General features: G+C 41.7%; 1 protein-coding gene across 1 annotated transcript; it reads left to right on the top strand.

The window, feature by feature from the left end:
* The first annotated feature begins 10,656 nt into the window (after positions 1-10,656).
* LOC125366875 (putative ankyrin repeat domain-containing protein 20A3) lies at positions 10,657-36,639 on the top strand. The gene is made up of 11 exons (XM_048367596.1): positions 10,657-10,847; positions 11,388-11,622; positions 11,777-11,950; positions 12,811-12,917; positions 15,632-15,794; positions 19,070-19,176; positions 21,896-22,058; positions 24,740-24,922; positions 26,926-27,192; positions 28,240-28,337; positions 36,396-36,639. The coding sequence occupies exons 1-11, from the start codon at positions 10,657-10,659 to the stop codon at positions 36,637-36,639; spliced, it is 1,932 nt and encodes a 643-aa protein (XP_048223553.1).
* Positions 36,640-60,948: the final 24,309 nt, after the last annotated feature.

The following is a 60,948-nucleotide window of genomic DNA, read 5'->3' as shown; positions in this document are numbered from 1 at the left end:
AGCAGCGCCCATTTTCAACCCAGTAAAGAGATCTGAGGAGGAAAAGCTGTGCCCAAGGCAGGACGGGCTCCCCCAGGGCAGGAGTGCTCCCCCAGGGCAGGATGGGCTGCCCCAGGGCAGGAGTGCTCCCTTCCTGAGGTAAGGGCAGCTCGAAGCAGCCCTGCCCCTCTGCAAAAGCTACTGGTTCCAGACAGGCCTCAGCCCCCCTGCCCCCTCCACACCCCACACCCCAGCTCCCCTAGGCCACAGGAAGGCTGACACCCCAAGACAGCCCTACATGCACCATCAAGAGACTGCTTAGTGCACACAGGGGAACCTGTCCAAGCTCTCCCAAATCAATGCAAAGAGTCTCTTTTCGAATGACAGGTCTTTAATGTCTGCTTGTTTCATTACTTTTATTTTCTCGTTTTCCTTACTTTTATTAACTTCACTTTTTTCTACTTCATCCCTAGATACACAGCCAACCGTGTTTGCTCAGCCTCCTCCTTCCCTGTGTACCTTCCTTCCTAACTCTGACTCCGTCGCTCTGGTGAAGCCCAGCGTGGCCGCATTGAGCTTCTGCTGCTCACAGAGTCTCAGGAACTTTTCAGCTCAGGCTGGCTGGGAACCGCGGTCCTCCCGAATTCACGCCCACTGTGAGGATGATGAACCAAGGGAGCAGCCCAGACGGTGGGTGATAAGGAGTCTGCTGTGTCCACCTGGGTTGGCATCAACTTTGATCATGCAGATCTCAGACGCCTATGGAGCTACCAGAATTTCTTCCTCAGTGAACAGCAAAGCTTACGTTATTAGAAAATTATATGGAATGAAGTCAGTTTAAAATACTGTAAAATCGAGAGCATCCTTCCCCCAAATATGCTCTATTGAGTTATCAAATTCCTATCTACAAATTTTGTAACACATTCATATTTTATAAACCTGGAATTAGAAGTAAGCAACCTTTGATTTCCCCGAAAATACTTCAAAGACCAGATGGAAGGCATTTGTTTATGAGATGAATAATAATTATATAGTTGGGTTTTTTTGCATAAAGTTTGTGATCTATTTCCTTAACAAGATACACTTATACTTTGGTCAGAGTGATGGCAATATTGAAAATACAACATGAAAATGCATGCTGTAATCTTTTGAAAGCAATAAAAATTTTAATTCTGGTTGTACATGTTTAAATGTTTCTTGTAAAATTTTTTGGGCTGCTTGGGTTGCTTGATCCTGGAGGATCACAGTTCAAAGTTGTCCCAGGAAGGAAAGTCTCCAATTAACCACCAAAAAACTAGAAGTGGAGCTGCGGGTCAAGGTGGTAGAGCCCTGGCAAAAGAGCTCAAGGACAGCTTCCAGGCCTGGAATGTAAGCCCTGACCCAGGAGAGGAAGGGAGGGAAGAAGGGAGGGAGGGAGGGAGGGAGAGAGAGAGAGAGCTGTATACATGATCACTCCAAAAGTGATACAAATTAAAACCAAAGTAACATGGTCGGTTTAATTTCATCAACACAACATTGAAAACATGTAGAAAAATATCATTTGAATTATATACTTAGGCAAGAAAAGAGATGATCCCTATGACCAAACGTATTATCTTGTTTCAAGGACCCCAAGTTTACTTTAGTGACATAAATAAATGTATACTGTACACACTTGCCAAATTAAACCCACTTATCATGAATCTGAATGAGATGAATTGAGCTTTGAGCCAAGGGCTCCTGTGTACCAGGCTGGCCTGGAAGCTGTTGCACAGTGTGGACCGCCCTAGAACTTGAAGGGTCCCCAGGGCCGTGTGCCCAGTGCTGGAATCACAGGTGTGAGCCATCGCTCTCCACCCAACTTATGACGACGTGATCAGAGAATTAATATTCAATCCATTAATTTGACACACTTCATTTTCATAGTGATTCACAATGTTTAAAAGCAAACAAAACTAACAGATATCAAGCTGTGACTTGGACTACTACTGTGGGTCCTCTACAAAACCCAGCTGAGAAGGGGTTCCTTTCCTTTACCAGTCCTGGGCCTTGAACTCAGGGCCACCGGAGGGTTCCCCCAGCAATGGTGCACCCAGGAGTGAGCGAGCAGGGGGTGGGTGGGGAGGATAACACTTGTCAAGTGCCCTGACACTCACGTGCCTTTGGTGGGGGGGGTGAGTGGAAACCCAGGAGAACCGCACACCCCAGAGAGAGTGGAGGGGGCCCAGCCCCAGCAGAGGGGAGGGTGGGAGGCGCCTTCCTCTCTGCATGGGTTGTGGCACCATAGCCCGTCCCATATCAGTGATAGAGACTCTGATGGACGTGCTGTTTCCTGGGCTGCACTGGAAACACATGCCTCTCAGCTACAGACAGAATCAGCTGGAAGGAGGAGCACACACCACTGCTCTTAGTTGAGAATGAATTTCATGTCAGGCTTTGAAACAGGATCTCAGTGTCAGACTCCCTAGTGACAGGACTGCAGGCAGGAGCTATCAGAGCCTGCTAAGATGGGTCATTTGTAGCTAAGCAAACGGTGGTAAGATAACACTATTTACTTATTACATCGTGAGTTCTGTATCTGTCTAAACAGGACACTCCTTCATGATCCCACTACGTAATGCTTCGTTAAAAATATTAAGAATTCAAAATACATTTAATCTTGATGCCCCAGAGATCATTTTACAATTTCAACCATTTTAGTGACAATAGGTGGATGGTTTGGGGTACCATGTATTAATCTAATGTTTCTATATGATTATCGTAATTTTGCTTTCATCTTGCTTCACTAATAAAATATGTATGATGAGAAAATTTGGCTTAATGTCCAGAATAAGGAAAATAAGTCATCAATATTAAGCTGTGAAAGAAACCTGAGAGTAAAAAAATCAATTAATGCATGTTTTGTTTTGATGCAATTTGAATTCTAGGGTTGTGAAAAATAAATGGAAACTAAGTAGATAGAATAGGTTAAATAGAATTGAGTTAGGCCTCACATTAGATATATTTTTCAAGAATGAATTACTCTCCGAGTATAGATACATTTGGCTTTAAGGGTATTGTTTCCTAAGATGGACAGAAAATATGACAAGAAAGCTCTTTCCAACTAGCTGTAGTGTCTACAAGGATGGGGACTCTATGACCGTTACAGACGGACCTGCTATACAATCATGGGGCAGCTACAATTAAATGTAGAGATTTAAATACTTTCTGATATTATTTTACTGATACAATCGCCTATCAGTATAATTAGATTTAAATGGTGCAATATATTTTGCATTCTGAAAAAGCAAAATACATAATGATATTGTTTGATTTGTGTTTATCTTCTGAGGCTATCAAGTAGATAAGGAACCAACATAATAGGTAATAATGTTTAGAAATATCAAAAGGTGTTAATGGGCTGGGGATATAGCCTAGTGGCAAGAGTGCCTGCCTCGGATATACGAGGCCCTAGGTTCGATTCCCCAGCACCACATATACAGAAAACGGCCAGAGGTGGCGCTGTGGCTCAAGTGGTGGAGTGCTAGCCTTGAGCGGGAAGAAGCCAGGGACAGTGCTCAGGCCCTGAGTCCAAGGCCCAGGACTGGCAAAAAAAAAAAAAAAAAAGGTGTTAAAATTTCTAAAACTAAGATAAACTTTTATACAAAGGGAAGTACCTGTTGCGTGTTAGTGTCTCATGCCTTTAATTCTTCTCTGGAGGTCTGAGTAGTATCAAAAGTGGAACTTTGGCTCAAGGGGAACAGCAATAGCTGTGAGCAATAAAGACTTAAGGGACAGCACTCAGGCCCTGAGATAATAAACCAGCATTAACACAAATAACAAGAAAAATAAAGATGCCCATTGTGCATATGCAGACGCTTGCAAACACAGCATTTGGGAAGCTGAGGAATGAAGGTTATCGGTCTGAAACTAACCACAGCTAAATACTGAGACACCAATTGAAAACGGAAGAAAAGAATCAAGCAGAAAGAAGCACAACAGGATGATAATCTAACCAAGTCAAAACCAACAGAGAGAAAAAAATTCATCATGAAATGACAGTCTTTGTCAGTCATTCAATATTCCCATGATGTTTTTTATCATTGTCAATATGGATCTAAATTAAATCAGTTATGTAAGCATTATCTTAAATTATGGTTGACATTTCCTAATGGTGCTCTCATGAGAAAAAAAATCTTCAGGGTGCTAGTGGAGTGGAGTGGCTTAAGTGGTCAAGAGCTTGCATACTGAATGATTAATGTATGTGTGTATAATTGTGTGTGTGCATGTATATGTGTTTATGTATGTATATATATGCCTGCATTTTGGGACTTGATGAATTATATTAGACTCCGGACACTCACACAGTGAGGCCAAAAGAGCATAGCCTAGGAGTGTTTGGCCAAGGCTCAATAATATTCTATGAATGAACTGCAAGGAAAGGAAACAGGAGACATCTTTAGTTGCCATTGGTGCTGTGTTTGTTTCCTTTTCCTGTAATCTTGTTTGTTAGTTTGTATTTGGAGGGTAAGGGAGAGCACAGAAAAGGGGGGACAAGGTTGAACAAATACAACAGTGACACTCACTAGACACTGTGCGGTGGGAATGCGAGGGAAAAACCCGAAGAAAGCGAGGGAAGGGGAGACCTGGTTCCAAAAGAGTTACATTCCTTGCTCATTTCCTTCATGTAACTGTAGCCCCACTGTGTATCAATTCTACAATCACAATAAAAAGAGAAACATAAACCCCTGACTTGAAATCCTAAGATCATCCAAAATATTGAACCTAATATGTTCTTGAGTTTATAGATAATGTCTATTATAGTACTGTTAAAATATTATGTGCTTTGTACTCTATGTAGCTTTAATATCTGTTAAGTCTTGCTTCTGATCCCATCAGTGATTTTTGTCCTTTATGTGAAAAAAGTAACATTATTATAATTTCTAATTAAATTCCCCTAGAGGAAAGTATAAGAAATGTATGGGGGTGAATTTTCTCTTTTCTAGGATCATAGAGAAAAGATTTGCAAATCAGATGACACTTAAAGAAGCATAGGCCTTCAAAGAAGGCTGAGCACAAATATCATTTATTTTACAGCACTCCAGAAGGTTTCGACAGGGCTATTAGCAAGTAGAAGTAAGCTGGACCATCAAGATAGAGCATCTTTCTTACCATGGGATAAAAAAACAAAACAGCTGTGATCTTAGGAGTTGCAGTTCATTAGACACAGTGAAGAGATGTTCTGAAAGAAATCAAGGAATTGCAGTTTTTATTTAACTCTAATTTCCATATATATATACGCAACAGGTACTTCCCTTTGTATAAAAGTTTTATCTTAGTTTTAGAAATTTTAACACCTTTTGATATTTCTAAACATTATTACCTATTATGTTGGTTCCTTATCTACTTGATAGCCTCAAAGATAAACACAAATCAATTATCATTATGTATTTAACTTTTTCAAAATCTAAAAAATATTGCACCATTTAAGTCTAATTATACTGATAGGCTATTGTGGGGCTGGGAATGTGGCCTCGTGGAAAGAGTGCTTGCCTCATATACATGAAGCCCTAGGGTCGATTCCCCAGCACCACATATATGGAAAACGGCCAGAAGTGGTGCTGTGGCTCAAGTGGCAGAGTGCTAACCTTGAGCTAAGAGAAGCCAGGGACAGTGCTCAGGCCCTGGGTCCAAGGCCCAGGACTGGCCAAAAGAAAATAAAAAAAAAAGAAAAAAAAATCTAACGGAGAGTCTATTGCATCAGTAAAATAATATCAGCAAGTATTTAAATCTCTACATTTAATTTTAGCTGTCCCATGATTGTATAGCAGGTCCATCTGTAATGGTCATAGAGTCCCCATCCTTGTAGACACTACAGCTAGTTGGAAAGAGCTTTCTTGTCATATTTTCTGTCCCTCTTAGGAAACAATATCCTTAAAGCCAAATGTATCTATACTCCGAAGAGTAATTCATTCTTGAAAAGTATATCTAACTGTGGGACCTAAGTCAATTATATTTTAACCTATCCTATCTACTTTGTTTACCTATATTTTTCACAACCTTAGAATTCAAATTACATCAAGACAAAACATGCAATATTTCATTTTTCTACTTTTAGATTTCTCTCACAGCTTAATATTGATGACCCATTTTTCTTATTCTGGACATTAAGCCAAATTTTCTCATCATACATATTTTATTAGTGAAGCAAGATGAAAGCAAAAAATAAGGTAACAATATAGAAACATTAGATTAATACATGGTACCCAAACCATCCACCTATTGTCACTAAAATGGTTGAAATTGTAAAATGATCTCTGGGGTATAAAGATTAAATGTATTTTGAATTCTTAATTTTTTTTTTTTTTTTTTTTTTTTTTTTGGCCAGTCCTGGGCCTTGGACTCAGGGCCTGAGCACTGTCCCTGGCTTCTTCTCGCTCAAGGCTAGCACTCTGCCACTTGAGCCACAGCGCCGCTTCTGGCCGTTTTCTGTATATGTGGTGCTGGGGAATCGAACCTAGGGCCTCGTGTATCCGAGGCAGGCACTCTTGCCACTAGGCTATATCCCCAGCCCTGAATTCTTAATATTTTTAACGCAGCATTACGTAGTGGGATCATGAAGGAGAGTCCTGTTTAGACAGATACAGAACTCATGATGTAATAAGTAAATAGTGTTATCTTACCACTGTTTACTTAGCTACAAATGACCCATCTTAGCAGGCTCTGATAGCTCCTGCCTGCAGTCCTGTCACTAGGGAGTCTGACACTGAGATCCTGTTTCAAAGCCTGATGTGAAATTCATTCTCAACTAAGAGCTGTGGTGTGTGCAACTCCTTCCAGCTGATTCTGTCTGTAGCTGAGAGGCGTGTGTTTCCAGTGCAGCCCAGGAAACAGAACGTCCATCAGAGTCTCTATCACTGATATGGGACGGGCTATGGTGCCACAACCCATGCAGAGAGGAAGGCGCCTCCCATCCCTCCCCTCTGCTGGGGCTGGGCCCTCTCCTCTCTCTCTGGGGTGTGCGGTTCTCCCGGGTTTCCACTCACCCCCCCCACCAAAGGCACCTGAGTGTCAGGGCAGTGGACAAGTGTCATCCCCCCACCCACCCCGCTGCTCGCTCAGGCCTGGGTGCACTGTCGGGCTCGGTCGCCTCTCCCGGTGTGGGTATCGAGACTCAGGTACTCTTTTTTCAACTCCATTTCTCACCCTGTCCCCCAGTCACCCGGCCCGCAGATAAGGCTAGAGTGGAGCAGGGGAGTTAGCCCCATCCTCACACGAGAGGAGAGAGCCTGCCCGCCCCCTGTCCGGTAAACAAAGTCAGACGTCCGCAAGTCTCGGAGAAAGCTTCAAGAGCAACTGCTTTATTAAGGCAAAGGTAACGGGAGATGATTCCGAGAGAAGGCGATCGGCCAGGACGCCGATGGGCTGAGAGCTGTCACCTGATCCCCTTGAGCTAATGTCACTCGAAAGCAGAGCCAGGGCGGGACAGGGAGGCGCCTGGGCTGGCGGGAGAGTTGGGGGCTGGGTGCAAAGCCGGTTCTTCTGGTTCCGGACCCAGAGAGTGTAGCCTGCTTCCGCATTCCCCTAGGGCTGGGGGGGGGGGGGGGAAGGGCATCAAGCACACCACCAAGTCTAAAGGCAGGATCCCAACAGTGCACCATTACTGGGGGAACCCTCCTGTGGCCCTGAGTTCAAGGCCCAGGACTGGCAAAGCAAAGGAACCCCTTCTGAGCTGGGTTTTGTAGAGGACCCACAGTAGTAGTCCAAGTCACAGCTTGATATCTGTTAGTTTTGTTTCCTTTTAAACATTGTGAATCACTATGAAAATGAAGTGTGTCAAATTAATGGATTGTATTTTCCTTCCCTGATCACGTTGTCATAAGTTGGGTGGAGAGCGATGGCTCACACCTGTGATTCCAGCACTGGGCACACGGCCCTGGGGACCCTTCAAGTTCTAGGGCGGTCCACGCTGTGCAACAGCTTCCAGGCCAGCCTGGTACACAGGAGCCCTTGGCTCAAAGCTCAATTCATCTCATTCAGATTCATGATCAGTGGATTTAATTTGGCAAGTGTGTACAGTGGACATTTATTTATGTCACTAAAGTAAACTTGGTGTCCTTGAAACAAGATAAAACGTTTGGTCATTTGGATCATCTATTTTCTTGCCTAAGTGTATAATTCAAATTATATTTTTCTACATGTTTTCCATGTTGAGTTGATGAAATCAAACCAATAGTGTTACTCTGATTTTAATTTGTATCACTTTTGGAGTAATCATGTATACAGCTCTCTCTCTCTCTTTCTCTCTCTCTCTCTCTCCCTCCCTCCCTCCCTCCCTCCCTCCTTCTCTCCCTTCCTCTCCTGAGTCAGGGCTTACATTCCAGGCCTGGAAGCTGTCCTTGAGCTCTTTTGCCAGGGCTCTACCACCATGACCCATAGCTCCACTTCTAGTTCTTCCCTGAGGGAGCACTCCTGCCCTGGGGGAGCCCATCCTGCCCTGGGGGAGCCCATCCTGCCCTGGGCAGAGCTTTCCCTCCTCAGATTTCTTTATTGGGTTGAAAATGGGTGCTGCTGACTCAGCCTCAAGTTTCCTGCTGGCTGCTCTGGCAGGGTTTTTAGTCTTATTTATTTGTTGAATGGCTGTTGAGAAGAATATGTATTGGGTCTCTGTAGGGTGAAAGACTCTATACAAATCTATCAGACCCATGTGGGACATGGTATTACTTAGGTCCTCAGCTCCCTTGCTAATCCTCTGGGTGCTGGATCTGTCTCTTGGAGAGAGTGGGGTATTTAAGTCTCCCACTATGATTGTGTTTGCATCTATCTCGTTCTGTAGTTCTGTGAGCATTTTCTTGACATATATAGGGCCTCTTTTGTTCGGTGAGTATACATATTATCACTGTGATGTCTTGATTCTGGATTTTTCCTTGTATTAAAATATAGCGGCCTTCTTTGTCTTTTTTGAGTTGATTTTAATGAAAAGTCCAGCTTGTCTGAGATCAGGAGGGCTACTGCTGCCGTTTTTGTAGGTGCATTTGCTTGGAAGATCTTGCTCCATCCTTTCATTCGGAGCCTGTTTTTGTCCCCTGCCGTAAGGTGGGTCTCTTGAAGACAACAGATGGCAACTTTTTGTTTACAGATCCACTCTGTCAGTCTGCTCATCTTTGTCAGAGAGTTTATACCGTTTATATTCACAGAGATCAAGGATAAGAGTGTTTTTTTCCCTTCCATTTTCCTGTTAGGCTGTTTTTCCTCACCTTCTTTTCTTTTCTTTATTGAGCTGCTCTTTCTGTTGGGCTCTGGATGTTGTAGTTTGATTCTGTTTCTGTCTGGGGGTCCTGTGGGTTTTCTGTTGAGTGGGGTTCCTCTCTTAGAGTTCGCTATAAGGTTAGTTTTTCATTCACATACTCCTTTAGATCCTCTTTGCTATGGAAAGATCTGGTTTTTCCCTCGAAGGTGAATTCCAGTTTTGCTGGATATTGAATTCTGGGTTGGCTATTGTTGGCCTGTAGGATTTGGATGGTGTTCTTCCATTCTCTTCGCGTGTGGTAGGTTTGTGTGGAGAGGTCTGCTGTTATTCGGATCCTCTTCCCACTGTAATAAATTTCTTGATGATCTTCTTGTATCCCCTTCCTGTGGTTGTACCTGCACTATCACTGTATCTTATCTGAATCCACTGGAAACTGCATATACTGGAATCAGAACGAGACGCTGAAAGGGATTATCAAAATCGAGAGTCACAGGGTAAAAAGACAAATGACTCCGAAAGCAATGCTTGCAAAACTGGTGTAAACCAACTGACCAACTCATGGGGGGGAGAGGGGAGGGGGGAGAGGGAGGGGGGACTGAGGGAGGAGTGACAAACAGCACACGGAATGTACCCAATGCCCAATGGATGCAACTGTAACCTCTGTGTACATCACTTTGGCCATAAAAAAAAAATTTTAAAACAGAAAGACAAAGCACAAACCGATTCTTGGCATTGTCAACAAGCGGTAGGGAATCTGGAGCCATTCTAGAATGCATGTCACCTGTCATTTGCTAGCGACTCTTCCAGAAGCCCTAAGTGTGAGCTTCACACAGAACGGTGGTTCACTGAGTGTTTTCTCTTTTTAACTGGTGGTGCTGGTGACTTGGTCACAGCCAGTGTCCCCCCGCGTCCCCGGTCTGGAAGCAGCATGCGGACCCAGCGGGGCGCCGCCGTGGAGCTCGGGTTTGCAGCCGGGGCTCCGAGGCCCAGGTCCCCGTGCTGGGCGGTGGGGCGGCGCAGCTCCCGGGGGCTGGCGGGGTGGGGGCGGCCCGCGCCCGCCTGGGGGCCCCCCCCCGCCTCCGGCCGCGTCCTTGGGGAGCGCGCCCCGCACTCGCCCCGCACGCGCCCCGCCCCGGCCTCCAACGGCGCTGGGCCACGCGCACGGTGAGCGGTGGCGGTTGTGGCAGTGGAGGGAGAAGGTGCGAAGGCGCGGTGAGCGGCTGCAGTGCTGGCAGTGGAGGGAGACGGTGCGCAGGCGCGGTGAACAGTGGCAGTGGAGGGAGACGGTGCGCAGGCGCGGTGAGCAGTGGCGGTGGAGGGAGACAGTGCGCAGTCGCGGTGAGCACTGGCGGTGGTGGCAGTGGAGGGAGACCTTGCGCAGGCGCGGTGAGCGGTGACAGCTGACTGAGTGCCCGCGATCCCCGACGAGGGGCAGGGGCGGGAAGGGCGTGCGGGGCCCCGGCTTGGCCATGAGGAGGGCGCTCCGGTGCTGCTGGGGGGACGCCGGGCAGCCGGGGGGCGCGGACTCCCCGCGGGCCCTCGCCCACTACAAAGCTGTCACCAAGTGGCACCGGGCGGCCAGCGTGGGCGACGCGGCCCGAGTGCGGAAGATGCTGGTGCGGGGGAAGGCGGACGTGAACGCCGCGGACAGGCAAGACCGGTGAGGACCCGGGGCCGCGGGGGCGGGGGCGGGGGACGGGACGGGGGCGGGTGGATCCGATCCCCCCCCACGGACCCCCTACCGAGAGCGGGGCGGGGGCGGGGCGGATCTGAACCCCCCCCCCACGGACCCCCTACCGAGAGCGGGGCGGGTCCCCGGCACCCATCCCGCCCCCACTCGCAGCCCCGCGCCCTGGCGGAGGCGCTGCTGACCAAGTCGGGGCCACGGCCTTGCGCCCCTGCTGCGCTCGAGGCCTCGGGGGTGACAGGCTCGGCCCTGCAGGGCGTCTGCGGGGTTCTCCCGGGCCCCATCTCGGGCCAGGGGCTGCCCCTCCCAGGGCTGTGCGCTTCAGCCTGATCAGCCCAGCAGCCCAGAAGAGGCCCCCGCTAAGCCAGAAGCCCAGCACTGGGGGGGGGGGGGGGGGGTCGCCCGGCTGCACCCCCAGGCCCTGGCACTCGCCACACTCTGTAGTCATAGGAACGCATGGTTTCCCCACTAGTAGGACAGACGGAAAGCCAGCGTGCGTTACAACCCCTTCAGCCAGGAGTCCATGTTGGGAGAAGTGGGGCCCTCGCGGCTCCGCGTCCACACTGCCCGGGGGGAGGCTGCGGCTTCGGAGCGCGCTCTGCCAGGTCCTGAGAGGCCTTTGCACCCGCACAGGACGGCTCTGCATTTTGCCTGTGCCTATGGCCACCCAAAAGTGGTGACCCTCCTTCTGAGGAGTGGTTGTGAAGTGGATGCTGTGGATAGCGACTGCAACACAGCTCTGATGAAGGTAACTAGGACCCAACCATGGCCACCTGAGAGGGACTTGGTTGACCCGCTTACCACACCAATACACGGATGACGGGAACCTTCCTCGTTGAACCAGAACTAACTAGCAGACCACGTGTGACCTGACCACTCACTTTCTGACGCTATCCCAACAGGCTACCCAGTGCCAACAAGAGGACTGTGTGTGTATTCTGCTGGAACATGGTGCTGACCCAAACAGGAGAGATGCCTGTGGGAAAACTGCCCTCCAGCACGCCGTTTCTGTGGGGAACATCAGGATAGCTGCGAAACTGGTGGCATTTGGGGCCTACGTGGACAACATCAGAAAGGTATCTATCACCTCAATTTACTTTGAAGTGCTTGAAATACAAGTATCATTACTTAGCACATACACATCTCTATCTATCTACATAGACGTTTCCACCATGGTAGAAATACACACACACATGCACAAACACATATGCACAAACACTTAAGCAAACTGCACTTTATAGAAAGCAATGGATATGGATATATTATTTTGTATAAACATATATATATATATTCCATATACACGTAGAAAGATTGCCAGATCATTTTGGCAACTCTGTACAGACTATTTCCCAGGGAGGATTTGGTAACTGCCCCACACTTTACAGATGCAAAAGGGTGGAGGCATGAGGAACCAACAGTTAGAGAGGCAACCCCTTCAATAGTTGGTTCTTAGAAGACTTAGGAAAATATTCCTCCACTTAACTGGAGTAACTGAATACAGATGGACTATATATCATGAGCACAGGAAAATTCCATAAAGCAGAGTGGTCATGAGGTATTTTAAATTTTCTATGGAGGCCAGAACTTACAGGTTTCTTTTATAATGAAAGTATCATGCCCAGTAGCGGGCAGGCTATTTGTAAGCCCTGAAACTTAGTAGGAACTACATGGCATATGCTCTGAAGCAACTGAAGTTTGAGCAAGCAGTACATTTCTAGGGAATTTTCACAGTGTACCAGGGTTCATGTGGACACTCACCCATGGGAGCTAGGGAGGCGTTCCTAGAGGAGCGGGCCAGAGAGTCACCAAGATGATGTTACTAGATCTTTACTCTCTGTATTGAGTGCTTACCCACACTGGATCTTTTATTGAATTTGCCAGTTCTCTTGGGAAATATAACCTAAGGTAAATATAAATATTTTTTATTGTTTCATAGGATATCCTGTTAGAAATTAGCAATGCTGCCAAGGAAGATGAACAACACATGAGCAACACATCATTAAAGAATGAAGAAGATGAAGGCAAAGTTGATGACATGGAAAAGTATGGCTATTTGATCAGTTTTTCATGACCTTGCGTGTATTCTAGATGGGAAACAATCACTCAATTCAGAAATACTAAGTAGGGAAAATACTAAATCATAAAACCTACCAAGTGAGCTGCAGGGTTAACAGCTTTTATTTAAGCTGGGCATAATGGCTTTAATCTAAAACCCTACCTAATTAATTGAGAGGGAAGTGTTAGGAGGATTGCAGTTTCAGCAAGAGGGAGACACTATTCAAACAGGAAAGAAAGTAAAAGGGCCTTGGGTCAGGACTCAAGCAGTAGAAGGCACCATAGCAAGACCCAGACCCTGTATTCAAGGACTTTTGAGTGTGTGTGTGTGTGTGTGTGTGTGTGTGTGTGTGTGTGTGTGTCCTATTAAGGCTTGGTAGCTGCCCGCAAGTTTTTTGTTCAAGGCTAGCGTTCTCCCATTTGAGCCACAACTGCCCCTCTGGATTTTGGTGCTTAGTTAGGGAGAGTCTCAGACATTTCTGCCTAAGCTGGCTACAAATTGTGATCCTGATCTCCGTCTCCTGAGTAGCTAGGATTACAGATGTGAGTCACTAAGTGTGCCAAATCAAGTTTGAATACTTCAAATAATAGCATTTATGAAAATTACAGCATGTAGTTTACACTGTTTGGGAGGATTCATAATACCCTCAGTATGCACTGATGCTTTATATTCTTAAAGGAAGCTCAAGCCATTTGTATAATTCATATTTGTAGTTTACTTATAGGGTTCAGAATGAAATTCTTAATTACACAAAATTTTCATCATAGTACTGTCTTATGTTCCCTTTACAAATGCAAAATGAAGCATACACAGAAACTCCAAAAGCCTTTTTGTGTGTTAGAGATCACTCCTTTCTTTACAAATATTAATAATATATCATCAGAAGCTGATTAGCAACTGTTTCTATATACTCCATTCAATTGTTTTTCTCTTCTATTTCTAACGTGCCTTAATGTTGTTGATTTCTAATGTGATCTAATGAGTTTTTATTTTAACGGACATGAGAGTGAGAAATAAGGGAAAGTTTTCCTTCAGTGATTACAGGTTATTGTTGGGTGACACAGAAAGGAAAGACAGGCTTTATATTCACGCAAATGAGTTAATTTAGTTCATAGATTTCATACTTGCTGTATCAATGACCTTGGAAATACAATTTATATTTCCTCATTTCCAAAAAGTGTTTAGTATATGTTTATCAGTGATTGGAAAGTTGCACATGTAGAATGAATTTTATGTCCTAGAAGTAGCTCACCGATTACCTTCTTACAGAAACTACTATAACCTAATTCTCATTACATTACTTTCAAAACTGATAGTGATTTGAGCAGCAAAGAGATTGTATTCATTTTTTTTACCTTTGTATATATTACAATATATTTTATCAGACTCCGAGGAAATGAAGAACATTTCCATTTGAAATAGTTATCTACCTCAGAGAATGACTCAGTATTGTTAATACCTTTAAAAATGTTTTCACTAGAATTACTACCACAAAATTTGTTGTGGGAGAAGTTTTTCTGTTTTGACATTAGTGAGAATGCACAAACATGAATAGTTGAGTTTTCGAATACTTACATTGGTTAATCTGTGGAAATCTTCAACTATACACAGATAGAAAATATTATATTGATAATGTATACCTCATTATCTATTGTAGAAATTATATTCACTTAAAAATTTGAGTGTGAAGATAAATTGTTATCATAGTAAAAGGCAAACGATTTATACAATCTGAAGAGAAACCAGGCTATGAAATTACTACTTTAGTAGCCCTTAATCTTACTGTAAACTGTGCATCTCAAAATATTGTCAGGATTCTGCCTAAGCAAGGTATTGACATCTCTGCTAGAGATACTATTGGGTGGACTGAACTATCCAAATCAATTTTTGCTGTGGCTGCACTAATTAAGACCACATGATAATACCCCTTATGGTCTCCTTGAGGGCTAAACAGATAATTTTCCCATGCTATTTACATCTGCTGCTGTTTCCTTCTCCAGCTCAGTTTTGGATGGCTGAGTTAGTGACTTCAGCTGGCAGATATCATGCAGAAGGCTAGCACAGCAGGACATAGCAATGGTGTGGGTTCTTCATCTCAGGCCTTGCTTTCTAGTGGTACTGGGACTGACTCAAGAGTTCTGCACATATGAGGAATGTGTTCTGGTACTGATTTATAGTCTCTCCAGCTACTTCAGCATCTTTATTCTTAGAGATCTGTGCAGTGTCTACTTTACTCAATGTATAACCTCTCCCTATGCATGGGTTGCAAGCAGGGCCACATCTTTGATAGTAGTGACCTGCTTTTCCTGCTTGAACAAAGCCAAGTGAGCATAAAACCATCCATTAATCTCTTAGATTTTTAGATCACAACTTTCTTGAATTTCTTAAGAACTTTAGGAGTTCTTTAAGCCCAAAGAGGATAATATCCTTTCCCAATCAGATGGGATGTGAGCAGACCAGTGGAATTCTTCGTGTCTGTTGCTTGTATTACAGTCTAATAATGAACATCTTATGTATTCTCATTGTCCTTCCTAAGATATCTCATTTCTCCTTAAATTATACATGGAAAGTGTACAAAGTTTTCTACACATCATATTTGCTTGATCTTATGCAATGTCACATCGATATCTGACAAGAGAGCTCACAAAGTGACCTTTCCCTTTATTAATCAAAATGTTAAGATGATCGCACTTATTCACAGTAAATGCCGGGGACAAGAGGAAAGCAACGAAGAAACTACTGCATCTCATGAAAATGTTCCCGAAGAAGAGCATACTAAGAAACTCCACGTGAAAACACAACTTGAAACAGATATGATACCACCAGATATGGAACTGAATGGTTCAGAGGTAAACGTGAGTGAGGTAATTAATCTTCCATAATGCTGTCACGTTCCTAACTTTATTAATAGCAGGACGAACTACGTGTGGTGATGCACTAAGTGTGGACAAGGAAGAGCCTGGTGCACTCCTGAAACTAGGAAATCTCAATGTACCTTCAGAATCCCAGGGGGAAACATAACGTGTAGGAGATTGGCTATGCAGAGAAATTATCCAAACCTGGTAGTGGCCCTCGAGGCTACTGTATACAAGAAGTGAACTTGAAGGAGGATGGAATGTATAACTGATCAAGTTGAAGGGGCCATGCTGAATGTGATCATTAGTTGAACTAGTCACCTTCGTTGAAGCCTTCCTACTTCAATAACTCCCAGAAATCCGATAAAGACAAACAGAATGTTGGTAGCCCCAAGCAATTTCTCTGGCGTACTCCCCTCTGCTAACTCATTAAACCAAACTGCGATGGCCAAGTGCCCGGATGGCAGCCCTTGCGAAACTCCCTCTTGTCCTGGGCCGCAAGGACCCCAGAAGAGATTGTTCCTCTTCTGACTCTGTCCTGGGAGGAATTCCTCTCTCCACCTTCCGGGGAGATGGGGAGGGCACAGAAAAGCCCAATATTCTTTCCAAAACCACTTGAGGCTCCCCAGCCTCTCCCCTCAGATCCCTGCCCCTCCCATGTTGCTGGCCATGCCGTCCTCCTTTGTGCCCTTTTGGGCTTTGTTTTTCTCAAGGCTGCTTTTGCGGGCACCAGGGCAGGTTGTTTAATTACCTGCTGACATCTGGGTTCCATTCCTGATGCTGTATCAGGCCCCTCTCTGTCTCTTCCTGCCTTCCTCTCCTAACTGTCCTTCTTCCCCTCTGGATTCTGCTGTTGGCTTTGGGGTTCACGACCAGGTTCTCCATCAATAAAAAGATAAAGTTGGCTCTTTTTAGTGCACATCCTCCCCACCTCCTCAGAAAATAATCATCTTACAAAATTTCCTGCTTACTTGTCCATGTAGTGGTCGTGTATGGATACAGTGGCCTTTCATTTGGTGTATAACAATGCTCAGGTTGAGAAAGACTGCCATACAATCATCTCAAGAAATGTATTTAGGAGGATTCTTAGTTGACCAGAATATGTGACTTAACTGGAATTTTGTGCAAAAGCAGAGAAAAGCTAAACTGATTCCTGCGATAGATTCTTTGACACTTAAAGCCCCTTAAGATAAGTGGAGCTCTCATTACTGAAATGTGATTTCTAACAGGTGGCAGATAGTGTATAATTTTGAATGGAATTGCATCGTAAATTGAACAATAGTCCCTACTCTAGCTCTACCTAGGGATTGTAAGAGTTGTCAGTAAGCGATTGTCCCTGTACCTCCAAGGCATGAAAGAAATTCACTCAGTAGATGAGAGATGAGAATGCAATGTCTCTTGTTTCCTGTTGTTCTCCAGAAGAATTATTCCGCACACTGACTAACAGAAAGATAACAAATTTTCACATCCACATCGCCTCTAAGGTCCCAACTTTTCAAATACTTTAGATGTACCAGGCATGGATATTTGAGGATTTTCTCAAGTCTCAGATACTGCTCCTAGACATAAGGGACACAGGATTGATACATGTCCATATATGTCACTCAGGAACTCAAAACTTCAGAGCAGATCATATGTTGCTCTCTTGATCCTTTTATTTCCATCCATATAAGCCTAATTTTCCTTTGCTATTCTTTGGTTTTTTCATCTCTTAGAACATAAAAGAAATATTACTGGCCTTGTCTCTGGGCTTCCAGAAAGACACCCTTTTCCTTCCAACCTACAGTCTTTCACTCCCATTTAAACAGTCTTGAGAAACATGTTGGCATTGTCTTTTGCTAAATAGAAGCTGACCCTCTGTGAATTTCAAGTTTCCTGTGGATACTCAGGTCATCCACCAAGAGTCAGGGAGAAGCAGAGTTTTCTGAATCTGCATGTTAGCCAATTGCATTTTTAAATGACTTCAACTCTGGTAGCCCATCCATTGTGTCTGTTATGTTGACACAGATCAGACATCATCAGCCTGGAAGTGCTAAGCACCAAAAATCCGATAGAGTCGGATAATCCAATGTGAATTTTTTTTTAACTTTTCTGCTACTGAGCATATGAGGCAAGTTCCTCTAACTTTGTCCTGTTTGATTGTTTGACATTTCCACCACTTGAGAAATGGCTCCAGTGTACTGATCATTTTGGCAACTCTGTACAGACTATTTCCCAGGGAGGATTTGGTAACTGCCCCACACTTTACAGATGCAAAAGGGTGGAGGTATGAGGAACCAACAGTTAGAGAAGCAACCCTTTCAATAGTTTGTTCTTAGAAGACTTAGGAAAATATTCCTCCACTTAACTGGAGTAACTGGATACAGATGGACTACATAGTAATGAGCACAGGAAAATTCGATAAAGCAGAGTGGTCATAAGGTATTTTAAATTTCCTATGTAGGTCAGAACTTACAGGTTTCTTTTATAATGAAAGTATCATGCCCAGTAGCAGTCAGGCTATTTGTAAGCCCTGAAACTTTTTTTTTCAAATTTTTATAATAAAACTGATGTACAGAGAGGTTACAGTTTCATACGTTAGGCATTGGATACATTTCTTGTACTGTTTGTTACCTTGTCCTTTATACCCCCCTCCCCTTCCCCTATGCCCCCTGAGGTGTTCAGTTCACTTACACCAAACAGTTTTGCAAGTATTGCTTTTGTTGTTGTTTCTCTTATTTTACACTTAGTCTCTCAATTTTGGTATTCCCTTTCAATTTCCTAATTCTAGTACCAGTATACACGGTTTCCTGTATACTCAGATAAGATTACAGAGATAGTGTAGCTACAATCACAAGAGGGTGACACAAAAACATCATCAATAGTAGAAACTACAGATACACATGGGATGTTGAAAGTAGTTACAACTTTGATATAACAATCATTTCAATAAAATTGAGTTCATTTCACTTAGCATCATAGCTATTGGTTTCTTGTGATCCTCTGCTGTAAGCCCCGAAACTATATAGGAACTACACGACAAATGCTCTGAAGCAACTGAAGTTTGAGGGGGCAGTAAATTTCTAGGGAATTTTCACAGTGTACCAGGGTTCATGTGGACACTCACCCATGGGAGCTAGGGAGGCTTTCCTAGAGGAGGGGGCCAGAGAGTCACAAAGATGATTTTAATAGATCTTTACTCTCTGTATTGAGTGTTTACCCACACAGGATCTTGCATTGAATTTTCCTGTTCTCTTAGGAAATGTAACGTAGGGTAAATATAAATATTTATTATTGTTTCATAGGATGAAGCCTTGGAAATTACCACTCCTGAAAAGGAATGTGAACACCAGAAGACAGAAACAACATTAAAGAATGAAGAAAATGAAGGCGAAGTTGATGACATGGAAAAGTATGGCTATTTGATCAGTTTTTCATGACCTTGCATGTATTCTAGATGGGAAACAATCACTCAATTCAGAAATACTAAGTAGGGAAAATACTAAATCATACAACCTACCAAGTGAGCTGCAGGGTTAAAAGCTTTTATTTAAGCTGGGCATAATGGCTTTAAACTAAAGCCCTAGCTAATTAATTGAGAGGGAAGGTTTAGGAGGATTGTAGTTTCAGCAAGAGGGAGACACTATTCAAACAGGAAAGAAAGCAAAAGGGCCTCGGGTCAGGACTCAACCAGTAGAAGGCTCCATAGCAAGACCCAGACCCTGTGTTGAAGAATTCTGTGTGTGTGTGTGTGTGTGTGTGTGTGTGTGTGTGTGTGTGTGTGTGTCCTATTAAGGCTTGGTAGCTGCCCGCAAGTGTTTTGTTCAAGGCAAGCGTTCTCCCATTTGAGCCACAACTGCCCCTCTGGATTTTGGTGCTTAGTTAGGGAGAGTCTCAGACACATCTGCCCAAGCTGGCTACAAATTGTGGTCCTGACCTCTGTCTCCTGAGTAGCTAGGATTACAGATGTGAGTCACTAAGTGTGCCAAATCAAGTTTGAATACTTCAAATAAAAGCATTTATGTAAATTACAGCATGTAGTTTACACTGTTTGGGAGGATTCATAATACCCTCAGTATGCATTGATGCTTTGTATTCTTAATGGAAGCTCAAGTCATTTGTATAATTCATATTTGTAGTTTACTTATAGGGCTCACAATGAATTCTTAACAATTACACAAAATTTCATCATTGGTACTGTCTTGTGTTTTCTTTACAAATGCAAAATGAAGCATAAACAGAAACTCCAGAAGCATTTTTTGTTTTAGAGATTACTTCTTTCTTTACTAATATTAATAATATAGCATCACAAGCTGGTTAGTAACTGTTTCTATATACTCCATTCAATTGTTTTTCTCTTCTATTTCTAATGTGCCTTAATGTTGTTGATTTCAATGTGATCTAATGAGTTTTTATTTTAATGGACATGAGAGTGAGAAATAAGGGATGGTTTTCCTTCAGTGATTACAGGTTATTGTTGGGTGACACAGAAAGGAAAGACAGGCTTTATATTCACACAAATGAGTTAATTTAGTTCATAGATTTCATACTTGCTCTATCAATGACCTTGGAAATTCTATCTATATTTCCTCATTTCCAAAAAGTGTTTAGTATATGTTTATCAGTGATTGGAAAGTTGCACATGTAGAATGAATTTTATGTCCTAGAAGTAGCTCACCGATTACCTTCTTACAGAAACTACTATAACCTAATTCTCATTACATTACTTTCAAAACTAATGATAGTGATTTGAGCAGCCAAGAGACTGTATTCATTTTACTTTGAGCTTACTATGTATTACAATATATTTTATCAGACTCCAAGGAAATGAAGAACATTTCCATTTGAAATAGTTTTCTACCTCAAAGAATTACCTCAGTATTGAAATTACCTTCAAAAAGGTTTTCATTAGAATTACTACCACATCATTTGTTGTGGGCGAAGTTTCTCTGTTTTGACATTAGTGAGAATGCGCAAACATAAATGACTGAGCTTTGGAATACTTACATTGTTTAATCTGTGGAAATCTTCAAATATACACAGATAGGAAATAATTGTATTGATAATATATAGCTCATTATCTATTGTAGAAATTATATTCACTTAAAATTTTGAGTGTGAAGATAAATAGTTATCATAGTAAAAGGCAAACGATTTATACAATCTGAAGAGAAACCAGGCTATGAAATTACTACTTTAGTAGCCCTTAATCTTACTGTAAACTGTGCATCTCAAAATGTTGTCAGGATTCTGCCTAAGCAAGGTATTGACATCTCTGCTAGAGATACTATTGGGTGGACTGAACTATCCAAATCAATTTTTGCTGTGGCTGCACTAATTAAGACTACATGATAATACCCCTTATGGTCTCCTTGAGGGCTAAAACAGATAATTTTCCCATGCTATTTACATCTGCTGCTGTTTCCTTCTCCAGCTCAGTTTTGGATGGCTGAGTTAGTGACTTCAGCTGGCAGATATCATGCAGAAGGCTAGCACAGCAGGACATAGCAATGGTGTGGGTTCTTCATCTCAGGCCTTGCTTTCTAGTGGTACTGGGACTGACCCAAGAGTTCTGCACATATGAGGAACGTGTTCTGATACTGATTTATAGTCTCTCCAGCTCCTTCAGCATCTTTATTCTTAGAGATCTGTGCAGTGTCTACTCAATGTATAACCTCTCCCTATGCATGGGTTGCAAGCAGTGCCACATCTTTGATAGTAGTGACCTGCTTTTCCTGCTTGAACAAAGCCAAGTTAGCATAAAAACCATCCATTAATCTCTTAGATTTTTAGATCACAACTTTCTTGAATTTCTTAATAACTTTAGGAGTTCTTTAAGCCCAAAGGAGATAATATCCTTTCCCAATCAGATGGGATGTGAGCAGACCAGTGGAATTCTTCGTGTCTGTTGCTTGTATTACAGTCTAATAATGAACATTTTATGTTGTCTCATTGTCCTTCCTAAGATCTCTCAATTCTCCTTGCATTATATACGGAAAGTGTGCAAAGTTTTCTACACATCATATGTGCTTGATCTTATGCAATGTCACATCGATATCTGACAAGAGAGCTCACAAAGTGACCTTTCCCTTTATTAATCAAAATGTTAAGATGATCGCACTTATTCACAGTAAATGCCGAGGAAAAGAGGAAAGCAACGAAGAAACTACTGCATCTCATGAAAATGTTCCAGAAGAAGAGCATACTAACAAACTCCACGTGAAAACACAGCTTGAAACAGATATGACACCACCAGATATGGAACTGAATGGTTCAAAGGTAAACGTGAGTGAGGTAATTAATCTTCCATAATGCTGTCACGTTCCTAACTTTATTAATAGCAGGACGAACTACGTGTGGTGATGCACTAAGTGTGGACAAGGAAGAGCCTGGTGCACTCCTGAAACTAGGAAATCTCAATGTACCTTCAGAATCCCAGGGGGAAACATAACGTGTAGGAGATTGGCTATGCAGAGAAATTATCCAAACCTGGTAGTGGCCCTCGAGGCTACTGTATAGAAGAAGTGAACTTGAAGGAGGATGGAATGTATAACTGATCAAGTTGAAGGGGCCATGCTGAATGTGATCATTAGTTGAACTAGTCACCTTCGTTGAAGCCTTCCTACTTCAATAACTCCCAGAAATCCAATAAAGACAAACAGAATGTTGGTAGCCCCAAGCAATTTCTCTGGCTTACTCCCCTCTGCTAACTCATTAATGAGTTAGCAGAGCCTGGAGCACTCCTGAAACTAGAAAATTCCATACAGCCAATGTAACTTCAAAGGGAAAGGATTTGGATAATGTAGAGAAGAGTTGAGCTTGGAGGTGAAACAGGTAGTAGGAAAGGTACACTTGCACTCAGAGCAGGGCAGCTCCAAGGAATGGGTGTTTTTCTAATCTCCAAATCACTTATAGAACAAGAACATAATGGGAAAAGTGTTTCCAAAAATTGTCCTTACAAGACAGTATGTTGTGAACTAGGAATGGTGGAGGAGGGAAGGTGGGAGAAAAATGAGGGTTGAGGCTACAAGTTTGGCAAGAAATGCACTCACTACCTTATGTATGTAACTGTACTCCCTCTGCATATCACTTGAATGATAAACAGTAAAAATAAGTATAAAAATTGTTCTTACTAAATACAATTGAATTAACTGAGAATACATTGAACTGTTGAATCCACTTTTCTGTCATAACTTTCTAAAACTTACCCCAAATCTTCTATCTCAAGGGACTTGCTTTCTTCCTAAGTCTGTGGTTTGGGAGACACTTGCTGAGGAAACTTGTACTCATGCCGTTCCTTGTGGTTCTCGTGAGACTGCTTGAGAACTGCTTGGTAGGAGTCCACTGGAGGTTTTCCTCCCCCATGTCTGTTTATCTGAGTGCTGCTGGCCTCTGGGTGGACTTCCTTTGTGTGTGCATTTCCTCACAGGGGTGGTGGCTCCTAAGGGCAAGAAGTCGGCTACGGAATGCCTTTCTCTCTGTGTCTCTCGCGTCCTTTCTCTGTCTCTCTTCTACTGAAACTCACATGGAGCCACTTTGACCACAGTGTATCCCTTATATTGGTGTTCCAGGTTGTCCTACACGCTATGTGTTCATGGAAGCAATCTAGAGACTGTGCTCCAGAACAAGGACATGCTAACTTCTACCCGCAATAATTTTATTTTCACCCCACTTAGAATTCTTGCCACTACTCAGTACTCAGAGTTTTTCATTTGCAATCACAGCACGCCACGGTGTAAGCCCAAGATGCTCTGTCACTTTGACGCTTAGCCCCTTCCCACGTGAATGAGACAGACGCAAGCCATTCATCACTGGAACACCAAACATGCTGTTACATTTCTAGAAACACTGCCATTTCATAGAGAAAGTGGCTATACTAACCTGTGGCACTTACAGAATAATTTAAAATATAAAAATTGTGAGATTATTTAAAGTTTGACTACAATTTATCTATCGTCATTCTATTTGCTATATACAAGCCAAGCTGGGTTGTGAAAAAATCTTTGTTTTTGTAAGGTTTAACTTTGAGGGACCGTTTTGTCAAACTGTGTCTCAAAGTTTGGGGGTTATTTTTCAGTAGGAAATAAATGGCACCAAACATAAAAAATCCAATTAAGCATAACAGAACCAATCTCAACAAATATGAAACTTCTTCCAAAGGCCAAGGGCAACAGGCGTGGATGAATAGCCTAGTTTCCCTAGCTTTGGACACTGAACCACACCAACAGCACCATAGAAAATTACTATGTACGGGGTTGAGAATATGCCTAGTGGTAGAGTGCTTGCCTCGTATACGTGACTCCCTGGGTTCGATTCCTCAGCACCACAGATACAGACAAACACAGAAGCAGCTCTGTGGCTCAAGTGGTAGAGAGCTAGCCTTGAGCCAAAGAAGCCAGGGTCAGTGATCAGGCCCCGAGTTAAGACAAGGACATTAAGACAAGGAAGACAGAACCATGAGAAAGAAAACTTGCGGTAACGGAAACATGCTTATAGTTTAGAAGCTAAAATGTCATCGGTAGCACATTTACTTATCAATTCATTTTGTGCTCCCTACCAGCACAAAGATAACTGACAGGTTGAGAATTTCTACTTCATATTTATTGTGGATTTCTGTCCTACTTGTTTACATGGAACAATACTTCTCCCTGTGTGGAATTCTACAGTAACATTATTAAAGTGTTCACAACGTGAAATTTAATCAACAACAATGAGATTAGCCCATTTCTCTACCCTGTGTATCAGCTGGGGTGACTTGACCCTGACAACTGGCTTATTCCTTCACACGTCTGAAGGCAAAATCAGGTTTCTACTACAGCCATTGGGTGAATCAACATTACTTTGAAATTGGTTGTTTTTCTGAGTTCTTCAAGGGACTCCATTCTAAGAATCTGACAATATTTATAACTCGTTTTGTGTTATACAGTTGCCACGGGAATTCCTTCTTTACCTACCTACACTTATGTATCATGCAGGATGAAAATGTGCACATCCAATCCTCCAAATGTGAACAGCTGTCAAAGGAAATGGGTGTCCTCAAAGAGGAGTTACGGCTCATGAGAAGCGCATATGAGTCACAGACAGAAGAATTTGCAAAGCTGACTCATAAACTATACAGGGAAAAACTTCAGACCAAGCGATACAAAGAAATCTCTAAGGTAGAACAGTGCAAAACCTTTGTGACTCCTTACATGTACTGTTTATGTTACAAAAGTCTATTAATCCAGCACTTTATTTCACTTCTGTTTGATGGAATGTTTTAAAATAAAACAACTACATAATAACCTAAAGTTTTATTTGAAATTTACCTTTTCTCATTTCCTAAAATGTACACAGGCTGTGTTGTTTTGTGATGAAATCTTACATTTTTTCTTTGAGAGGTTTAACTATAAATGGGCCACTTGGTTGAGATATATCCCAAAGTGGGCTTTTGCTTTCTTGATAGAATAGATAGAGCACCACACATGAAGCATACAATCAAACATAAGGGAAATGTCCAAACCAATTCTAAACAGTGTTAACATTCTACCGATGGCATGATCACCAGGTAGTTGGCCTTGTTTTCCTGGTTGGGGATGACTAAGAACACAAACAGCCCCACAGAAAAGTCATATCCCAGCAGAGCCTGGAGTTCCGCAAAGGACTAGCCAAATGGGTGCAAGTGTGGAAGCTCCATTTGCCCAATGGATCGCTCCAATGTGGCATTTTGGGATCCTAGTTGCTTCTCTCCAAAGTCTCATAGTTAACAAGATCCCTACAGCTTCAGAAAAGAAAAGGATTCGCTTAAAGGATAGTTAGGTTTGAGACAGATGAAGTACAATAGGAGGGGTGACATTGGTCACGATTTTTGTACTTATAAATTGATAGCCTGAATTGAAGCCCCCTTGTACAAATACATAAAGAATATTTTTTTAAATGAAGGGGAAAAGTCACATTAAATGAGGCTGTGAATTGCGGTTTTGATTCATTACGCTTGTAATTGTTAGCATAGTTATTTTTATACTAGTTATCTATTCCTTTTCCTCTACATACTGGCTTTAAGATAGCTGGAAGATTATGGGTTTCTATTCATGTTTATTGTGCATTCCCGTCCCATTTGTTTACCTAGAACAATCCACCTCTTAATGTGGAGTTTCAGTGCAACATTAATGTGTTTCCATTTGGAATTGAATCAGTAGTGAAGTCAGCCCATTTCTCTACACTCTGCATTGTATGGGATGACTGTGTCACCAAAAGCCTTGCTCTACATGTCTGGGTGACAGCAGCCATTGAAGGAATCCACATGTGGGCTTCTTCACAGTGTAGTGTAGTGGTGAGATTCTGAAGGCAAACTTCCCAATGAGAGGAAGTTTTCTTGCTGTTTCTAAACTTTTTCTAATTTAATGTTTGAAATAAAACAGTAAATTCATCACATTCTGTTCACTAGAGAGCATTCTCAAAGGCTAGGTCCTATTCAGATAAAGTAAAATTATAGGAGGAATGCCCCCATATATATATATATATACATATATGTATAAATATGTGTATATATATATAGAGAGAGAGAGAGTCAAGCTTGAGAATCATCTCACCAATCAAACCCTATTGCAAAGGAAATCACTTCTTCACAACTTCGTGCTCTTGAAAAGGTACAATTATTTACTTGTTTGGCTTAGAATTCTCCCTGCTTTGTGGCAAGAATCAGACAATTACAAAATCATGTAATTGAATCCAGTCCATTTTGTTCAAAACCATGCGTAGATTATATCACTAAACTTCTATACTGGGACATGTCATACATAGTTACTTGCCAAAAGTCATCATTTTCTGGCATGAAATTCAGATTTACATTAAAAACACTTGAAGATTAGAATACGGCTTATAATTTTAGACAGCATAGATTGCACTCTCTTTAAGTGGAATTGGAATTCTAAGGTTGGAATTAGAGTCATTCTATAAAGAAAAAAAACAAGAAAACTAGGAGACAGAAGTGCAAGACCAAGCACAAGTGTTTTATGACAAAGCTGATCGATGGAGGGAATGTACTTTAACCTTGTAGTCATTTGAAATGAGTTGACTTTCTGCGTAATTCAGGGGAGCATATTCTAAGTATCTTACTATACTCATGATTGATCTGTGTAAGCTTGCCTTTCTTTACCAACCTGTGCTGATGACCATGCAGGTTTCTGCTGCCTCAGAGAATCTGCAGATGGGCAAATATCAACAGCTGCAAGAAGAAAATAATTTCCTCAAAGAGCAGTTACAGTCCCTGCAAAGCAAAAACGATTCACTGGCTGAGGAGAATACAAAGCTGAAGGAAGACCAAAAACATCTTACTGAGAGTTGCAAGTGTACCATAGCTATGACAGAACAGTACAGAATATTCCTCACACAAAAAACGGAAAGCGAAATAAGTGAACAAGCAGAAAAAGTGTCCAACTTTATACAGGTGAATATGTTTATTTCTAATATGCTTAAACATTTATTGGAAGGTATATTTTGGACTTACACATTGTTTCATGTACTTTATTAGAAGTAAATTATATAATGTTTCTATCTTACATATTACATCATATTCTATATATTCTACATTATTCCCACATTGTAAGTACATTTATATTCAATAACATTCTTTTTATTAAAAATTACTTCATGGGCTGGGGATATGGCCTAGTGGCAAGAGCGCTTCCCTGGTATACATGAAGCCCTTGGTTCGATTCCCCAGCACCACATATACAGAAAATGGCCAGAAGTGGCGCTGTGGCTCAAGTGGCAGAGTGCTAGCCTTGAGCAAAAAGGAAGCCAGGGACAGTGCTCAGGCCCTGAGCTCAAGGCCCAGGACTGGCAAAAAAAAAAAAAATTACTTCATGTTTGAAATCTAGTTGCCATAAAATTAAATTCTTAGAAAACAATAATTCATACAGATTATAACATGCAAGCCAGGCACCTGTGGCTCACGCCTGTAACTAATAGTAGCTACTCGTGAGACTGAGATCTGAGGACTGCAGTTCAAATCCAGCCCAGACAGGAAAGTCTATTGAGACTCCTCTCCAGTTAACCTCCAGAAAACCATAAGTGAAGCTGCGGCTCAAAGTGGTCAAGTAGTACCCTGAGTAGAAAAATTCAGGGACAATGCCCAGGCACTGAGATCAAGCTCCACAATGGACAACCGTCAAAAATAAAACAAATTGGAACATGCTCATAGACTTTCATTCAGGTCAGGTTTTCTTTCTCAAATTTGATTGGTCTTGTTCTATTTTATTAAGTTTTATCCATACTCTTGTACACCTGCTGTAGTACTTACTTCATGTCCTCCCCAAGAGAAAACTGCACTTAGGTATTTAGTATTTAGATTAAATGCAGGGGATAATGATGAGAAGTACTGTAAATTCAAGCACCGGCTTTCCCATATCTCATAGTGTTCTACACCACGGAGAGAATATAGGAACTTGTTCAAGAAATATTGATTGAAAAATGACTCTTCAATTTTCTTTAGGAGCAGAACAGAGCTCGAGCATATCAGGACGCTGTTTGGACATCGACAGTGCAAGCACAACTATCTAAAATCTCCCAGCTATCAAATAAATTACAGGAGTAAGTTTAGAGTCACAGAAAATAAACAAAACTTATTAAGTAGACTGTAAAACATAGTGTTATGCCTAGATTTCCGGTCCCCAAAGACCACCAAGGAGCCGATACCGATGCAAATGCACAAGAGGCTTTATTGCAAGCTGGAGCCTGGACTCTCAACCGTCACCGACACAGCGGATCTGGATTGAGAGTCCCGACCCTCAGATAGGCAGGGTTTGTACTGTGATTACAACAGGGGCCGGATATTTCCAACTTGGCAGATACTTGATTGGATGGTATTTAGCAAGCACGTCTTGTCCTATTTCTACTGGCTCTCTACCCTATCACTTAACCTATTTTGGCTTTGATAATGGGAACTGGCCTTGATATCAGAAACTGACAGTAGGTGGTCACATAGCACTGATAGAGTGGGTTAGTGCAGCGGGTAGAGCAAATCACACATGGGTTAAGCAAGCCGCTTACAGAAGCAGAATTTGGCAGTCAGGCTGACCTAGTACCAACTTTATTTAAACAATTGCCACCATGTTTTCCCATTACCACTAAGCAAGCTTCAGCGGGCTAAAACAATCCAGTACTCAATCATAAGTAAACCAACCCAACAGTTTCCATGGCCTTTCTACTCTTAGTATGTTATTTCGATAGTCTATGACTAGGATCGTTTTTGACTGTCCATTACCATGGTTGCTACCTAGGTAGAGAGGGGAACAGGGCTCCCTATATTTTTAAATGTCAAACTACAAAATAGTCTCGCGGGTGGGGGTGCAGCCCTCTAGCACGGAGTCATCCCCAGGGTTTAGAAGCTGTTATAATTTTAGCAGTAAAGCTTATATTTAGTCACGCGGGTTCTGAGGTCAGCCCTTACATTCCCTCCTCTTCTACTGCTTACTGGGGGGGGCCAGTCATGCCCTCATTATCCTACATTTTTATGGCTTTCCTGTCCAGGGGCTGATATGGAGACCTCAGCACTCTTAGCTGTACCGCGCTGACACGATCTCTTAGAAATGCAGTGAGCCTCTTAAGAGTACAAAGACCAGTAGAGACCAGGTCTGCAAAACAACAAACTTCTTGTCAAATGGTATTTCCACGTTTGGGTCAGTGACCTCACAGTATATATCTAAAACCAAACAACTACTAAACATGAAAAGGTCTACAATAGACCTATCAGAGGATCACCATAGCTCCAAAGCTATGTACACATCATATAAGAACAGGATAAGCAAAAACAACCCCAAGAGAAGGACACAGGTGGAGTCTATTGTTGATGTCGCCTTTGAAGTTTTAGGTGAATTTCCTTTGGCGTACCCTATATGGTTACTTTATGTGATTTTAGTACACTGGGTATGGTTTGTATATATGCCTACCTGATCTAGGGAAGAGAAAGAAAAACGAGGGTGTACGATATCACAAGAAATGGACTCACTGGCCTTGTCAATACAACTTAATTTATTGACACCTTAATAACATTTAATTTAAAAAAGAATACAAGGACCAACCATTAAGATGACTATTACCAACCTCCAAGGTCCTGCTACCGAGGTTTTTAACAATGTCAGCCAAAGGGACCCGTTACACAAAGACTCATCCCATCCCATGCTTTCCTGGTGTTTCTCTGCTCATTCCCGTATGCTTAACCCCAAGACAGCCTTCCTCTCCAAAGAAACCTGTCCTGTTTGGGAGGACCACTTCTGCCAGGGAGTTGGTCAGCGTCTCAGTGGGTGCATGCGTTCACCGATGTCCAAACCCACTTGAGTGGTGAGGAGTTGGTGGATGGCTCCGATGGCTGTCAGGCTGTACTTGATCTGAACCCCAATGGGATGGGAGGGGGTGGGGCAGCCACAGGCAGCAGTGGCTCCCACAGAATGTCACACCTCCTGCTGGACTGCTGCAACTTTCTGCTTAGCCTGGTTCAAGAAGCTTACCCTAAGGCCTGGCTAGTGAACCCCCTAATATAGTCCTGGTTGCCTTTCGGCAAATGCTGGTTGGACAGTTTAGCTACTGCTTCACAACCAAGCCTGGTGCCTAAAGGAGGAGGCGCGGGAACATTGCTTCCTAGGGTGTGATGGCGAACAGGGTGGTGGAGGAGGGCTGGCCAGTGTTCACCAGTCTCAAGGGCTAATTTGGTTAAGCTCTCTTTTCCTCTCTACCTGACTTGAAGTTTGGGGGTGGTAGGCACAATGTAATTTCCTAATAATCCCCAATGACTTACCTAATAGCTGCCTTACCTAAGTGAGGAAAGAGGGGCCATTGTCTGAGCCTATGGCTACTGGGAGTCCAAACCTGGGAATTATCTCCTCTAGAAGCTTCTTCTGTACTCTCTGTGCTGTTTCCCACTTGGTTAGGAAAGCTTCCATCCATCCTGAAACAGTGACTAGAAAAGCTAGCAGGTACTTTCTATCTCAGTAAATCACCTCCCTGTAGGCTCCTGGCACCGTTCCTCTTGCCCTCTTTCTCTTGGCGGCTACTCCGCCAGCCGCATTTGTGGTCTGGCATGGCACGCTGCTGCTGCTAATATTCCTTCTAATGCCTGGAGCTGCCTGTCCCACAAATGCTACATGAATCGTTGTCAATTTTCCTCAGCCTCTAGATCTATGGAAGCGGAAGGACGGTAAGCACAAGCAGCCTTTGAAGGCTGCTGGAGACTCACCCACTGCCTGTCTAACTTGCCCACCTTAGACAAATTGATTGCGCGCTTTCCGGTGGCCCGGAGCCCCCCAGAAGAGCCTGGTGATAAACCTTTGGCCACTCCCTCCCTGCCAGGAATTCAGGGGGAAGAGGACATCTAGTGCCTGAGGCTTCTTTGAGAAGGGAGGGTGGAAGTGGGAGGAGAGCAGGGGGGAAGGGGGCTCCCTACTTTATCCTTCCTCATCTTTTAAAGGGAGCTGATGGGTGAAGATCATTCCTCTTCTGTAACTTCTTCAGGCCTGCTCAGGGGCGTTGACCTGACCTAGCCAGGAACCTATCACCTTAGTCTACTTTAGCGAGAGGCTGCAGGATTAGATGTCCAGTTTACAAGCTTTCCTCCAAACTGGAAATCACATTCAACTTTTAACTTCTAACAACGTTATAGACTTTTGGGGCTACAGCAGTGTCGCCTTTTAACATTTCAGTTTGCAAAAGCGTTTTCCTGACTGGCTGGGGAAACAGATCTCTGATAACCTAACAATGCCTAAATTACCTTAGTAGGCATCAGGTAGGTCTCGGGAAGGACACCATCTCAGGTCCACAAGCTTCCTTCCTGAACAGATGTGCGAGCTCAGAATTCTCACTGCCGCTCAGGGCTTTGAGCAGATGCAGGGGTTGGGATTTTAAGCTATCCCTTCATTAGACAATCTTAGCTTTACTACCCACTATCACAGAGGACTGGCAAGTTCCTCCAGGACCTCCTGGCTCTGATGAACTTGTGAAGGCCAAGCACACATGACTCTAGGATCTGACACCCTCGCTGCCATCCACGCAGTGGCTTCCTGCCTCTGGATGCTCCATCTCTTTCGTCCCAGCCTTTTCCATGCTGAGGTCAATGCACCTTTGACATTTCTCTTGATCCGTCGCTGGACTTGGACTCAGGACCTGAGTGCTGTCCCTCAGCTCTTCAGTTCTAGGCTAGCACCCTACCACTTTAAGCTCCACACAACTCTGTTCTCAGCACTCTGCTGGCTCAATACAGATGAAGACTCTCACAGGGACCTTTCTCTGCCTGGGCTGGCTTTGAACCACAGTTTTCAGATCAATGAATCTTACAAAAGTCCTCTTACTCCAATTAAAGCAACAAGATGGTCCACACAGAAGTAGCTTTTAAGCATCATCTTAACTGGAACTTGGTAAGGGCCAAAGTTACATTTGATAAACTTGTAAGAATCATCTGTCCTTGACTGTAGTTCTACCTGGAAATTTATAAAACCAGCAAGGCAAATTGGAATAGCAAATTAAACAATCATTTTGGCAGCCTAAATTATTTCTTTTGTCCAATTGCAATGAAACATTTAGGACAACTTTATTTTCCAATCTCATATCTAGAAATCCATCTTGATCTCTAAACTCTTTTAGTAACCTCTGCTTTAATATTTACATTTTAGCTTTCAGTTGTATTTGAAGAACTCTGAAATCTAGAGGCACTGGCCACAGTCTGTTCCCTCCGGGTGGCTGCTTTAAAGGGGTCATTTGTTTCCCTGCGGTCTGCGTTATTGCCTAGAACACCTCTGAACTCAAATGACAGTTTTCCCTCCATGCAAGAATTACACATTCCAGAATGACAAACAAGAATCCAGACTTGGTATCTTTGTCCCCTTTTTTAAGACACATCCAAATTGCAACATAGCCTAGAAGTCAAATTACATTGTCCAGATAAACTTTGAACTGTCTTCTGAAAACTTTTTTTTAATGTTCAAACCTCCCAAGGAGCAGTTATAGACTTCAATAGCATCATCACAACACCTATTTTATCATCAGGATGTTATGTCCACCTGTAAGGAAAAGATACGGGACAAGGAAAAGCCTCCATTTGCCCATCCTACTCCTTGGGGCTGGGAGAATTGCCTCTGTGCCAGCTTACGCTTTTCCACCATGTGTGGACTCCCCCAGGGCCTGGCCCACCCCATGGACTGGCTAAGCTGCCCCTTTGCCACATCACCCTCACTCCTGAGGATAGGCTTGCAGGCCTGGCCTAAGGGTTTCTGCCTTTTTTTCCATCTCTCCCTGAGAAACCCAAGCAATTTTTTTAACAGGGATAAACATTAATATCCAAATTTCTGACATTTAGCCCTGAATATTAACAGCAGAGGAAAATAAATTTCACATTTCCAATGTCTTTTGCTAAAGAAAATAACTTGATTACATGTTAAATAGCCTTATGCATTAAGATACCAGACTTAAAACTGCAAATTAAAGAATCCTTAGATACCTTTTAACTGTTTGTATTAAACTATGCACTAATCCTTTAAAACATTTGGTAAGGCCCGAACTTGATGAGCTTTGAACGTCAACTCACCCATTCTTACATTATACTGACAGTTTTCATCTGGAACATGTTCACACTCACACCTGCACACACATACACATGCAAAAGATCTTAAAGCGAGCAAAATAAATGTCGGCCATACTTTTTCCAGTGGCAAGAGGTATTTATGCCAATCTTACTCTTGCAATAACCAAGATTTAAGACAAAACTTAACAAATGATTTTAGCATTCTCCGGTCTCATTTACCAGGGCTTTCTAGTTTTAGCAAGACATTTTAGTGCACTAAGTACTTTTCTGCTGAGGAAAGCTGGTTGGGGGTTCCCTGGGCTAAGACTCAGCCCACCCAGTCCTTGACTCTAGTCTGAGCCCAGTTTTAACTAGAGCATTGTACAGATCAATTGGCCTTTAAATACCTTCAGTTGGAAGAAAATGGCTACTTGAAGCTGATCTCTCTTCCCCTTGGTCTTTCAGACTTGGGGGGACCTGGGGAGGCTGTTTGGAACTCTATACCAGCAGAGACCAGGTGTCTCTTGGAAACTGTTCCTGAGGAGGTAAAAAGGGCATTAACTAGGAAGGGAATTTTCCAGCAAATCCTGCCAGACCAGGATGTAGAACAAAAAGTGATTGGTTTCCCATTTGTTACTTCTATACTCAAGTCGTGTGCCTGGCTTTTCATGTCCTTGAAATTGTCTGTCAGAAGAGAAAGGGAGTCTTCTGAGTCTGTCCCATCTTATGTGAGTTTCAGAAAAGTAGATACAAACAGCCAGAAGCAAACACCAAAGAGACGCACCAAAGGCACAAAGCAGATTTTCAGTGAACGAATTCCTTCTGCCCAGAGGAGGAAGAAGTGAATAGGGATTGTTGGCCTTAGGCTGCTGCGCCCCAGGAGCAGCCCGTTTCCTTCCTACTGACTATACTAAGTGAGGAGGGGACTTTGTTCCCCACTAAGGAGGGGGCCTGGTCTTCCAAGATGACCCACCTACATGTCTGCTTAAGTCTTATGACAACCTTACAGAATATTAGTTACTGGTTATTAAGGACGCCAAAACAGACAAGAAAAACAAGTGTCACACTCTGGTTCGAGGGTCCTGGGATCTTGGGGTTCTGGGAAGAGTCCTCCAAGCTGTTATGCCTAAGATTTCCAGTCCCCAAGGACCACCAAGGAGCCGATACCGATGCAAACGCACAAGAGTCATTATTGCAGGTGGAGCCTGGACTCTCAACCATCACCAAGCTGATCTGGATTGAAAGCCCGGACCCTCAGATAGGCGGGGTTTTTATTGTGATTACAACAGGGGCAGGGTATTTACAACTTGGCAGATACTTATTGGATGGCATTTAGCAAGCAAGTCTTGTCCTATTTCTATTGGCTCTCTACCCTATCAGTTAACCTATTTTGGCTTTGGTAATGGGAACTGGCCTTGATATGAGGAACTGACAGCAGGTGGTCACGTAGCACTGATACAGTGGGTTAGTGCAGGGGGTAGAGCAAGTCACAAATGGGTTAAGCAAGCCGTTTACAGAAGCAGAATTTTGCAGTCAGGCTGACCCATTATCAACTTTATTTTAACAATTACCACCATGTTTTCCCAAGCTTGAGCAGGCGAAAACAATCCAGTACTCAGTCATGAGTAAACCAACCCAACAGTTTCCATGGCATTTCTACTCTTAGTATGGTTGTTTCGATAGTCTATGACTAGGATCGTTTTTGACTGTCCATTACCATGGTTGCTACCTAGGTACAGGGGGGAACAAGGGCTCCCTATATTTTTAAATGTCAAACTACAAAATAGTCTCATGGGTGGGGGTGCAGCCCTCTAGCATAGAGTCATCCCCAGGGTTTAGGAGCTGTTATACTTTTAGCAGTAAAACTTATATTTAGTCACCCGGGTTCTGAGGTCAGCCCTTACAATAGTTTTGATATGACAGACTCATGAGATTACTAGGAAGAGGAACCTAACTGAACAAACCAACTTTGGAAAATACTATGAATACATTAATTTTCTCCTAACTTATTAGAATAGAACAGTTTCTCCTCTTGGTTTACTTTGGGGCTTTATTGGTTGCTGCTCTGTTTTTCTTCCTATTCTCAGTGGCCTTCCCCCTTCATTTTCAGAGAAGTCATTGTCTTTCTAATTAGCACAGTTGTTTGTATACAATTACTTGTCAGTATTCCTTCAACAGAAAATTTCAAGCTCACTTGTGTTTTTTGGGACATTGCACCATCAGTGCAAAGATGTAGCACTTCTGCTGAAGGCACAGTCTATCTGTCTTCCCTGACTGTGATACTTGAATTCACAACTGAGAGTGCCCGGAGACAAAATGCCCTTCAAAGTTATACAGGGAAAGACTGGGAATTTCAATTCTCAACACCGTAAATGGAATTCCTTCCTTTGTTTCTGTGAAGGGGGCAATGTCTTTGACAACAGAATTGCATACTGTGTGCCAATTGCCAAAAGGCTACTTTAGTTCTTTGTATCACCGGCTCTGCGATCTTCTCCATTGGAACTGCTGCCTTGTATTCCTCTAGCCAAAGTTTGATATCTTAAGGACGATAAACACAGTGCAAACAAGCACTTGCAAATGTCTCGGTTGCATATTTATAATCTCTGACCTGCTTTACTGAATGCCAGTAATCTAAGTTTATTATTCGTAGTTTAAACACCTACTTAAGGAGAATCATATGTTGTTTCACTGAACTTATGCTTGATAAAGTGTCCACATATGATAATACAGAGATGATTTTACATAGATAGTAATACTTACATGAGGAATCCTCTAAGTAGAGCCCTACCAGAGGGCAGCAGTGACAACTGTGGAGCCAGACATCCCTGACAATCACTTGTCTCCTCCCTACAGTGTTGGAATTAACTTGCCAGGAATGAGTGTGTGTGTGTGTGTGATTATTTAGAATAAATTACAATTTTACACGTTATACAGTTGGCATTCATTAACCAATGTGTATTTCAAGATACTGTTTCAAGGAACTTAAGTTTGGTCTTAAGGCTAATTTTAAAAGTTAGTGTTTGCACCTTTTTTCTTAAAGCCATAAGTCCTTTGGGTCTAACTCAGGGAAAGATGGATTCCTGGATGTTTGCCTTTTGCAGATGTGAAAGAAAGATTAAGAGACTGGAGGATGAAAATTGTAAGCTTCATCTAAGAGTTCATCTGTGTCAAACATCGTCTGAAACTTTTACTACCAGGAATAGCTTAAACAACCCTACTGAGAGAAATTCTCAGAGTTTTCTGGGACCTCGGACGCATTTTTCAGCAAGAGAAGACTATGCGGATTTGAGCCCAAGACTAAGATCTGCATTTGAGAAGGTGGACGCCTTCCTGAGAAAACTTTAGGTTAGTTACAGTATCTTTTTCATTTTGGATTTCAGACTTCAGACACGTTCTGTCTTTGATTTGATGAATTATTGAGAAGTACAGTTGACTTATTTGTGCCATACAAATATGACAATAATCTGTTTTAAAAAGCAGCACAAGTCAACAAATGTGTCCCATTTCAAGTGATGCTCATTTCCTAATAATTCGATTCGATACATGTATTTAAACTAAAAATGTTTCAACTATCTTTAAAAAGTATAATTAAATGAGATATTTGAGAATAAATGTGACTTTCTATAAATAAAGTTATCATGTGTTACCATACCATACCAGAGCAAGAAAAGTAAGTTCACACACACACACATACACACACACACACACACACACACACACACACACACACAGTTTTCTGTTCTTGGTGCATTGCAAAAGTTTTGGAGGCAATACTTGAAAAATAAGTTGACTATAATTAAAACAAGCTTTAAATTAATATGTTATTTGAAAAGCCCCTTTCATTATAGGAATTATTTGTTTTGCTATCATCGTCTTACTGTGTCCTTGCCTAATAGAATAGCCTAATGTATGGATTAAGATTGGTATGTGAGTTTCTTAACAACAGTTTGCTATAGAATAATCAGTTCCTTGACTAAAGTAACTCTATGAATATTATCTGCATATGTGTTTTTTCTTTAATCACATGCATATATCTAAATACATAAATCATTGTTCTACATTCACTTACTCATCCATTAATTTATATAGCACTTTTTGCTTCTTTAGACAGGATCTCACTAGCGAGCCCAGATGTCTAGGATGAAATATCCCTTCATGCTCAGCCTTGTCAGTGCTATGATTGCAGGCTGCTAAGCCAAGTGCCTTACGTTTACTCAGATGGTAGTTTGAGCCAAATTTTGAAGAAAAAAAATGCCTAAGTTACATACCTATGCTAGAATTCTAAAGTGATCTGTTCCTGCCACTGCCATCTGATCATGTGTTTATGAGACACTTAACATTTCTGTTTTCTTTTTCCATTTCCCATATCATGGCTACCTAGGTCTGGCCATTTTGGAGGACAAATTATAGTTGCAAGATCAGATGTAAGTATTTCCCCAAAATTATAATTTGGTAAGTTATTTTAAGTCAATAGTGCAAACTTTATTATTCCTATGAAATGTACCCACTCATCTAGTTGGTGCACCTAATTTCATTTTTACCTGAAAAGAAGCTCCTTTAGGTCTTTTCTTTTTTGCTGGTCCTGAGGCTTTGATTCAGGGCCTGAGCGTTGGATGCAAGCTTTTGTGCTCAAGGCTGGAGGTACAGCACCTCCAGCTCTAACTCTACAGCATCCTTGATGATGAATAGGAGACAAGAACCACACAGGGACTTTGCTGTCTTGGCTGCCTTTGAACCTCAGGCCTCAGCTCTCAGCCTCCTGAGTAGCTCGCACCCCAGGCAGAAACTACCTGGACACTGTGTTCTCTTTGTTCTCGGTTGCTGTCCTGTTCTGGAAGGAGGATAAATGACAGGTTGGTGATGGACTTATTTTGTGATTCTCCGTGGAACACTGCAGGGATATGGCTTAATGACAGGGCGACCATAGGTAAAGATTTGAAAAATAAAGTGGGGACACTAACTGTGGAAATCATAATTAATCAATCTCAAAACTGAAAGAAAGAAAAATGCGCAATTTATTCAGTCAGATGGAGGCTAAAGTACTTTGCTTCTGGGGGTAGGAGCTACACAAACCCTGATCTATAGAGGGGTTAGAGTTCCAGAAGTCCTTTCCTTCCTTAACTGTGAGTTCTTACCAGCAGATCATTACCTTTTAGATCTCTAGAGGATATACTCTTACTTCCCCATTTATATTTATTTCGATAGGCCTTAATGGAGACGAAAACTTTTTAATAAGTGAGATACAGCGTAGTTAGCAACGTAGAAAAAAAGAATTCATGTATAGTTTTATATACTTAGTTATAAGTAACAATTTATTAGACTTATAAACTGCTCTTTAAATAAAATTCTGCTTAGTTAAGACTTAGCTTTTTGAAGCCTGGTATAGAGCTCAGGCCCTGAGTTCAAGTCCCAGGACTGGCCAAAAAAAAAAAAAGTTAGTTTGGGTGCTGGGAAAATGGTGAAAAAAAAAAAAAGCCAGACTTAGCTTTTTTAAGTTTCAGTAGAACTTGACAGTATCAATAGTACACAAGCAATTACCTTGATAAGTAATATTTTTCTTTCAAATAATTTCATTGTTACAGAGAGTAAATACCTTACTCTAACTCTGTGTATTAATCTTTATCTTTGGAAACCTTTTAAATAAACTTAAATTACAGTTAACCTAACCAGAGGCCAAACATCCCATTTTTTAGAAGAAATGTTTATATTAAACCAACTTTTTAAGTTGAAATGCTACGTGTTTAGTGCTTATTTTAAGGTTAAATTAGACTGCTTCTGTGGTATCTTTAGAATTTAGAATGACATGTACACTGGCTAATTTGACTGATGATTTAAAGTTTGCTACAATGAGTATTGAAAATTTGTACTGTATAGATATGTTACACCAAATCTTGAATTGAACTTTCAAAATCTTTTCGCTATATTTAAAGCCAAGAGCTCATAATTAGATTTTATTTGAGCACTTAAGAGATTTCATTTAACCTCTCTAAACGATATCAAAGGTCTGGAATTCAATATTTTCGTATGAGACATTCCTGGATAAGTCTTGATAACATAACCAACATTTTTAACACAACGCTGTTCTTCAACGAAGTAGCGGAGAAGCAAACCAATCTTAACCTGTGCATGCCATCCTGATGAACCCCACGTGTTCAGAATCAACGTTACCCAGTCACCAAGTCTCCTTGGTTGTTTACTGCTTTTTTCCCCTTATTTGGGTTTAACTTGATTGAGATAACATGACCAACCCTTGACAGTTATAGTGGCTTTTATGCACTAAAGACAACGAATCCTTTTTTATGTTTATACACATAAGTACAATAAGTTTTAGATATTATAAGCATGCACAAAAATTGTGCTAAAAACAAATGAACAACTTCAAGTTGGCCCTAAGTTATGTCCTAGAATTCCTGTAGCAAGGGAAATATTTCTGCCCACAGTTTGATGACCTGGACTCTGGTGTCCCCGTCACACTCCTGACCCCCCTTTTTGCTTCCCCCGCTCGTCCTCCTGGTGGGAAGAGCCACGGATCCCCAACCCCAGCCCACGAAGCAGCTACCGCAGGCCCGCAAGAGGCAACGCAGGATCCCAGCAGGGACGGTCCAGACCCTCACCCAGGACGAGAAGGGATCTCAGGGAGGACCAGTGGACGGCACGCCACCCCGACCATGCTAGAGGGAGGACCGCAGGGAGGACCGCAAGAGAGGAAGCCAGCTCAGCCTCGGAGGACACGCGCAGGTGCCGTTCTCCATGCAGGTGAGTGAAATACCTTTAACCCTTCCCACTGCGGAGCTTGCAGAGCAGGGAGTGCATTTCGTGGGCAGGGCACAAGATCAGGCCTGAGGACCGGTGGACTAGAACTGAAGACCCAGAAATGAACCCACCCACCCGCGGCCACCTCATCTGTGATAAGGGAGCCAAAAAAAAGACAGAAAACAGGATGGAAGAAAGACAGGTTCGTCCACAAACGGTGCTGGCAACATTGCGAATCCAGACAGACACCATGACAGCCACTCCTGCCCTGACTCTTTTTGAATGATGTGCTGGAGAGGAATATTGTTGTAAATATATAAATAAACATCCGTAGGATAAATTCATTATGGTATACAAGAAGGTCTCTGAAAAGTAACACTTGGAAACATGAAATATCTGTTTTCCTAGGAAATAGTTCATTTTCATCAGTATTATGCATTCATTTTTATATCAGAATACCTACATTCACTAGAAAATTGATTTCTTTAAGACTTGTTGGCAAACATCTAGACTACTAGGAAAACCCTAAGTATTGTGTTGTACAAATGTTTAAATGTTTCTAATATTTGTCTGAAGTCATGTATTTAATGGGAAAATATTGAATTTGTCATTCTATGAGGTACCATATAACTAGAGGACTAAAATAAGAATGCGTCAGATATGAGGGCATTGATTGGCGTGAGAATACTTATGTCATATGCATAATATGGAGTGTGCAATCTCCAACAGCAAAAACTAGGCTCACATCATTCAGATGAAATGCAGTTGATAAGATAATAAATTTAAGCTGCAGCAGCATGTTAATATATTTTAAATTGATTGTTTGGTGAACCACTGAGGCAGAAGTGATGGGAAACAATATAATTACTTTACACATGCTCATGGAGATGGGATGTCGGCTCTATAAGACAAAATCTTCACAAAATTGATCTTCAAGGACACCTACAAAGACCGTGCAGAGCCCTCTCATAGGCTTGAGATTTACGAAAAGGTCCAGACCAAAAAGCTATAGAAGTCAAAGTGGAATCATACTAACGAAACGTAGCTACTTGTCTCAAAAGCATAATTTGTAGTGAGACAGTGAGGTCACTGGGAAGGAAAAGTAAATAGAATTTAGCATAATATTCTGAAGGAATTTAATTCCCTGATACTTATAAAAGACTAGTCTACTGCTGTTGAATTCCTTCATCTTAGTTCAGTTTCATGTGCATATTTTTCTCATATTTCGACATAGAGCTAATTAGTTGTCAGTTTGTAGCTCAACACCTGATCTTGACTATGACCTTGCTACCAGCAGAGAGTGCGCAGAACCAGGCTGTCCTCAACTGATGTAAAAAAATAATGACATGATAATGGGAAGGTATATAATTTCCAAAGCCGTGAAACTATAAATCTCTGGTCAGGTTTGGGGAGTGTGAGGAAGGCAGAGCCGGCAGGTCCCACCCCTGACACCTTGTGAGGATGAAATGGGCCAAGAGCTGCTTGTGGTCTTTTAATCTCCGCGTCACCATCTTCCTCCCTAGATGTTGCTGTTCTGAGTGAATCCTCACGCTAAAAGCTGGATATCTCAAAGAATGCATGCATGGTGACAGCAAACGGCAGCCAGATGATTCCTTTTCATTGCTAAATGACTTTCCTCAATACCAGCGTTCAGGTATGCTTAATTGTATTTTGTGTTGAATGTTGAGTACGATTATTCTTTCCTTCTTTATTGTCAACGTGAATTACAGAGTAGTTACAGTTTCATACATAAGGCAGTGAGTACATTTCTTGTTCAACTTGCTACCTCCTCCCTCACTTTTCCCCCGCCTTCCCCTCCCCCTTCCCCTCTCCCCTCATGAGTTGTGCAGTTGGTTTACACCGAATGGTTTTGTAAGTATTGCTTTTGGAGTCGTTTGCCTTTTTATCCTTTGTCTCTCAATTTTCACATTTCCTTTCCCGTCCCTAGTTCGAATACACGTATATACAGTATCCACGGTACTCAGATGAGATACAGCAATAGCGGAGGTACAACTAAAGGGAGGGAATGCGCGAGGGAAATAAAGGTTACGGTTTCACATGGCATGTTGAAAATAAAATTACAACAACGATATAATACTTGTTTCCATAATGTGGAGTTCATTTTTCACTTAGCATCATCTTATGTGTTCATATGGTCATAACTGTTGAGCTACTGTGATCTCTCTTATGACTAACCTGAACATGTGCTAATTATTCCCTGTGAGGGAGACCGCAGAGTCCATGTTTCTTTGGGTCTGGCTCACTTCACTTAGTATGATTTTTTCCAAGTCCTTCCATTTCCTTACGAATGGGCAATGTCATTCTTTCTGATAGAGGCATAAAATTCCATTGTGTATATGTGCCACATTTTCCTGATCCACTCTTCTACTGAGGGGCATCTGGGTTGGTTCAATATTGTAGCAATGACAAATTGTGCTACGACAAACATTGTTGCGCTGGTGGCTTTAGTGTGGTCTTGCTTGTGGTCTTCTGGGTAGATGCCCAACAGTGGGGCTACTGGGTCATAAGGGAGCTCTAGGTTTAGCCTTCTGAGGAATCTCCATACAGCTTTCCAGAGTGGTTGAACCAGCTTACATTCCCACCAACACTGTAGTAGGGTTCCCTTTTGGCCACATCCCCTGCAGCATTGGGTATTATTAGTTTTGCTGATATTGGACATTCTTACTGGTGTTAGATAGAATCTCAGTACTGTTTTGAGTAGCATTTCTTTTATGGCCAGTGATGTAGAACACTTCTTCATGTGTCTCTTGGCCATTCTCATTTCCTCCTCAGAGAAGTCTCTTTTTAGGTCTTTGGCCCATTTGTTGAGGGGGCTTTTGGTTCTTTGAGGATTTGTTTTGGAGGAATTTATTTTTTTGACTTCTACGTATAGTTTGGATATGAGGCCTTTTTCTATTGTATGGCTGGTAAAGATCTTCTCCCAATGTGTGGACGTTCTATTTATCTTGGCAGCTATGTCCTTTGCCCTGTAGAAGCTCTGCAGTTTCATGCAGTCCCATTTGTCCTACTTTTTTTCATTTGTTGAAATTCTGTGCCTTTATTAAGGAAGTTTCATCCTGTGCCAAGGAGCCCAAGTGTTTCTCCTATTCCTCCTTGCAATGTTATTAGGGTATCTGATTTTAATTCAAGGTCTTTGATCCATTTGGAATTTATTTTGCTGCGGGGTGTTATGTAAGGATCTAGTTTCAGTTTATTACAGGTGTTGAGCTGGTTTTTCTATTACCATTTGTTGAAGAGGCTGTCTTCCATCCTGTCTTTAGCTACTTTATCAAAGATTATGTAGCCATAGGTCTGCTTGTTCATTTCTGGGTCTTCAGTTTTATTGCATTGGTCCTCAGGCCTGTTCTTGTGCCAATACCAGACAGTTTTTATTTCTATAGCTTGGTAATTCAACTTGAAGTTTGGTGTTGTAACTCCTTCAGCACTATCCTTTTTACTTAGGATAGCTTTTGCTATTTGGTGTCGTTTATTGGTCCATAGAAATTTCTGGATTGCTTCCTCTATGTTGTTAAAGAATAGTGTTGGGATATTGATGGGTATTGCATTGCATTTGTAGATAGCCTTTGACAATATTGCCATTTTCACCATGTTGATCCTCCCAACCCAGAAGCAATGTGAGGTTTTTCCATTTCCTTAGTTTTGCTTTAATTTCCTTTTTCAGGTTTTTAAAGTTCTCATCATAGAGGTCTCTGACTTCTTTGGCTAAGGTATTTGCTAAGTATTTTATGGTTTTTGAGGCTATTGCCAAAGGAGTTGCTTTCCTGATTTCAGCCTTGCTCTTCGGGTCGTTGACATGGAGAAAAGCCATTGATTTTTGAGGATTTAGTTTGTATCCTGCTCCCTGGCCAAAGTGTTGGGTCACCTCAAGTAACCTGGAAGTAGAGTCTATTGGGTTCTTAAGATACAGGGTCTTGTCATCTGCAAAGAGAGAGAGTTTGACTTCATCTTTTCCTATTTGGATCCCCTTTATGTCTTCCTCTTGCCTTATTGCTCTGGCTAGGCAGTCCAGTACTGTGTTGAAAAGGAGAGGAGAGAGCAGACAACCTTTTTGTGCTTCTCATTTTAAAGGAAATGGCTTTCACTTTCACCATGAAGTATAAGGCTTGCTGTGGGTTTGTCATAGACAGACTTTATTATTTTTTCGAATTTTTATTATCAAATTGATGTACAGAGAAGTTACAGTTTCATACATTAGGCATTGGATACATTTCTTGTACTTTTTGTTACCTTGTCCCTCATACCCCCCGCCCGCCTTCTCCTTTCCCTACCCCCACCCCGAGGTGTTCAGTTCACTTATACCAAACAGTTTTGCAAGTATTGCTTTTGTAGTTGTTTGTCTTTTTTTACCCTGTGATGGACAGACTTTATTATAGTCAGAAATGTTCCCTGGAATCCTAGTTTCTCCAAAGCTTTCATCATAAATGGGTGCTGGATTTTATCAAACACTTTTTCCACATCCAGAGACATAATCATGTGATTCTTGATTTTGCTCCTCAGTATGGTGATTTAACATATGTTTTGCATGGTAAAATGGCTAGTAGTGGCAACCAAATTAATACACCAATCTTCTCACACAGTCATACTTGAAAAACAGGCATTTCTAAACATTTTCTGAATAATTGTCTTAGTAATGACCTATCATAAGCAAGGGAAACCTATTAACCCAGAAATCATTGAAAGTCACTTCTGTCCTCCTTACTTTTTTGGGGTGACTTTCTAGAGTGGTATCTTCCTGTAAATATATGTGTACTTCTATAGGATGAAATTGTTTGAAACAGAAATTTTCTTACAAATACTGATGGTAAAAATAAAATTTAAAAGAAATTAAGTTTTATTTTATAGGTATTTTTTAAATAGTCCTACTTTGTTAATATAAAGGAATGATTTGGCATTTGCTGTTTGGATTTTCACAGGTCCGTTAAGAGACTGGAGGAGGACAAGTGGAATCCTCATTTCCAGAGCCAGTAGAGCAGAGTCTGTCCAACATTTTTGCCCTAGTGTTGGAAATCATACTTCCTGTGAACTCAAAAAGTTTTCTTCCAGGAGAAGAGGTGGTAACCTAGGCTCACACACACAATCTTCCACTCTGGAGGACTGCGCACTGCAGGTTAGGTATGTTCACTTTGAGTCTCATGTCTGCTAGATTTCTTGATATTGACTTGGGGAACTATTGAGAACTAAAATAGATTTTGCATGTCAAGTAAAGATCAAAATAATCTGTGCTTAGATAACAGCAACAAGGCTTTGTCAAATACCGGATAGCTGCTGTTGTGTGGTTGTATGTCTCCTTGTTTGAATCAGTTCTGAGAAGCGTGAGAGAGAAGGGTCTCGTTTCAGTCTCCCTGAAGGAGATAACCATTTCTGTCAGCACCATTTATGAAGAGGCTGTTTTTTCTCAAGGCTTTGTGTTTATCTCCACTGTCAAAAACGATATAGCTGAAGCTGTGTGCTTTATTAATTTTTATAGAGTGTCATTGGTCTTTGGGTCTCGTTTGTAGGATTTCTATTTGCAAGGAGCACACTTGTTTGGTTATTATATCTTTGGAGCCTGGTATTATGATACATCCACAATTGCATTTGTTGTTCAGAGACTTTAATTCTCTTCCATGAATTTTTGGAATGACTTTTTATTTCTATATAGAATGGCATTGGGGTTTTGATGAGTATTTGTAAAAATAAGTAAGTTGCAATGCTTGGCAATATTGTCATTTTCATGATTGAATGATGCCATTCCACGGTCTTGGAAGATCTCTCCATCCCTTGATGTCTTCTTCTATTTCTTATGTCATTATTTAATAGACTTTATTATTGATGTCTTTTAATCCCTTTGTTAAGCTTATTTATGGGTCTCTAATTGTTTTGGAAGTTATTGCTATTCTCAATTTCTTTCTCAACCTGTTCATTATTGGACTATAGAAAGATTAGTGAGTTTTGAATATTGAATTCTCTATCCAGCTGTATTTCCAAAGATGTTGATCATACTAACAAGTATTTTGGTATTGTCATTAGGGTCTGCTAAGTAGAGAATGGAAAGTTTCTTTCGAGCAAAAGATTCATTAACTTGAAATAAGTGATTAAATATTTAGGAAAAGGTAGATACAGGGCACATTTCATTCAAGTACAATATATGCATGGATGAAATACTATGGTGAAAGCCTTCTGATAAGTAGAGTACACTTTTAAGAAGTGACTGACTGAGCTATAAAATCTTGTCCAGCATGCAGAGATGGTAAGAGGAAAGAGAGTGAATGGAGAATATAAACAATTGATCAAAATATGTTACATACGTGTATAAAAACTTAAAAAGGAAATGCATTAAATTTAGTTTAGGAAGCAATTGTGAAGGATGCAGGAAAAATGAATAAGGTACATTATAGGCATATATGAAGTGAAACATAAGTGAAACAGCCTTTACACGTAATTGATGTTAAAACTGTGCGGGGAAAGAAAGCAGTTTTGGTGAAAACCATTGACTTGCATTGAAAATGCATTGAATATATAATATAGGTTGTATTGTGCATACATTAGTGAATACTCACAGCATAATTAGTACAGAAGTATTCATTTTAATGTTAAGCAGATTAAGTAGCATTATATATGGATACTTTTTACATAAAGTGAATGTAGGTTAATTTTACATGGGTGACATTTTCACAACTTTCTTCAAACTGTCTTAGTCTCTACATCCTTATGTAAGCTCAGATTTCATAAGCTGTAAGTCATTTCCAGGATGATATCTCTTTTTGAATTCAAATAATAGATGTCATATTTGGCTTATTTCAAGATATGAAGAAGGAAGAATTATAACTCGTGGACTGCCAGGAGGTATGTTGCCAAACGTTATAAATTAACTTAGGTGTGTTGATATTCTGAAACAAAGCAATTAGCACCCCTTCTTTTTATTTGGCCAACAGACCTACAACATATAATTAAAATTCAAATGGAAGGGATTAAAAACCAACACCCCTCCTGTAGACTAACTTCCCACGTGTCTTTCATCACTGTAGTAACTATCAAGTTTCATGTGCATTTTCTTTTGTGACTCAGCACTTTTTTCACTTGTCATCTCTTGAAACTCTCAGACTATTCTTAGCAAATGAAGGCATCCTCCACTTCTTAGTTAAATGTCTCCAAATATAAGTGTTTACCTTTTTTGTGTGTTTTATATTCATTTATTCTTATTTTTTTATTCTTATGGCCAGTCCTGGGCCTTGGACTCAGGGCCTGAGCACTGTCCCTGGCTTCTTCCCGCCCAAGGCTAGCACTCTGCCACTTGAGCCAGAGCGCCACTTCTGGCCATTTTGTGTATATGTGGTGCTGGGGAATTGAACCCAGGGCTTCATGTATTTGAGGCAAGTACACTTGCCACTAGGCCATATCCCCAGCCCCGTGTTTATCTTTTGCACTCATGAAATTTCCAACTACCTTGGTATGAAAGGCAAATATTCAAATTAAGTTTATTTACATCAACTTATTCAGCCTTGGTGCTTTCTACTTACCCTTCGTTGCTGTAACTCTAGTCAGTGTGAACTACTTACAATGTGTAGCAATTTGTATGGCTTACTTCCCTCCTTATCAAAGTTCAGTTATTAATGTAATAACTACAACAAAATGCATTCACATTGGCACAAAACTGAGAAATACATCCCACCCTTGTGCTCAAGTACCTTTATACTTGTTATGGTAAGTATAGTTCTGCCTGGAAATCACCCGTTGATCTCATTTTCCAGAAGCAAGGAAGAGATTGATGAAGAATGGAGTATATCGTGATCTTGAATTTCAGTGCTTGTGTAAGTGGTTGAATAAATGGTTGCTGAGTTAATGAATAAATCCAAATATATAGAACCTCCACAGTTAGCCACATAATAATTAGTCACCAATATGGTTTAATTACATTTGAATATCATTTTGTATTGTAGTTCTCTCTCTCCTTCTGCCATACACATAACTTACCATACCCAATGCCCATAATTTTATTCTTATTAACATTTATATAATCCTTCATAAGTTTACTATCACATGCTTACTTAACTAAAAGTCTTTGAGATAAAGACTATAATGCTTTCATGTTTTGTTTTGTGTTCACCTAATATAGATTTGAGTCTGGGTCTGCTAGAACTTCTGCTCTATGATGTACTATTGAAGTCAAGATTCACATGTGGAAACTGATGATAACATGGCATTTTTAAGGAGAATGTATAAATTAGGTTCATAAAAGAAAATTTATGTTATAACAGAAAACTTAAAAGATAATGTTATTTCTGAATGTTATTGGAATTATTCTTAATGGATGAAAGATATAAAATGTTGTAAAAATAACATTTCTAATAATATGTTGCAATGAAAAGTTTTATACTATTTTGAACTGCTTCAAAACAAATCTTCAGGTAGATGTTCTATGCAAAAATGATTATTACTTGTTCTGTCAAAATGCCCATTGTTTAAGTAGAACCTAAACCACAAAGTTGACATTAATGCTTTAGTGGAATTAAATATCAATTCTGTGATAACAAAGATGTATTTTCCTTTTGGTGTCATTTGATATATATTGAAAAATAGTAATGTATTCACTTAGTGAAGATTTATCTACTTAGAGCTAGGATGGCACTCTGCTCTGTGCATTTTCCTGCTTCAGTCTGCTGTGTAGCAGGGATTCAAGGTGTGAACTACAACACCAGGCTAAACTTCAAGTTTTGAACTAATATTTGGTTTTTTTTTTTTTTGCCAGTCCTGGGCCTTGGACTCAGGGCCTGATCACTGTCCCTGGCTTCTTCCCGCTCAAGGCTAGCACTCTGCCACTTGAGCCACAGCGCCGCTTCTGGCCGTTTTCTGTATATGTGGTGCTGGGGAATCGAACCTAGGGCCTCATGTATCCAAGGCAGGCACTCTTGCCACTAGGCTATATTCCCAGCCCCAATATTTGGGGTTTTTAAAAATTATCTTCAAGTTTAGGAGATTCAGATACATATCTTGATTATCATAGAAGACATTTTAAGTTGAATCACCTCTTCAAAATTCTGTCCCCACTTACCCAGGAGGAACTGTCTAATATGATTTCTGTGTTCCACTTTCATGTGTATACACTGAATATGAATGTATTTGCTCATTATTTCTTTTCACTTTATTGGGTCAGTCCTCATTTTAGCTTCCAACTCTTGCACCCTTCCTCTCAAAACATGTTTCAGGTATTGATACTCATGTTGCCTAACTGGTAATTATTCAAAAGGATTAGACCATGGAATCTCATTCTTGTGAAGACTTTAGTAAGATTCAACATGCAATATAGTTTTTTAAAGTACATCCCTTTCTCTACAAATATCATTCTGCCTGACAGATGAGTAAAATTTGTGTGTGTGTGTGTGTAGGTGTGTGTGTGTGTGTGTGACTGTATGTATGTCACATTCTGTTGATCCATTCATCCATGAAGCACATCTGGGTTTATTTCCATAGCTTATTTCTGTTGAATAGTGCATCAGTGAACATGGTTGTGTAAGTAGCCTTGCTGTATCCTGATTTGTAGTCTTTTGGGGTAGTATTCCTGGATCATGGAGACATCCTATGTTTAGGTTTTTGAGGAATCTCCAAATATTCCACAATAGTTGAACAAGTGTATATCCCAGCAGTAGGTTATGGTTAGTTATCTCTCACACCTGTGCCAGGACATGTTGGTAATATCTTTGGTGATGGCCACTCTAACTGGAATGAGATGGATTCTCAATGTTGGTTGAATTTGGATTCTTTTATGGGCAGGGATATTGGGCATTTCTTCATGTGTCGATTGGCCATTTGTATTTCTTCCTTTGAGATGTCTCTTTACCTCATAGGCCCATGTATACATTGAGTATTGATTCTTACAAGGTTTTGTTTCTTGAGTTCTCTGTATTATTCTGGATATTAGGCCATTGTCCAGCATTGACCTGGCAAATGTTGTCCATTCTGTAGGCTGTCTTATGAGGTTACTAGTGGCCTCCTTTTCTGTGCAGGGGAATTTTAGGGGATGGAGGAAGAGGGCAGAGGGACAGCCGGGCACTAACTGAGCTCTCTCCAAGCGAAAGTCCACAACTAGAGAAGCACATCCAGGGAGCCAAACCAGTGCAGAGATGCAGGGCAGAGAGGAAGCCTGCTTAAGAAGACGGATTTGAGCACAGGCCGCTCCAGAGGCGGTGACAGCGGTAATGCAGCCAGAGCAGCAGACAAAACCAAGATATGAGCAATGGGAGAGAGGGATGGAGGGAAGGGGAGAGGGAGGGAGGGAGGGTAGGAGAGAGGGGAGAGAGCACTCACTTTCCATTCACCTCCAGTGCATGTGGAAACCTGGCTGCAAGCCACAGACAGACACAAGTCGCAGATGGACCAAAAACCCAAGGGAAAGCGTGAGTTCACCGGGATAGACCCCCTCAGTCTCCCGCCCAGAGCAGCCTTTGGAAGGCAGCCCTTCCCCTCCTCTGGAGATGGAGATGGCGCCCAGCAACCCTGCCAGAGCAGCCAGCAGGAAACCTGAGGCTGAGTCAGCAGCGCCCATTTTCAACCCAGTAAAGAGATCTGAGGAGGAAAAGCTGTGCCCAAGGCAGGATGTAGTCCCCCAGGGCAGGATGTGCTCCCCCAGGGCAGGATGGGCTCCCCCAGGGCAGGATGTGCTCCCCCAGGGAAGGATGGGCTCCGCCAGGGCAGGACGGGCTCCCCCAGGTCAGGATGGGCTCCCCCAGGGCAGGAGTGCTCCCCCAGGGCAGGATGGGCTCCCCCAGGGCAGGAGTGCTCCCCCAGAGCAGGATGGGCTCCCCCAGGGCAGAAGTGCTCCCCCAGGGCAGGAGGGCTCCCCCAGGGCAGGATGGGCTCCCCCAGGGCAGGAGGGTCTCCCCCAGGGCAGGACTGCTCCCTTCCTGAGGTAAGGGCAGATAGAAGCAGCCCTACCCTTCTGCAGAACTCAAGGGTTCCAGACAGGACTCAACAACCCCCCACCCTCCACACACACACACACCCCACACCCCAGCTCCCCTAGGCCACAGGAAGGCTGACACCCCAAGACAGCCCTACATGCACCATCAAGAGACTGCTTAGTGCACACAGGGGAACCTGTCCAAGCTCTCCCAAATCAATGCAAATAGTCTCTTTTCTAATGACAGGTCTTAATGTCTGCTTGTTTCATTACTTTTATTTTCTCGTTTTCCTTACTTTTATTAACTTCACTTTTTTCTACTTCATCCCTAGATACACAGCCAACCGTGTTTGCGCAGCCTCCTCCTTCCCTGTGTACCTTCCTTCCTAACTCCGACTCGGTCGCTCTGGTGAAGCCCAGCGTGGCCACATCGAGCTTCTGCAGCTCACAGAGTCTCAGGAACTTTTCAGCTCAGGCTGGCCTGGAACCGTGTTCCTCCCGAATTCACGCCCACTGTGAGGATGATGAACCAAGGGAGCAGCCCAGACGGTGGGTGATAAGGAGTCTGCTGTGTCCGCCTGGGTTGGCATCAACTTTGATCACGCAGATACCAGACGCCTATGGAGCTACCAGAATTTCTTCCTCAGTGAACAGGAAAGCTTACGTTATTAGAAAATTATATGGAATAAAGTCAGTTTAAAATACTGTAAAATCGAGACCATCCTTCCCCCAAATATGCTCTATTGAGTTATCAAATTCCTGTCTACAAATTTTGTAACACATTCATATTTTATAAACCTGGAATTAGAAGTAAGCAACCTTTGATTTCCACTTGAAAATACTTCAAAGACCAGATTGAAGGCAATTGTTTATGAGATGAATAATAATTATATAGTTGGGTTTTTTTTGGATAAAGTTTGTGATCTATTTCCTTAACAAGACACACTTATACTTTGGTCAGAGTGATGGCAATATTGAAAATACAACATGAAAATGCATGCTGTAATTTTTTGAAAGCAATAAAAATTTTAATTCTGGTTGTACATGTTTAAATGTTTTCTTCTAAAATTTTTTGGGCTGCTTGTGTTGCTTGATCCTGGATGATCATAGTTCAAAGTTGGTCCAGGAAGGAAAGTCTCCAATTAACCACCAGAAAACTAGAAGTGGAGCTATGGGTCAAGGTGGTAGAGCCCTGGCAAAAGAGCTCAAGGACAGCTTCCAGGCCTGGAATGTAAGCCCTGACCCAGGAGAGGAAGGGAGGGAAGGAGGGAGGGAGGAGGAAGGGAGAGAGAGAGAGAGAGAGAGAGAGAGAGAGAGAGAGAGAGAGAGAGAAAGAGAGAGAGAGAGAGAGCTGTATACATGATCACTCCAAAAGTGATACAAATTAAAATCAAAGTAACATTGTTGGTTTAATTTCATCAACACAACATTGAAAATATGTAGAAAAATAGAATTATATACATAGGCAAGAAAATAGATGATCCCTATGACCAAACATATTATCTTGTTTCAAGGACACCAAGTTTACTTTAGTGACATAAATAAATGTATAGTGTACACACTTGCCAAATGAAATCCACTGATCATGAATCTGCATGAGATGAATTGAGCTTTGAGCCAAGGGCTCCTGTGTACCAGGCTGGCCTGGAAGTTGTTGCACAGCGTGGACTGCCCTAGAACTTGAGGGGTCCCCAGGGCCATGTGCCCAGTGCTGCAATCACAGGTGTGCGCCATCGCTCTCCACCCAACTTATGACGACGTGATCAGAGAAGAAAAATACAATCCATTAATTTGACACACTTCATTTTCATAGTGATACGCAATGTTTAAAAGCAAACAAAACTAACAGATATCAAGATGTGACTTGGACTACTACTGTGGGTCCTCTACAAAACCCAGCTGCGAAGGGGTTCCTTTCCTTTGCCAGTCCTGGGCCTTGAACTCAGGGCCACAGGAGGGTTTCCCCAGCAATGGTGCACCCAGGAGTGAGCAAGCAGTGGGGTGGGTGGGGAGGATGACACTTGTCAACTGCCCTGGCACTCACGTGCCTTTGGTGGGGGGTGGGGTGAGGGGAAACCAGGAGAACCGCACACCCCAGAGAGAGAGGAGAGGGCCCAGTCCCAGCAGAGGAGAGGGGGAGGGAGGCGCCTTCCTCTCTGCATGGGTTGTGGCACCATAGCCTGTCCCATATCAGTGATAGAGACTCTGATGGACGTTCTGTTTCCTGGGCTGCACTGGTAACACACTCCTCTCAGCTACAGACAGAATCAGCTGGAAGGAGGAGCACACACCACTGCTCTTAGTTGAGAATGAATTTCACATCAGGCTTTGAAACAGGATCTCAGTGTCAGACTCCCTAGTGACAGGACTGCAGGCAGGAGCTATCAGAGCCTGCCAAGATGGGTCATTTGTAGCTAAGCACACGGTGGTAAGATAACATTATTTACTTATTACATCATGAGTTCTGTATCTGTCTAAATAGGACTCTCCTTCATGATCCCACTACGTAATGCTTCGTTAAAAATATTAAGAATTCAAAATACATTTAATCTTTATACCCCAGAGATCATTTTACAATTTCAACCATTTTAGTGACAATAGGTGGATGGTTTGGGGTACCATGTATTAATCTAATGTTTCTATATTATTATCTTATTTTTTGCTTTCATCTTGCTTCACTAATAAAATATGTGTGATGAGAAAATTTGGCTTAATGTCCAGAATAACGAAAATGAGTCATCAATTTTAAGCTGTGAAAGAAACCTGAGAGTAAAAAAATCAAATAATGCATGTTTTGTTTTGATATAATTTGAATTCTAGGGTTGTGAAAAATAAATGGAAACTAAGTACGTAGAATAGGTTAAATAGAATTGACTTAGGCCTCACATTAGATATATTTTTCTTTTTTTCTTTTTTTGGCCAGTCCTGGGCCTTGGACTCAGGGCCTGAGCACTGTCCCTGGCTTCTTCCCGCTCAAGGCTAGCACTCTGCCACTTGAGCCACAGCGCCGCTTCTGGCCGTTTTCTGTATATGTGGTGCTGGGGAATCGAACCTAGGGCCTCGTGTATCCGAGGCAGGCACTCTTGCCACTAGGCTATATCCCCAGCCCCTAGATATATTTTTCAAGAATGAATTACTCTCCGGAGTATAGATACATTTGGCTTTAAGGATATTGTTTCCTAAGATGGACAGAAAATATGACAAGAAAGCTCTTTCCAACTAGCTGTAGTGTCTCCAAGGATGGGGACTCTATGACTGTTACAGATGGACCTGCAATACAATCATGGGGCAGCTACAATTAAATGTAGAGATTTAAATACTTGCTGATATTATTTTACGGATGCAATAGCCTATCAGTATAATTAGACTTAAATGGTGTAATATATTTTAGAAAAGCTAAATACATAATGATATTGTTTCATTTGTGTTTAACTTCTGAGGCTATCAAGTAGATAAGGAACCAACATAATAGTTAATAATGTTTAGAAATATCAAAAGGTGTTAAAATTTCTAAAACTAAGATAAACTTTTATATAAAGGGAATTACCTGTTGCGTGTTAGTGTCTCATGCCTGTAATTCTTCCCTGGAGGTCTGAGTAGTACCAAAAGTGGAACTTGGGCTCAAGGGGAACAGCAATAGCTGTGAGCAATAAAGACTTAAGGGACAGCACCCAGGCCCTGAGATAATATATTCTCCATTAACAGAAATAACAAGAAAAATAAAGATGCCCATTGTGCATATGCAGACGCCTGCAAACACAGCACTTGGGAAGCTGAGGAATGAAGGTTATCGGTGTGAGACTAACCACAGCTAAATACTGAGACACCAAATGAAAACAGAAGAAAAGAATAAAGCAGAAAGAAGCACAACAGGATGATAATCTAACAAAGTCAAAACCAACAGCGAGAAAAATATTCATCATGAATGACAGTCTTTGAAGTCATTCAATATTCCCATGGATCTAAATTAAGTCAGTTATGTAAGCATTATCTTAAATTATGCTTGACATTTCCTAATGGTGCTCTCATAAGAAAAAAATCTTCAGGGTGCTAGTGGAGTGGCTGAAGTGGTCAAGAGCTTGCACACTAAATGATTATGTGTGTATATAATTGTGTGTGTACATGTATATGTGTTTATATATGTATATATATTCCCGCATATTGCGACTTGATAAATTATATAAGACTCCGGACATTCACACAGTGAGGCCAAAAGAGCATAGCCTAGGAGCGTTTGGCCAAGGCTCAATAATATTCTATGAAATGAACTCCAAGGAAAGGAAACTGGAGACATCTTTAGTTGCCATTGTTGCTGTGTTTGTTTCCTTTTCCTGTAATCTTGTTTGTTAGTTTGTATTTGGAGGGTAAGGGAGAGCACAGAAAAGGGGGGACAAGGTTGAACAAATACAACAGTGACACTCACTAGACACTGTGCAGTGGGAATGCGAGGGAAAAACCCAAAGAAAGCGAGGGAAGGGGAGACCTGGTTCCAAAAGATTTACATTCCTTGCTCATTTCCTTCATGTAACTGTAGCCCCACTGTGTATCAATTCTACAATCACAATAAAAAGAGAAACATAAACCCCTGACTTGAAATCCTAAGATCATCCAAAATATTGAAACTAATATGTTCTTGAGTTTATAGGTAATATCTATTATAGTACTGTGAAAATATTATATGCTTTGTACTCTATGTAGCTTTAATATCTGTTAAGTCTTGCTTCTGATCCCATCAGTGATTTTTGTCCTTTATGTGAAAAAAGTAACATTATTATAATTTCTAATTAAATTCCCCTAGAGGAAAGTATAAGAAATGTATGGGGGTGAATTTTCTCTTTTCTAGGATCATACAGAAAAGATTTGCAAATCAGATGACACTTAAAGAAGCATAGGCCTTCAAAGAAGGCTGAGCACAAATATCATTTATTTTACAGCACTCCAGAAGGTTTCGACAGGGTTATTAGCAAGTAGAAGTAAGCTGGACCATCAAGATAGAGCATCTTTCTTACCATGGGATAAAAAAAAAAAAAAAAAGCTGTGATATTAGGAGTTGCAGTTCAATAGACACAGTGAAGAGGTGTTCTGAAAAGTAATCAAGGAATTGCAGTTTTTATTTAACTCAAATTTCCATATATATATATATTATTTTTTGCAGTCATAGGATGGGTCTCTCTTACTTCAGGCATTCACTGCTTTTTTGTTTGCATTATTTGTAAGTAAAACTCTGACGTTTTTCTGAGAACTGTCCTTACAATGTGAATCTCTTTCTTACACTGGCATGGGGAGGCATGTGTTTGTATCACAGTGATGTCCAGCTTGTTGATTGAGATAGTGTTTCACTAATTTTCCTTCTCTGGGTTTGAGTCAAGAACCTTTCCATTTCTGGCTTCTGAGTAGAAAGGAATTCTGGAAATTGCTGCCACAAACATCCCTTCAAGCATTTTTGAAGCTTTAATGTTGTGCATTCCTTAATATTATAGAGGGGTGATTTATAGAGGAATGATTGAATTTTGGAAAAAGAACATGGCGTTTCTCAGAATAAATATAGGTTTTGGATTTCAAAATAAATGATCTTTTTAGAGAATTTGAAATGTCAGCCACGGACAGAGCAGAAACTCTCCATATCAATCCACAACGCAGCATCAATACATTGGACCTTAGTGCCCAGTGGCTCTGTGATTTCTGTCAAAAATTCATAATAGTTACAACTATTTCCAAACCCTAATAAAAATTCTAGCTATTTGCTATCACAGTGAAAATAGAGAAGTTGATTCTGCATAGTTGAAACACAACTTCCTAGTAATTATGTATCAACTGATGGGCCATTGACAACTCTTGAATGTGCTTTTCTACATGACAGCCAGGAACTACCCATGTTAACTAACCTTTAATCTTCTGTGAAATATAAAAGTAGATTCTCAATCACTATGTGTGGATCATAGGTCCCATTTTGAAGCACACAAATATAGAACATCCATCTTATCACAGAACATTCTACTGGAGAGGGATGTAAAGAACAAATATTTCATAATTTCTCTGAAAGAGTATTGCTGCCAAAAGAACATTTGAGTAGAGCCCATGTGGATAAAGTCTGTTAGCTATTTGTATATGATCTTGGTTGTAAGGTGAATTCTTTTATATTCTCATCAATAATAAGATCATGGTTCACAACTTCTGCTTGTGGACGGGGGCCAAAGAGCTGTTACATAAATGAACAAGAATTGTACTTGGTAGACAAAATTCAGAAGCACGAGTTGACAAATGCATTAACGTATTTATTAAAATAAGTATTTTAAAGGCAAGAACTCCGGGCCTGGGTGTTGTCCCTGAGTTACTTTGCACAAGGCTGGTGCTGTACCACTTAAGCTGGAGTTCACCCTCCATCTTTTTGGTGGTTACTTGGGCATACGAATCCCATGAACTTTGTCCTGCCCCAGCTGGCCCTGAACCGCAACTCTCCACTCTCAGCCTTCTCAGTAGGTAGCTACATTGACAGATGTTAGACCCAGAGCTTGGCCATAGCAAAGTTTTAACTGAGATATGAAGAACGCCTACTGAATCTCCACGTCGAGTGGAAGTTCATCTATAGGTGACATTGTGATGTCTACACAAAGAAGAGAGAAGCTGAGTTGGAGCTACTGTACACAACCCGCACAGGAACCACCAACACTAGCTCCGGGATTCTTCAGTTTCAGAGAATAATCAAACAACAAAGAACTGTTTCATTTATTACCAGTTTTTTCAGTACTGAGGTTTGGATTTAAGTCCCTGCTTCACTAGGCAAGCACTCTATCAGTTGGGTCATGTCCCTCTCCTTCCTCCCTTCTTCCTTTATTATTATTACTTTTTTTCTTTTTAAAAATTTTATTTATTAATTAAATTTTGTCGTGCAAACGGGGTACAGTTACATAATAGGGCAGTGTGCACATTTCTTTTTTTATTAATTAAAAAAGTTTTTGACACGGTGTTGTGCCAAAGGGGTACAGTAGTTTACATAATAGGGCAGTATGTACATTTCTTGTGATATGCAATACCCTGTTTTTCTTTCCCTTCCCTAGATCAGGTAGGCATATATACAGTACCCAGAGTACCAGAAACATATACAGTAGCCACGTGGCCTCCGCCAGAGGAAATTCCCCTAGGACTTTAAATGGAAGGTCAACAACAGAGTTGGCTTATCCTTGTCTTGTAGGAACATACATGACGGCTAGCTCTCTACCTCCTTCCGTGCGGGTCCGGGGTCCATTTGCCCCTGGGTGGTCCCCTTTCCCTCTCACACGTGTCCTCTGGCCGATAGGAAGTAATGAGGGAGCGAGGGCCACGGGTAAGCTCCGGACCGGGTGTGCCGCGAGAATGCCCTCCCACACTCGCCAAGGAGGCCAGGTACGCGTGGACATCTCGGAGTCAGCTTCGGGAGCTTCCCGAAGTTTTATTCAGGGGAGGGCTTTATATAACAGTAATGGCGGCAGGAAGAGGAGGGGCTAACTGGGGATTAACGATTGGCTAATGAACTGTCCATCACAGTGATGTCTCAGAACTTCCCGCAGAGGCGGAGATCTCAGTCCCCCCAGGAGCGGTCCCCCGGGCTCAGGGTGGTGCCATGGTGGCACTCGTGTTCCCCGACGGAGGGCGGGGCTGGTTTGGCGGCCTCTTCTGGCTTTGGACCAGGAAGGAGGTAGGAGTGGCTGACAGCCAAGCAGCCCCAGGTCTTAAGGGTCTCGCCATCCAACAGCACATACATAGCTGGTGACCTGTTGTGATCCACTGACAGCTCGATTTCTGACTTTTATATGTGGAGTAGTTTTTTGGTTTTAGTTACATAATGTAGGGTCGCTGACCCAAACCTGTGGAAATACCAATTGACAAGAAGATTTTGGTTTCGCAGACCTGGTCTCTACTGTCTCCCCCTCCCCGCACCGTAACAGTCATATATCAGGGAGATCATGCCCCTCTGTTCTCTGTGTTCTAGGCTTGTCTCGCTCAACATTATTTGTTCGAGTTCTGACCATTTCCATGCGAATACCAATATTTCACCATTTCTAATCACTATGTAGTATTCCATTGTGTATAGGTACCATATTTTTTGGATCCATTCATCTGTGGAGGGGCACGGGGGTTGTTTCCATATTTTGGCTATTGTGAATTGTGCACCAATAAACATGGAAGTGCAGATGTCTTTTTGATATCTTGAGGCCTGTTGCTAAGGATAGATGCCTAGAATTGGGTAGTTCTATATTGAGCTTTTTGAGGAACCTCCATACTGTTCTTCAAAGTGGTTGTACTAATTTCCACTCCCACCAACAATGGAGAAGGATTCCTCTTTCCCCGCAGCCCCTCCAGCATTTGTTGTTTCCTGAGTTCAGAGTATAGGCCATTCTAACTGGGGTGAGGTGGTATCTCAGTGTTGTTTTTATTTGCATTTCCTTTACTAGCAGGGATGTTGAGCATTTCCTCATGTGTTTCTTTGCCATTTTTATATCTTCTCTTGTGAAGTCTCTCTTTAGCTCCTTTGCCCATTTCCTAATAGGTTTATTTGGCTTGGAGGGGCTTAGTTTTTTGAGTTCTCTGTAGATGACAGATATCAGGCCTTTGTCTGTTGCTGTGCTGGTAAAGATCCTTTCCCATATCGTTGGCTGTCTTTCTGGTTTGGTGGCTGTGTCCTTAGCTGTGCAGAAACTTTTTAGTTTGTAGTAATCCCATTTGTGGAGTCTTTCCCCTATTTGTTGTGCCCCTGGGACTCTATTCAGGAAGTTCCGTCCTGTGCCTATAAGTTGTAGCGTCTTTCCTACTCTGTCCTTCAGTAGTTGCAAGAATTCAGGTCTGATATTGAGGTCCTTGATCCATTTTGAGTTGATCTTGGTGCATGGTTATTGGCTAGGGTCCACTTTGAGTTTTCTGCATATGGCTGTGCAGTTTTCCCCAGCACCAGTAGTTGACAAGGCTCTGTTTATTCCATTGTCTGTCTTTAGCTTCTTTGTTGAATATCAGCTGACTGTAAGAGTGCGGTTTTATTTTTGGGTCTTCAATTCTAATCCATTGGTCTTCAGGTCTGTTTTTATACCAATACCAGGCTGTTTTTGTTATGATGGCCTTGTAGTAGAGCTTGAAGTCAGGTATTGTGATACCTCATGCGCTGCTTTTTTGGCCTAGAATTGCTTTGGCTATTCTAGGTCTTTTGCTGTTCCATATGAATTTATGTATTGCTTTCTCTATTTCAGCGAAGAATGTAGCTGGGATCTTGATGGGGATTGCATTGAATTTGTATAACATTTTGGGCAATATGGCCATTTTCACTATATTGATTCTGCCTACCCATGAGCATAGGAGGTCTTTCCATCTCCTTGTGTCTTCTTTGATTTCTCTTATTAGATTTTTATAGCTCTCATTAAATAGGTCTGTCATGGCTTTGGTTAGGTTGATCCCTAGGTACTTCATTTTTGTTTTGGCTACTGTAAATGGAATTATTTCCATAATTTCCTTTTCTGCTTCTATATTGCTGGTGTACAGAAAAGCTGCTGACTTTTGTGGATTGATTTGTATCCTGCTACTTTGCCAAAATGGTTTATTAGGTGTAGGAGTTTGGGGACTGAGTTTTTTGGGTCCTTCAGCTATAAGATCATGTCGTCTGCGAATAGGGATAGCTTGAGTTCTTCCTTGCTGATGTGGATCCCTTTGATGTCCTCCTCTTGCCTTATTGCTATGGCTAGGGATTCCAGCACTATATTGAAAAGAAGTGGGGAGAGTGGGCATCCTTGTCTTGTTCCTGAGTTTAGGGGAATGATTTTAGTTTCTCCCCATTTAATACGATGTTAGCAGTTGGTCTGTTGTATGTGGCTTTTATTGTTTTGAGGAATGTTCCATCTATTCCTGTTCTCTCCAGAGCTTTTCATAAGTATGGATGTTTTATTTTGTCAAAGGCTTTTTGGGCATTGACTGAGATAACAATGTGATTCTTGATTTTAGTTCTGTTGATGTGTTGAATTATATTGATTGATTTACAGATG

Source organism: Perognathus longimembris, chromosome 18, assembly GCF_023159225.1.
Source record: "Perognathus longimembris pacificus isolate PPM17 chromosome 18, ASM2315922v1, whole genome shotgun sequence".
Classification (NCBI taxonomy): Eukaryota; Metazoa; Chordata; class Mammalia; order Rodentia; family Heteromyidae; genus Perognathus; species Perognathus longimembris.
The sequence above is the reverse complement of the archived record's forward strand: the minus strand, read 5'-3'. Positions and strand labels throughout refer to the sequence as shown.

Coding starts and splice junctions, on each gene's coding strand:
- LOC125366875 (XM_048367596.1), top strand. CDS start 10,657: ATGAGGAGGGCGCTCCGGTGCTGCTGGGGGGACGCCGGGCAGCCGGGG. Junction 10,848..11,387: donor GCCGCGGACAGGCAAGACCG/GTGAGGACCCGG, acceptor CAACCCCTTCAG/CCAGGAGTCCATGTTGGGAG. Junction 11,623..11,776: donor GCAACACAGCTCTGATGAAG/GTAACTAGGACC, acceptor CTATCCCAACAG/GCTACCCAGTGCCAACAAGA.